Source organism: Pogona vitticeps, chromosome 4, assembly GCF_051106095.1.
Source record: "Pogona vitticeps strain Pit_001003342236 chromosome 4, PviZW2.1, whole genome shotgun sequence".
NCBI classification, from domain to species: Eukaryota; Metazoa; Chordata; class Lepidosauria; order Squamata; family Agamidae; genus Pogona; species Pogona vitticeps.
Genome location: NC_135786.1, coordinates 42,551,424 through 42,623,512, shown reverse-complemented (window position 1 = coordinate 42,623,512; position 72,089 = coordinate 42,551,424). Strand labels below are relative to the sequence as shown.

At 41.6% G+C, this 72,089-nt stretch overlaps 1 protein-coding gene across 1 annotated transcript; it reads left to right on the top strand.

The window, feature by feature from the left end:
• Positions 1–19,650: 19,650 nt before the first annotated feature.
• WNT2B (Wnt family member 2B) lies at positions 19,651–70,522 on the top strand. The gene is made up of 5 exons (XM_020780613.3): positions 19,651–20,282; positions 57,161–57,381; positions 66,502–66,779; positions 68,358–68,622; positions 69,409–70,522. Exons 1-5 carry the CDS (start codon positions 19,993–19,995, stop codon positions 69,636–69,638), a joined length of 1,284 nt encoding a protein of 427 aa, XP_020636272.3. The 5' UTR covers positions 19,651–19,992; the 3' UTR covers positions 69,639–70,522.
• Positions 70,523–72,089: the final 1,567 nt, after the last annotated feature.

The following is a 72,089-nucleotide window of genomic DNA, read 5'->3' as shown; positions in this document are numbered from 1 at the left end:
GCGCTGCATTTACAATTGCTGAGCAGGTCTGTTGGGGGCAGGACATTTTGGAGATTGCTCATTCATAGGATCACCATAAATCAGAGGTGACGTAACAGTGTGTAATAACAACAAAGATGTGAACTGCATCCTAAAATAAGTTCTTGGGAAAAGCGACAGTGCCCATGCTGGCTGTAGGATTCTCAGAGTTGTAGTTCAAAAAAACAAACAAAAACCTACATCCTTTTGCAAAATGAATAGAGTATAAATAAAGCAATCACTGCCAATCTTGGAATTGGATGGATAGATAAAGTCTCTAGAGGATTATGATGTCATTCTAGGATTTTACACTGATCTGCCAGCTTGAAATTCTTTCCTCTCATTTGCTGGTGAGAGACGTATTGAGCCACTCATAAAGCCCATCCTCACCAAAGAAACAGTCATGGAAAGGAAAAGAAAGCAGAGTACCTATCTAGAGAGGGTCTAACCTCTACCTTCCCTGCAGTCACTCCCACACGTTTTATTCTTGCTACATCACACCTAAAAATTGACCACTCTGCTCAGGCCTGACATTTTTAGGATTAATGCTGAGAAAACTTTCTTTTTTGGATTACAGCTCACAGATTCCCCCAATCAGCATGGCCTTCAGGAACTGTAGCCAAACACTATTTAGTATATCTAATATTGTTGTTATGTGCCATCATGTCACTTCAGACATATGCTGACTCTATGAAAATGTCACCTCCCAAAGGTCCTGTTATTGACAGTCTGGGTCAGCTATTGCAAGCTGAAAGCCATGGCTTTCTTTATTGATTCAGTCCATCTAGTATAGTGGTTCCCACCTTTAGGTAACCCAGGTGTTCTTAGACTGCAGTTCCCAGAAGACCTTACCACCAGCTGTGCTGGTTGAAGTTTCTGGGAACTGTGTGTGTGTGTTTAGTCGTTTAGTCATGTCCAACTCTTCGTGACCCCATGGACCAGAGCACGCCAGGCCCTCCTGTCTACTACTGCCTCCCGGAGTTGTGTCAGGTTCATGTTGGTTGCTTCGCAGACACTGTCCAGCCATCTCATCCTCGGTCGTCCCCTTCTCCTCTTGCCATCACACCTTCCTAACATCAAGGTTTTTTCCAAGGACTCTTTTCTTCTCATGAGATGGCCAAAGTACTGGAGCCTCAGCTTCAGGATCTGTCCTTCAAGTGAGCATTCAGGGTTGATTTCCTTTAGAACTGATAGGTTTGTTCTCCTTGCAGTCCAGGGGATTCTCAAGAGCCTCCTCCAGCACCACAGTTCAAAGGCATCAATTCTTCGGCGGTCTGCTTTCTTTATGGTCCAGCTCTCACTTCCATACATCACGACAGGAAAAACCATAGCTTTGACTATTCGGACTTTTGTTGGCAAGGTGATGTCTCTGCTTTTCAAGATGCTGTCAAGATTTGTCATCGCTTTCCTCCCAAGAAGAAGGCACCTTTTAATTTCAGGGCTGCTGTCTCCATCTGCAGTCTGATGTCACTGAGAGCCTGGAGAGTGAAAAGGGAGTTGCATGCCCACACAGCACAGCAGGATGGCAAAAGTTAAGTGTACCACCCACATAGCAAGACCCTCATAGCATCAGAAAGTTCTTCTAAGGGAGTGCTAGGCATTCTCTGAAGAACATTTTCTAGCTCATGTGTTGAAAGAGGAGAGGCAAAAGGTGGAAGAGAAAAAAAAGTGAGATGGAGAATTTCTGATGACTGGGGCAAAATATGGAATACAACTCAGCATATATTCTTTTTAGCAGTCAACAACTGTACCACAGTCAGAGTCATTTTTTGTTCAGCCTCTCCCCACCCTCCATCTTCCTGCTTGCTTCATTTTTTTATTTTTATTAAACAAACATCCATCCTAAACAACATAAACCTAACACCACAATAAAATACAATTACATAATACACCAGTGCCACCTTCACCCTCAGGGCTAGCATTAATAATATTTTTAAAATTCATTCAATCCATTTTATTTCCAAAAATTCATCCCTTGGCGTATACCCTTTCCCTTTCCAAAATACATATTTCAGGAATACACTCATATTTTCTTAAAATCATTATTTGTTGATAGGCTTCTTCTTATTTTCGTACCACGTGTCAATTTATCATTAATTGCCATATCCCATAGTTCTCTATATCATTCCTCTAAATTAATTTGGTTATCATTTTTCCAATTTCTTGCAAATATTAACCTTGCTGCCGTAACCATTATTACAATTGAATCCTTATTTTCCTTCAACAATTGATCTGTCTTAACCATGTTCAATAAAGCCATTGATGGGGACATTTGAATATTTAGTCCAATTATTTCCCTTATTTCTTTAAAAATGTGCTTCCATTCTTTCTTACTTACTTCACATAACCACCACATATGTAAATACATCCCCTTCTCTTTTTTACAAGGACATGGTGGCGCTGTGGGCTAAACCGCCTGTGCTGCAGGGTCAGAAGACTAAGCAGTTGTAAGATCGAATCCACGCGACGGAGTGAGCGCCTGTCGCTTGTCCCAGCTTCCGCCAACCTAGCGGTTCGAAAGCATGCAAATGCGAGTAGATAAATAGGTACCATCTTGGTGGGAAGGTAAACAGCGTTCCGTGTCTAAATCACACTGGCCATGTGACCACAGAAAGATTGTCTTCGGACAAACGCTGGCTCTATGGCTTGAAGAGCGGGATGAGCGCTGCCCCCTAGGGTCGGACATGACTGGACAAAAATTGTCAAGGGGAACCTTTACCTCTCTTTTTTACACCTCCAACATAGTGATGATAAATTTTTATTTATTATATTCAGTTTTACCGGCATTAAATACCACTTCCATATTACCTTATAACAGTTTTCCTTTATCCTTATAGACATGTTCTTCATAATTCTTTTATCTCATATTTTATCCCATTATTCTCCTACTGTTTCTTTATCCAAATCATGTTGCCACTGTGCTTTTAATCCCTGTGTATCCTGTTCAGCCTGGATTAATAATTATATATTTGCCTTACAGTTCCCTTTCTTTCTGTCTTTTCCTCTAACTTCAATATTTTTTCAATAATCTCTTCAAATTTTGTCATTTTTCTACTTTTCTTTTCCTTACTTTTCCACTCTCTTATCCACCTTTCTATATGAATAATGTTAAAACAAGAAATTCTTTAAATCCACAACTTGGGATAAGGGAGAAGTCGGTGGGCTCAATACACCCCTAACGTATTTTAATGGAAAGGGTTAGTAATCTTTTTAATCTGTTCTCCAATCTTTTCTTTCAATAATATACTTTCATTTTTTTCTTCCTTAACCTGCATTTCTATTTCTGTCCAAATTAAATTTTTATTACTTTTAAAAATATCTGGAATATGTCTGAGTTAATTTGCTATATAATATAATTTTAAATTGGGTAATCCAAGATCTCCATATTTTTGTGTTACATACCATAATTTATTAATCCTCACTCTTTTATATCCATTACAGTAACAATGTATCATTATCTGCCATTCTTGCAATTGTTTTTCTGTAAGCTTTATAGGAAGCAGTCAAAATATAGAGTTTAATTTAGAAATAATGTTCATTTTACATAATGCTAGTCTACCACACCGGGAAATCTTTAATTTCTGATAATCGTTTATGTGTACAGTTATCTCTTTTTTCAATCTATCCAAATTTATTTTCATTATATCCTGTAAGATCCAGGTGTTATTAATCCTAAATATTTAATAACATTTCCCATTTTTCCTTCAAATATTGTTTTCATTCTTTTTTCCTCATCTGAGTGGTTTAACAATAAACGTTCTGACTTTCCCCAATTTTCTTTTAATTTTGTTATATCATTGAATTCTTCCAAATGTGATTTAAGCCTCTCTGTTGTTTCTATTGGATTTTTAACTATTAATAATGTGTCATCAGCAAACAAGTTTATCTTACCATTTTCTTTATGTTCTATCCCTATAATCTGTTTATCATCTCTTATTATCTGTGCCAATAATTCTATTATATATGTAAATAATACTAGAGATAAGGGGCAACCTTGTCTTATACCATGCCCTAGGCGTATCGTCTCAGTTATTCCATCATTGACTATCACTCTAGCTGTATTCTGTAACTATAATTGGTGAATTATCTGCCTAAATTAGGTCAAAATCCTAAATATTTAACTAAAAGCTCTAACATATCCCATTCCACTGAATCAAATGCTTTAAATATATCTAACGATAATATTGCAACTTTAGAATTAGTTTCTTTAGCTAAATGCATTAAATTAAGCACTCTTCTCATTAAATCTGACATTTGTCTACCTTGTATAAATCCATTTTGATCTTTTTCTGTGTAGCTCCCCATAAAATTATTTAATCTCTTTGCCATTATTGCTGTGAATATCTTAGTATCTTGATTTATCAGGTCTATAGCCTTCCATATTGATTGGATTTTCATCTGGTTTCAAAATTAAAACAACCAGTGACTCTTTCCAAAACTGTGGGATTTCTTCTCCCATTAAAATCTCATTAAACAACATTTTTAACTTTGGTATGAGAGTCTTTTTAAATGTTTTATAGTATTCTGGACCTAGGCCATCTGTTCTGGGGGGCCTTTCCTGTCTTTAAATTATTTATAATATCCTCTTATTCTCTATCTGTAATTAGCTGTTCCATTTTAATTTTTTTCATCATCTTAACAGTTTTTTTATTAAAATTATTTTATATAGTGGTTGTTGTGGGTTTTTGGGGGTCTTTGGACGTGTTCTGAAGCTTGTTCTTCCTAACGTTTCACCAGTCTCTGTGGCCGGCATCTTCAGAGGAATATATTTGCGAATATATTTTCATATAATTTTCAATTTTAATTATAGAAGGATTTTTACTAGTATAAAATTCTATAAAATATTTGAAATGCTTCCAATTTATTCTTCATGTTATTACATCCTGCTTTCTTCAAACAGGTTTCCACAACACTTGCCAGGAGTAGCAGCAGCAGTTCTTTCTAGCCAAGGACTGTCTTTCTCAGGGTGTCCAGAAGGGGGATACCTTTGTTCTTCCTCAGATCCACTGTGGAGTGAGAAGGACTCTGGCTGTGAATGGCTGCTGCTGATGGTCCTGCTTCCAAGAGAGAGAAAAAGAAAGAAATGGAGATAGTTCAAAAGGAGATACCTAGAGCTTAAAAATGTTACCTTTAAATTTTATTTTATTTTATTTTTATTTTTCCCATTATTCACATGACACAACAGGAAACATGCATCTGCCCAGAGTCCCACAGTCCCAATCTTTAGTTTTTCTGCTCCACCAGGGACCCTTCTACTTTTAAAAGGTCAGATGTTCCCTTTTTTGCTTCAGTTCAAATCATGTGATCACTTTGAACTGATGCAGAAAGGGGAAAAAAAGCAACTGAGCACCCACATACCAAGTGATACTTTGACAAAGCACCTTCCCCCTCACCTCCTGTCTCCCAAGGGAGGATGAGGTGTGAGTGTGAGCATGAGCATGTGTCTGTGTACACACATGGATGCACGCAAACAATGCCTGCACTCACTCATCTGCAAAGCCTCTGTAACAGGCAGCCCTGACCTCACCTGTCCGTCACGGCTGGGCAGTGGATCATCAGCCAATGGGGTGACAGAGGGTGGAGCTGAAGAGGGAGGAGCTTAAAAAAGGGGTGTGAAGAGAGTGTGAGAGATCAGATCTGCAGTGTGAGAGAGAAAGAGCTTGTTTAGAGGCCTGCGTGCCTAAGTGGTCAGTGAGGGAAGTCTGTGATTGATTAAATAAGATACAGTGATTGACATCTTGATTAGCTACTTGTGATTTACATATTTTATTTTGTTATTTCAATAAACCTGTTTTGTTTTGAAGGAAACCTTTGTCCTTCTTAAATAGACAGTACAATTGGTGGCAGTGAGTGTGAAGTGTTGTGGTGGGCATTCTGAGAGGCCTGAGTTGGCGGTGACATCAGAGTGGCCTGCTACATCACATCCTCTTTCCCAAAACAATTTTAAAACTGCTTCTCCTAAGACAGAACTTCTGCTTATTTATATTTTTTTACAGTTTAATAAGCTCTACCAATGGGCAAGATAAGATGAGGAAATGAGAGACCGAGGAAGGAAAGCCTTTGAACCACTCCACCTACAGGCATTTCAAATGGAACTACAATTTGATGGCTTTTTTTTTTTTTTGTCTCTTCTGGCTGTGTGATCACTTATGTCAAACAGAGCCAAATGTTCTGTAGGACTTCACAGTGAGAGAATGCAATTTAATTCTGCACCCTTATTCTATCATTTCACTTCATAAGCTAGTCTTCAACAATAGGACTCTGGGGGCAGTGATAATAAGCATATGCTGAGTGCCATTTTATAAAAACCATGCAGTTCCACCTCACCTCTGTATATGTTAGATTAAAAGGGAAATTATTTATTTAATAAATGATTTCAAGGAAAGCAGAAGCTGATTGTAAAAGGAGTTTAATGGCAGAGGCAAGGTCCTGGCCTGAAACAACTCTATGAGTAGAGGCTTTCCAGTAAATGAATAAATGAATATGAGGAACCTTTTAGAAAGCCTGCTGCTTGTGAAAGAGCATATTTGCACTTCAAGCTACAATGTGGTTCACAGAATGTAGCAAACACCTTCACAGAATCCAGCTGGTAAAGTGTGTGTTATCCCTGACACACATGCATGCATGTATGCACGCACTCACTCACACACACACACACACACACACACACACACACACACACACACACACACACACACACACACACACACACACACACACACACACGTTGTTCTGGAATAAACAGCAATTTCCTGCACTCTTCATTTTCGTACTTGTGCAGAAAACAGGATGTATCCCTTGAAAATGCTTGACCAGGACACCACCATGTCACCAAGCTGGCTGCAAATGCAGGGCACATGATCTAAGCTAGGGCAAAAGCATCATCCCCTATTACTATATGAACAGGCTTCTGAATTCGGGCTGAACCCCCTGGCCTGCATGCCCAGCAGAAAACCAATGCCATGGGTAAGCACATTTCATCCCCAGATTTCAAAGAGCCACACATTTAAAGAGAGACAGAGCCCACTAGTCACATCTGGCTCCAGAGTTTATGAAATATATGCTTGTCTGAAGGGATAACTTCATAAAGGATCAAATTCACATCTAACTTAACATGTTCCCAGAAGTACACATGCATACATTTAACAGACATGTACAGCAGATAAACTAGAGAAAAATTGGATAAGTGGCACTTATACACTTATGGCGCCATATGGTGAGATGTTATGAAAGGGGGTGAACTTCCCCAGACAAAGAATTCCACTGTTCAGCATAGCTGCAGAGAACATCCTTTCTTTTCTCAGCATCAGCTGTATATCCACTATGGGAGAGACATGGAAGAAGGGCTCTCTGCCAATCTAATGACTGCCTACAGTTCCCATCAGCATTTTTCCAGCATGGCCAGTGATAAGAGCAAGGGTGGAGGGGTGGGGGTACAAAGTATGGGAAGAGCCTAACACTTGCCACCCTGTTTTAGGTGGCAGGGAGGCTACTCTGGGGACAATACCTTCAGAAGTTGGCAGGTGGCAGGTGAAAGTTCTCCCTGTAATCACAAGTGACTCTATTAAGTCAGGTTCACATAGTGACATTATCACACACATAACTGTTATATTTCAAAGACTCATTAGAAGCGGAAGGGTTGGCTGGCCTTCATTCTTCTTGTGGCTGCAATGTACTCATGCTTGTCTTTCCTGTACAGTTGAATCAATTTGCTTTTAAAAACAAGACAATTGTTCTCTTGCGTAGGCTGCTAGCACAACAAAGAGTAGCCACAACAAGCAACTGCACCTACCCCGAAATGCAGCCAAATCAAGTCATCGCCTTCCATGCTGCCAGAACATGGAGAAACACTGAAGAGCCTGACCTCTTAAGAAAACCAGAGAGTTTATCCCTTTGAAGTTAATGAATCATGAAGGCATTTGGAAGCAAGACTTGTTTATTTACACACACTGCAGCTCTCCTGAAGAAAATAGAGCTCCATTTGGTGCGTGCCACTAATCTGAATGAAAGATCAAATGGAGGAACGCAGAACACTGTGATGTGGTTGGAAGGGCAAATGCTCTGTCCCATGGCCTCTCTTCACAGAAGCTGGGCCAGACTCTGAGTCATGTCAAGCTTCATTGAAGGCAGCTCTTTAGCAAAAACTCAGAACAAGTGAAAATCTGGTTTAAATAATGGAATCCCTGGGAGGCTCTCCTTGATCTCCAAAGCCCTGTGTATGGCATCCTATCCTACAAGGGCAGGATCTCCAGGAGAGCTCATCTTTGAATGTAGAACTTGATACGTGTAAAATATCCCAAATATCGAACAAGGTCAGGGAACCCCTCTTCTGTCAAGGATCACCATTCCCTAGAGAGTAATCTGTGTTGATACCACCATACGTCAGTGCTGCAAGGTGATGGAACCTGTGCCCCATGGCTGTTGTAGGACTACAGCTCCCATTATCCATCAGCATGGGCCAGATTGCTGGCGATGGACATTAAAGTCTAATCTGGAGCAGTGGTTCCTAAATCTAGAATCTAGATCTTTCCCCACTACAATTCCCAGAAGCCATAGATAGCACTGCCGATAGTCAGAGTTCCCGGGAAGTGGAGTCCAAGTTTGGGAACCATTGATCTAGAGGTCAAATATTTCCCCATTCTATAAGCAGAGGCTCAGGCAGTGTGGGAGGAAGGGAGGAATATCTCAGTTTAAAGAATACAGTATAACTAAAGCTAAATAAAATTATACTGCCATGAATTCTACAAAAAAAAATGCCATTCATTATGTTATTTATTTTTATGCTTCTCAAACAATGAGAGGATCTCACAATGTAGAACAGCCTGGGCCTCATCTGAGTTAATGGAGGTCCCACAGAGGCTGGAGCCAAAATGGATAGCCAGCCAGCCAGCCAGCCAGCCAGCCAGCCAGCCAGCCAACCAGCCAGCCAGCCAGCCAGCCAGCCAGCCAGCCAGCCAGCCAGACTGCCTGCCTGCCTGCCTGCCTGCCTGCCTGCCTGCCTGCCTGCCTGCCTGCCTGCCTTCCTGCCTTCCTTCCTTCCTTCCTTCCTTCCTTCCTTCCTTCCTTCCTTCCAATCTGCTGTCTCCCCCTCTCTTTTTCTCTCACATGCACACTGAGATGATTCTAGACCATTTGTTCTGTCAAGTCAGTTCTGATTTGCAATGAGCCTTTTCAGAGTTTTCTAGGTAGAAACTACTCAAAAGTGGTTTACTATTCCCTTCTTCTGGGGGTCCCCTGGGACTGCATAGCTTGCCCAAGGCCCCACAGGCTGGCTCTTCTGAGATGCACAGTAGGGAATTTAACTCCCAGCCTTTGGATCCAGACAGATACCTAACTCACTGAGCTATCCAGCCAGCTGCATTCTTCAACTACATAAATATCAATTAATTACCAAACAGAATAATCTTAAAGATGCCACTGTTATTTCTTACTTTGGATATGTGGTGCTTTCACTTTGGAACTAATCTTTTAATCATTTCCTCAGAGGGAAGCGATCCATGCAATCATTTCTTCCAACATATGTGGACTAGAAGGAACAGATTATATTATACGAGATATCACGTTGCATAGATGTGCCTAGTGATAAAGGCCCACCCATTTAAAGTATAGATAAACTAAGGAAAGGGGAAAAAAATTCATATCCTGTAATTTTCTCTCATTCTTCCTAAATGGCATGTTTGTGGTACACAACGTTCTGAAAACAAAAACAGAACAAAACAATAACAACAACAAAACCCAGTTCTTGATCTCCTCCTCCTTCTCCTCTCATATTCATATCCAGAAAAGGTTCCAGATAAGGCTATTGACCCAAAACTTTTCCAACACAATTATTTAAATCAAAAATCCAGATAATCTATTCAAATCCAAATCCCTAATACATTTTAGGTGGGTTTTATTTTTCCAGAAGTCCACACCACTAATGGTCTCCATAGCACGGTAGTAAGCCTGCCCAATACATTGCCAGTGTTTAAAGAATACAGTATGATGGCAAGTTGCTTAACGTTTTACATCCTGTTTTCCATTCCTTAAAAAAAAAAAAAAAGGATAAAGCCTTTGGTTTCTGCTGTCAGAGCATCACTAATAGAAGGCAGCTTCTGCTTTTGCCTTTAACAAAAACAGGACATGAACTCCTTACCAAAATAACAAAACAAAACCCTGAATGGCAATAACCCAGTGGCTTTGGTTGAGTTTCTGGCTTTTCTGCTAGATCAGATATCAAAGGCCTCGTCTGAGGTTGAGGAGCAACATATGAAGAAGCTGGAAGAAATTCATTACTGCAAAAATCTGAGAAGAAATGAAAATCATGAGATGTTCACAGAAACCCCATAGAAAATTCTTGGAAGCGTTTATTCATATCTAACATAGAGATACAGTAATAGCAACTCAAATAGGTAGGGTATGTCTGTCATGTCACAGCATACACCAAGTTCACACAAACTTGGTCCTGGGCTTAAATAAATGAGAATGCTCCTTTGAAGGGCTCGAGGGAAGCAATGACACTGTGAAACGTCCTTTGTTCAAGGGTCAATAACTGCCCTTCTGGCTGTAACAGCAGAAAATGGCCACATAGCACTGTCTATAGTGGTCTAGGGATGAATTAACAGTCTGACTCCGGTCTCTGAAGTCAAAGCTACTATTAGGCGGGGTGAGAAAAACCACATCAGGCAACAGATTTTGTGCATCCTTTAAGGGGAACATATGTGTCATTCAATTTGCTGTCCATGTATTTTGACTGCAAGGAATCAGGAGAAGCTTGTGAGGTTTCCTATCTCAAGTGCCAAATTCACTCAGCTGGCATTGGATGCTGTGCACTGTACAGTATCCTGAGTGGGGTGTCGACACCATTTGCTGCTCCCCTTTAGTCAGCAAAATAGTTTGGCCTGGATCTGGCAACTATGGTTCTGATCTCAAGGGAGTAACTGCAACTAACTTTGGCTTTCACAGAAAACACTAGAAAGCCTGTATCCAGACAAAAGAGATCTGGGGCTTTAACAGAAAGGAAGGAGGCCTCTCAGGAGATATCTGGTTTTGACTAGAATTGGGGTGCTTAACCACTTCCCCTGTCAGGTTATTTTTGTGCTCATATTGAATTCCTCTTTCATGCTCCTGATATGTGTGGTTATGTTTATAAAACAGATAGAGACTTGAGAAGATGCATGGAAACAGTAAAGCAGTCAATGAGGAATGGGCTTAGCAATTTTCCAACTTTTCCCACCCTTTCAGTTTTAGAATTAAAAGGTCTATTTCCTTTTACTTCTTTTAAAGTTGGGTTTTTATTATACATGTTTGCATATAATGCAAAGGTTTACGGTAAGCTTAATCTGTTGTTGTTTTGAAGAGCAGGGGGTTTTGTTTGTTTGTTTGTTTGTTTGTTTGTAGTAATATGGGAGCTCATAGTTACCCCATTCGGGGGGATACATAATGTAGGTAGAGACTATATATCTTTCCCATTAGGAAATTGTGCAATTCCTCCATTGCTTACCACTCAGGAAAGAAGCATGATCCTGTCGTAAATCCATGTATGCATGAATGTGTGAACTCTAGCCATTCTTCAGCACAGATACATTGGTCTACAATCAGAGCATTGTTGTTGTTGTTGTTGTTTAGTCGTTTAGTCGTGTCCGACTCTTCGTTACACCATGGATCAGAGCACGCCAGGCCCTCCTGTCTTCCACTGCCTCCCGGAGTTGTGTCAAATTCAGGTTGGTAGCTTCAGTGACAGTGTCCAACCATCTCATCCTCTGTCGTCCCCTTCTCCTCTTTTTATCTATCTATCTATCTATCTATCTATCTATCTATCTATCTATCTATCTATCTATCTATCTATCTATCTATCTATCTATCTATCTATCTATCTATCTATCTATCTATCTATCTATCTATCTATCTATCTATCTATCTATTAAATTTATACCCCGCCCCTCTAGACCATGTCTACTACTCTTGCCTTCACACTTTCCTAACATCAGGGTCTTTTCCAGGGAGTTTTCTCTTCCTCAGCTTCAGGATCTGTCTTTTCAGTGAGCACTCAGGGTTGATTTCCTTCAAAATGGATAGGTTTATTCTCCTTGCAGTCCAGGGGACTCTCAAGAGCCTCCTCCAACACCACAATTCAAAAGCATCCATTCTTCGGTGGTCAGCTTTCTTTATGGTCCAGCTCTCACTTCCATACATCACTACGGGAAAAACCATAGCTTTGACTATGCGAACCTTTGTCGGCAAGGTGATGTCTCTGCTTTTTAAGATGCTGTCTAAATTTGTCATCGCTTTCCTCCCAAGAAGCAGGCATATTTTAATTTTGTGGCTGCTGTCACCATCTGCAGTGATCAGGGAGCCCAAGAAAGTAAAATCTGTCACTACCTCCATATCTTCCCCTTCCATTTGCCAGGAGGTGATGGGACCAATGGCCACAATCTTTTTTTTTTATGTTGAACTTCAGACCGTTTTTTGCACTCTCCTCTTTCACCCTCCTTATGAAGTACTTTAATTCCTCCTCACTTTCTGTCATCAGAGTGGTATCATCTGCATATATGAGGTTGTTGATATTTCTTCCGGCAATCTTAATTCCGTCTTGGGATTCCTCCAGTCCAGCCTTTCACATGATATATTCTGCATATAAGTTAAATAAGCCGGGGGACAATGGTTTATTACTCTGATGTGTTAACATCAACATACCACAGGATAACTTAATTAAACAGGAGAACTTAAACATCAATGTAAAAATAACATTTTGAAGGTAACACTGAAATGATTTTTAAAATTACAGTACTTTTACATCATTACTCTATAGATGTGTCCATTTGCTCACCCTCTTGTTAATACAAAAGTGATGGTTTTAGGATTAACGTGTTAAATCCAATGTGTGATTTCCAAGTACGGTAACAAGATTTCTTAAGCAGCTTTTCCTAGGTTAATCTGGTCTTTCACTTTTATTGTTTTGTTACTGTTGTTCTTGCTTCTGCTGCTACTGCTGTCATTTGGTCTGTCTCAAGCCATACTTTTAATTGAGTCCTCTACAAACATTTATCAGGGGTTGAAAGGCCTGAATAATCCCACTGCAAAAAAGAAGAGGGAGATAACTGTATTCCTTATCGAAATACAGTATATCGGAACTACATTTTTCTTTCTTCCCCTCCCATTAAGAAATCTCACCTTCAAGAATTTCATTACCTCCTATAACACTTCTCTAAATCATTGTGCCTTCCCCCTCTTTTATCTTATGTACAATAAAAACAAAAAAGAAGAATGCATCATATACTAACAGATTTCCTTCAGTTTAAGCTTTCATGAATTACAATCCACTTCTTCAGGCACATTTTTCTGTTATCAGCTCTTCTACTTTAAACAAGTTCTTCGCCAATGGCTAATCTCTAAATACTCAATGTCTCCTGTTCTTGGTTTCTAGCTGCATCTGCAGTATGCTATCACTTGTTTAAATGAAATATTTTATAGTTTTAGCACTGTTCTATGATCTTATTACTTGATTTTTCTGGGTTTTCAAATGCAGTATCATAAGCTGCTTTGCGATGTTTTTGAGTATGCAGTATAGGAAGGAAGGAAGAGATTTTGGCCAGTTTAAATGCCATGGATTCTACTAAAATATTTAAGAATATAATTTCATAAGGATGCTGCACTTTTTTTGAGTAGTGATGCCCCTCAATATACCTGAAACTCAAGACTAAATTGTTTTAAATCTATTTTTAAAAATGGTTTAAATATTGTTTATTGTACGTTACTTTGGAGGCCCTAATCAGCCAAAAAAGTGACTAATACATTTCAATGAATAATAAGAAATAAGTATATTTGTCCTGTGTTACACATCATTGTAAAGTGCTGCGAAACTTTTATAAAAAGAGACACAATAAAGCAACATCTTTGTGTCATGAGGTCCAGAGAAATAATATGAGCATCACTTCAGGGTGGACATATTCATGTGGTTAGCATATTAAGCTTTGATTTGTTTGGACACTTTTGTTTAGAATATCCTCTTGTCATCTTCTTTCTGTCTCATCTAGATTTTAAATCTTCTGAGAAGAGACAGTCCGACAATGTAATAGCACAGAGACATCCAGGATCACGGTATATCATAGTAGCTTCCAAACAAATGCCCAGGCTCTGGTCTATAAATATCAGTCTTTTCCCCATCACCCTCCCCATCCTAGGGTTGTTTTATAAATAAGTTGTAACACAATCGTTCTGTTGGGTCTCAGACAAAAGAGCAGAGTCCTAGTGGCTTTTTGCCTTCTCGCACTGTAAATTGGAGAAGCCTAATTGGATTATAAGGAAGCACTGGTTTCTGCTCTCAATTTCTCTTGGGCCAAACAGAGTCATTGTTTCATCTGTAAGAATTGGACTAGGAAGGAGGTTGGAGATTTGGCAAAGGGAAAAGGCAGAGATGCCAGAACGCCTGCTGATACCAAGGCTCACAACCCTGTGAAATTAATTAAACACACAGCAGAATGCTGTGTGTAAAATACATTGGCTCTGCCAAAGCATAAACACCTGCTAGCATCCAAACCACAGAAGGAAGAGTATAGGCTTAATGAATGTTTGTTGACAGACTTCAAGATGAAGAACGAAGAGGGAGCAAAGAGGAACAGCACCTTGAGGTGAACTTTGAATTTTGACTGCAAATGTACAACAGCTGAGCTGCAAAATGAGCACCTGGCATTTTGAACCCCACCCAAGTCAATCCAAGAATGACAAAACTGCATTGAAGTGCCAAGAGCAGGACCAGAGGGGCTTCGGCTTTCAAGAGAACCTCTAGGGGCCAAACTGTACATGACAGCCTCTCATTGGAAGCTGAAATTCATCAAGTGCTCTAGAGAGGTGATTCAGGCAGTCCTCTGTGCCTGAGCAACCATACTGGCAAACAGTGTGTTTTTGGGATTGTCCAGAAGAGTAATCACAAAAGCAAAGCAGATGAATTTGCAAACTATGGGGGGCATGGTTTGACAAGCTCCAGCTGTGACAATCAGATGCCTTTTAGCACTGAGGAATCCCTCTTCAGATAATGGATTGGCTGGAATGTATAAATGGACCCTGACAGCATATATGCAGGCTATTCTGCATCTTCACTCCTTTAGTTAGTAAGTGAAATTCACTAAGCTAGGGCTTATAGATTCTGGTGGCTGGAAAGCAGTAGGAATATGTGGCATGAAATTGAGCTTGGGAGCTCAGAGTAGAGAAAGAGTACCATGCAGGGTAGAGAGAAAGGAAAACCCTTTAAGTGAGTAATTCAGGTGAGAGGATGTTATCAGGCATGTTTCAAAGAATTAGTACTGTATAAGAGTTGACAGAAATCAAGCAGGATTTTTGCTGGAATGCCAGTGTCCATATAAGATCCATACGTTTTTAAGATGACATGAAGGATTTGAAAATATAGGTTGACGTTTGTTTATGTGTATGTGTAGATGTACACTGTTTTTTTGGGTGGCAGGGTTCTTTAAAATGCCAACCAACCCATTTAAAATAAACGCTAGACTAGGAAAAAGGAAAACACTTAGAACTGCCGTCCACGATTTGCTGTCTCCAGAAATGTTGGACTAAAACTGCCATCCTCTCCAGCCAGCAGGTCTAGTTGCCATGCTGGCTGGGGATGATGGAGACTATAGTCACTTCTGTATGACAAGAATTTGGGGAAGCACACCTGATGGATCAGACCACCCCCACCCCCCAAGCATCTCTGAACACCCATAGATAAGGCCATGCCCAGAGGAGAACCCTCCCCAAAGTGCATCAGAACAGGGTACCTAGAGCACTGCCTCAGCCCAAGAGTTTGCTTTCAGTACCAAAACAGAGAACACCATTTTGATGATGTGACATGAGTGGATGCAAGAGATTGCAAAGGCAACAGCAGCAGCTACAAGAGGAGAAGGAGGGGTGTGCGTAGGACCAATTGTTTACATGCCATCGAACGTTTTGTGATTTATGACAATCGTAACACAATTCTCAAAGCATGTCAGACGCTCAAGGAGTGGTTTCACCATAGCTACCCCACAGTAAGTTTCTATGACCAAGCAGGAATTTTGGCAGGATCAGACATGCTAGTATGAAGAAGTCATATGTATTCCAAAAATGTTCATTCTGTGAGGGGAGGTAGCATACACTTCACAGTAAGACAATGACTGAAATCCTGTTGCTTGGTGTAGCAAGTCACGAACAGAGCAGGCCTATTGAAACAGTAGGGATTTGGTGATTTATTCAATGGCCCTACTCTAATTGTATTATTTCATTGATACTGTAAGTATATAAGAGATTGACTTGTTGTCACACAGTGATGATGATGTATTTGTTGCAAATCTTTGATTCACAAGTCCTTAAAAGAAAAATTGATGAGATTTTGACTACAATCCTAGGTGTGCTTCCTACAGAGGTATAGGTGGCTCTTGCTCTGAGGAGGAGAGCTGCTATTCGTTATTAAGTCATATTTGACACCTGAAAATCCTAATATAGTTCGCAAGGTGAGATGTTCAAGAGGTGGCTTATCATTGCCATCCTCCTAAATGAGGTTTCATGACCAAGTGGAGATGTGGCCACAGGTCTCCTGAATCTTAATGTGACGGTGTGTCCTCTGCATCACATGGGCTCTCATGTAAGTGAAGGAGGCAGGAAACCTCACAAGACTGCTTTCAGCAGAAATCATCAGGAAAGATAATGTGAAGAATAGTTACTAATGATTAATGGATGTAGGATTTTGTGCCTGAGAAGGGGGAGGGGAGAGAGAACGGGAATATGTAATGTTAAATGCCAGCTATTTATTTATTTATTTATTTATTTATTTATTTATTTATTTATTTATTTATTTATTTATTTATTTATTTATTTATTTATTCATTTATTCATTTATTCATTTATTCATTTATTTAACTTATATGCTGCTCACACTACCCAAAGGTCTCTGGGCAGCTTACAATTTAAATATAATAAAAGATACAAATATAAAACAATTGAAATACAATTGAAAATACAGTACTCTAAAAATTGTAAATACTATTTACAGTAGCTTTACAGATACTTTGGACTGCCAGAAAGACAAATAAGTGAGGCAAATGGAGCCTGTACTTTCTCAGAAAGAAAGAAAGAAAGAAAGAAAGAAAGAAAGAAAGAAAGAAAGAAAGAAAGAAAGAAAGAAAGAAAGAAAGAAAGAAAGAAAGAAAGAAAGAAAGAAAGAAAGAAAGAAAGAAAAAGAAGGCTCTCCTACTTTGGGCACATCGTGAGAAAGCAAGATTTTCTATAAAAGTCAGTGATGCTGGAAAAGGTTGAAGGCAACAGAAAAAGAGGAAGACCAAATACAAGAAGGACAGATTCCCTAAGGGAGTCTTCCCTAAAGAAGTCACAGGCTTAAGTTTACAAGAACTGAGCAAGGCTGTTGAGGACAGAACATTTTTGAGATCACTCACTCAGAGGATTGCCTTAAGTCAGATGACTTGATGGCATGTAACAATAAAAACAATCCAGAGTGGTTCAATAAATTACAACATAGATGTCAAAGAGCATAAACTAGATACAATACAATAGAGTTAACTTTGGAAACTGCCCTGCACAAAGGCAAGCTCATCACTTACTGGGCACATTGCTCAGTATTGTATTATTTGGTTGACAGCTTTGACTTCTTCATACTACCATGTCTGATGCAACGGACATACTTTGATGTACCTGACACAAATACTGGGATATTGCCTATATGGAACTTCCATGTCTGAAAGCTACTCAATGCAAATTATTGGAAAGCAGCTGCAGGGAAAGGCTTTTAACTTCATCATCGACTCCCACACCATCTTTAAAACTATTTGGCTATAGGGCTGGCCATGTCATTAGAAAGAGTGAAGTAGCTGCCCCAAGCAGCAGATTTGAGGTGTCCTGAAAGTGCACCAGGTTATGTGTCTGTAATTATTTCATTTTTATTTCCAGAACTAACAAAGAAACGAATCTGCTACTGCCTGTCATGGAAATATCTTGAACCAAATCTGTCTAGCTATCCACTGTCGGAAGCAGGATGGTGAAAAGATAGACCTTTGGTCTGGTCCAACATGTTCTTTGTTCTTCTGATCTTAGCAATGGGTCTTCACTCTACCTTCCAAATGATATTAGGTGATCATCAGTGAAGGCAACATGTAGATCTGGACAGGAGATTCCCTATGCCCAGTGGCTCATAATCCCTGTGGTCAGAATACATGTGACTCATAACCAGAATGAAGAGTGTGGACCTGAAATTTTGGGTCATGGGCTCCCTTTCTTGACCCACAAGCTGCCCCTAGGTCAGAGGAAAGAGGCAGCTTCAAGTGACAGATGCTGAACAGATGCAGCCCACCTCCTTCCAAACACCTAGCCTTTCTTAGGGTAGTGGTTCTCAAACTGGGGTCCCCAAGATGTTCTTGGTACAATTCCCAGAAGCCTTCACCACTTGCTGTGCTGGCCAGGATTTCTGGGAGTTGCAGTCCAAGAATATCTGGCGACCCCAGTTTGAGAACCACTGTCTTAGACGACATGATACCAGACCTGTCTTATATCTCCCCATTTGTTTTTGGGGGGACTCTATCCCATTTCCAGTGTTTGAACAAAATTTGCCTGTCACCCCAGTGACTTTCTGCACATTGCATGAAAAAGGCTTCCATCAGCAAAACATCTTGAGGCTGTCCTACATCTCACTTAGCCATGAACCTCTACTGGCAATCTCTGGGTTGCGGGGGGGGGGGGGGATGGAATCTCTTCACATGTCACATTTGTCCTGCACAGCAGGGTGGAATAAAGTATGCCAGGTGAAAAAAATGTGTTCCAGTTGTGGATCTCTCAGAGGTTACACCTTCCAAATCTCGATAGTTGTTCATAAGATGTGTTTTCAGCTCTCACAGAAATGCCATGAGAAACCTGGCCATTGTTCCTTGGTAGTGCATAGGGGAGAGCAAGTGATTTCTCCTGGGCAGAAACAGGTGATTTCTTCAGAAATCCAGTATGGAAAGTGGAGGACAACCAGAGATCCCCTATGTGTGTATCTGTGTAGATACAGAACACACCCCTGGCAGTGTTGTCCACAACATGCCTGGCAGTGTTGTCCTGAGGTTGTCACCTTTAGCTTCCACAGCGCCTACAGAGAAGCTCCTTAAGCCGATGAGGCCACATTTGGGGGGGGGGGGCAGGCAGATAAAAGGCGGGAGGGAGGCCTCCGTCCCTTCTGAAGGATGTTAACAAGTCCTTTGGGCAAAGGAGGACCTTTGTATGGAGCAGGTCCCCAGGCCTGAGCTCAAGAGATCTACTTCTCCACAGGGACCAGCAGCACCCAAGAGTTGATGCGCCAGCAGGGAGAGGGGGTAGGACCCACGGAGGGGGGGAGAGAGTTCAGCGCTGGCGGCTGGCTGGCTCTGATCTTCCCGGCTCTGGGCAGCAGGTGGTGCCTGGGCGGGAAAAGGTGAAGGCTTCCAGCTAGAAAGCGGGGCGGGGGGGACGCGACCTCCCGGCTGGGCCCGGTTCTGCCCACCCCCACTCCCACCCCCGCCCCCGTCTCGTCTCCGTGCCTGGGAGGTTCGCCCAATGAGCGTCCACAGGAGGTGTCAGTCAGTCTCCCGCCGCCCGCCGCCCCACCCGCCTGCCCCTAAGCCCACCCTTCCAGCGAGTGTGTCATGCTCATCATCCCCCTTCCCGGCAGAGCGATGCCCGTCCGTCCGTCCGAGCGGCTGCTGGGGAGACGCTCCTTCCAGCCCAGGCGACGGCCGGCCGCGGGAGCAGGACGAAGGAGGACGAGCAGGAGAAGAAGAGGACCGGCGGCGGCGGCGGCAGCAGCAGCAGCACTCGCGGCCCATCGCGGGCGGGACCCGGCCCGGCGGCAGCAGCAGCAGCAGCCGAGAGGCAGCAGCCCAGCCGGCGACCCGCCGCCCTCGGGGAGGTGAGCGCCGTTTGAGTTGGCCGCCTGCCCCACGCCAGACCCGCCGCCGCCGCGCTCGCGAGGAGCACGAAAGAGCCGCCGCCCTCGGGGGTATGGTGGGCTTCTGGCTCGGGCCAAGGTCGCCTCCGTCCAGCCCGAGGAAGGCACCCGCTGGTCCGCCTGCTCCTGGTGATCCGGGCTGGGCCGGCTTCCCGAGGGAGAGAATTATGGTCGGCTCCAACCGCGAGGCCAGCCGCGCCGCTCCGATTGCCGCCGCCGCCGCCGCTTCCGCGGGCAGCCCCCGACGGGCGGCCGAGAGCCTCCCCGTCGCCCCCGCCCGCTGCTGCCTGCCCTGGCTCCTGATGCTCCTGGCTCTCACGCCGCGCGTGGACTCGTCGTGGTGGTGAGTCCGTGTCAAGCGCGGGGGGGGGGAGAGGCGGGCCAGTGGGAGGGAGGGGGAGTGCCGCGGTCCAGCCAAAGACGGGCACCCAGCGGAGCTTCTCGGCAGGGCAACGGTTGGCTGGCTGGTCCCTCTTTGGGATGGCCAGATTGGGACTGGACAGGGGAAGGGCGCTTCTGAACATGTGCAAAGGGCCGGATGACTCTGAGAAAGCGGCAGCCCTTCTTGGTTTGGGGGAAGGTGCTTGCGAGTCCAGGGTTTTTTCCCGGCTTTTGCCGGCAGGCTTTAAACTGCAACAGCTTTCTTGCCGAAGTCCTGCTAACCTCGGGCACGAAGGAGGCAGGAGTTACAGCTGGCAGCGGACCCTCGCCAGGCACCGCTCAAGCCACCAGAAGGGAGAGGGAATAAACCGGGAACGAGGCGGGCTTCTCGCGAGGTGCTGCCTTTTTCGAGGGGGGGTTCAGTTCCCGGCGCTGGACCCGGTCCGTAGGTCTTTCTTTCTTCCCACGACTAGACCTCCTCGACCCAAGAGCGGCCGCAAAGATGCCCCAAAGCCCAGCTCGATAGTCCAGGTGGGCTTCCTGGAAAAAGCTGGCCATAAAGAGGGGCAGTGGAGCCCAACCGGCCTGGGAGGGAGGCTAACGAGCGCGGGGCTGTCAAGGGAATCAGGCTAGCGAAGTGATGGGGTGGGTTTGAGAGAGAGAGAGAGAGAGAGAAAGAGAGAGAGAGAAAGAGAAAGAGAGAGAGAGAAAGAGAGAGAGAGAAAGAGAGAGAGAGAAAGAGAGAGAATACCTAGCGGCCGCGTCATACACCGAGATCGGCTAGTAGGTGATTACAGGGCAGGTAGGGAGATAATCCCCCCTCTAACGCCTCTGTCAACTCTGGCATGCCGAAGTCCATGCTTTAATAACAAGCGACACACGCAGACACCGGTAAAGCCGGTTCCAACCCAAGCTCAGGACGCGAGCGGTCCGATCCTCAGCGCGTTTACTCCGGGAAGACCCCCCGAGTGTGCTCCGCGGGCGCTCAGCATCGGGCTGTAGCCTTCAAACCCAGCCAGCTCTTCTTCGTCCGAAGAGCGCTTTGCTGAAACCCAGGGAGCCGGAGCAGCCCGGCTCGGTGAAAAGAGAAGGCAAGAGCATCATCCGCTTGTTCTCACGGACCAGCCATTAGCCGCCGCCCCTTCCCCCCCCCCCCCCCGGTCTCTGATGTACCAGGTCGGTAGAGAAGTAGCTGTCGCTTCCTCTTTCTCCCCGCAGTGCGATAAGACAGGTCTCTGATGACTTGAAACTTCGTGATCCCCTTTCCAGAGACAGCGGAGGGATGGAAGGGGAAGGATGAGGGGTAAGAACCCAAAGCACGTGCTGGCAGAGTTACTGGGCGCCAGCGATAGCCTTGGGCTATAATTTCTTGCCGCCTAATCTGGTTTAATGCACTCGATCGTTCTCTGCATCTTCTTTTCCATACCCCCGTGAGGAAGTATCGTCTCAAAATCTCATCCCTTTTTTTTAAAATTTAGTTATTTATTTTCCTTCCCCGTCCGTAAAATCTTCCGCAGGTAAAGTTTTCGTCTTTAACGGCCAGGGAGGACATCAGAACGTAGTAATTTGCCTTTGGCTTAAATCCAGGAGCAAATCGCAACTGAAGTAGGCCCATTGAATCGGTGGAGATTTGGTGAGTGCAAATTCCATTGATTCAGTGGGTCTACTCTATTTGGGAGTGATTAATGCCAATGAGTTGGACCTTTGGTGCATCTGGCCCGGTATTATCCTCTAACCATCAGAGCTTCTCCCGAGTTTATGAGAGGATCCTTTTCTTTTCCTACCTGGATATTTCGAGTGGTCTCTCATCTCATCTCGATATTGGTCTATGACCCTATTAAACATGATCTGATCACATCTCATCCCAGCTCTAATCAGTCCTGGCGTTGTTTAGCTTCCGAAGCTGGAGAGGACCGCAAGCAGGCTGGCACGCAAGCTGAATATCGCCTTGTTTCACCCGCTCAAAGTATGGATTAGTTGGTGGGCGGAGTGTGAAAGGCGGTTTCAGGAGGCCTGAGTTCAAATCCCTGCTGGACCATAGAAACTCACTGCGGACTGGGAACGGTACACCATTCCTGTAATTTCTTACACACCTTCGGAAATTCCCTGAAACCCGGAAAAGGATCGCCGTAAGTCAAAATTGACTTGACGTCTCCCCCCCCTCTCTCTCTAATACACACACTCACACACACAGAGAAAGAGAGGACAGTGATTCTAGGACCCAAAGCAACACCATTGCCATCATTTTTCACCCACTGACTGCTGATGTGCCTCGAACCCAGCGCCCCTGTCCACCGACGGGCGCTGCCGGCGCTCGGAGTTCCTCTCTTCCTGAGCGCCCTGGGGCCGTTTCGCCGGCCAGTTTCTCGGGTCCCCGGTCTCTCCTCCCCACCACCACCCCAATGTCTCGGGCACGGAGGGGAGAGGAGGACATTCCGCGAGGAGGGGCAGAGGCTCACCCGTCGGGTCGCGTCGGCCTGGGCAAGGCTTCCTTCCAGCTTGTGGGTCTGAATCCCACGACGCAAGCCAAGCCTCCAGCCTGTTATTGTTAGCACTGCTGCGGCCGGCGTAAACATGGCTTTAGCCTTGTTGATGACAGAATCGTTTTAATTTAAAACTGTTTTTATTGTTCATACTTGAGATTTAAACAAGAGCTCCTCCTTAAACGGGAACAGCTGTCTGTCTGCTCCTGAGAGTGAAGCTCCACAAGTGATTAGAAGAAGAAGAAAAAAAAGGGGGGGGGAGGAGACCTGTCTGCGTGGAGAGTATTGAGAACTTGAAGCACGGCTTGTGATCATCAAGTAATGATTTCCGCGTGGGAGGTCGACCAACAAGCGACGCTAAAACAAGACCAGAGGACTCCAGCGTTCGACAAAGATCTGCGGAAGACCAGGTGCACACGTGCCTGCTCATTACTACGTCGAGTGATCTCCTGCATGTGAGAACCGGCCAGGGATTAACGAGGTCCCTCCTCCCCGGTTTACTTCTCCGACCCAATGATTTTTAGTGGGGTTATATATTCATTCAGCTGCCAGTAACGAAAACCTGGCTTATACGTGCAGGCTGCAAGGACATATTGCTTCGTCTGAATCATCCCAAACGCGATTCTTTTCCACGCAGACAGTTCACACATTCAAGGAGCACTCCGGTGGACAGAAATTAAGATGAGAGGGGTGTTTTAGTCCTAAATGGTGAAATTTTTTCTAAAAGAAGGGGTGGTTCTTTATTCCCTAATTATGGTGACAATGCAAGGATACGGGAACGGGTCACTTATGGAAAGATGTACTGTGTAAACTAAAGAGGGGAAAATCTGTTTGCTTTCTTGGAATAGCAGCTTTTAGAACATATGTAGGGATTAAAATATTAAACATGTGGCACAGTAGGATTTTTTTTTTAAAATCTTAAGGCAGAGTAGAAATATTTACTTAATAATAACAATAATATGTGCTGTCAAGTCGGTTTTTTGACTTACGGCGACCCTTTCCAGGCTTTTCTGGGTACCGAATACACAAAAGTGGTTTTCCATTCCCTTCTTCTTGGGGTGCTCTGAGACTGTGCCGCCTGCCCAAGGCTACACAGGCTGACTGTTCTCCTAGGAGGCACAGGGTGGGAATTGAACTCCTAAACCCCTGAGCTACCCAGCCAGCAACATTTACTTAACTGCCGTCCAAATCTGCGATTTGACTCAGCGGCAGTCATCAGCACAACTCTACAAAAGCGTAACCGTGTAATTCTTTACTCAAAAGTAAATTCCTCTGAGTTCCATAAGGATTTTGTAGGTCGTAAGCCTTGCAGTCTCACTGAACTCAGTGGTATTTATTTTCGGGCTGCGCGCAAGAATATTTCATAATTTAATCTTTTTATCCGGCAATGCTTTTGTTTAATTATACAGAAGCTTCTTGATGTTAGAAGCCTGTCTTAGTGTTCTATCCTTTTCCATCTGGATACAATTCACACTTAGATTCCGAATAATCAACGGTGTTAAGCCGGCGTTTCTTGATTTAAAAAACTAAAGAAGGCAAGGTTGTTCACAGGGTGCGGTGGGGGGGGGAGATTTAGGTTTGGGCAAGATGGGCCCTCGATGTATTTTCCCTTCCCCCCCCCTTCATTCTAGGAGAGGGGACACGTGTTTCATAGTAAAACAGGACCTCCAATTTTGTTGCTTATTTGCTGTGGGCCGCTTGAGAGATAAGTCATTAGGTATGTATCATAAGGGTTCGATTCACACCTCATTGGACTGAAAATTGACAGGGCGAAGATAGAGGCTCTAGATATTTTTTCTCCAGAGATATAGGCGGCTCTTGGTCTGAGGAGGAGAAGGCCTCTCCCTCCGAGTAAAGTTCCAATACTGTAGCCCACCTACCTGAAGAGGAGACCTAGCGAATTCTATTGGATGTTTCTGAGTAAGGCTCTTCTTGTTATGCACCAAGTAGCTTCTGACTTACAGGAACCCTAAGGGGGTTCTCGACGTAGGTGAAATATTCAGAGAATGGCTTACCATAGCCAGCTCTCGATAAGTTTTAAGGGCAGAGGGAGGATTGGAATCCAGGTCTCCTGCGTCCTAGCCCAATGCTCTGCGCACCACCTCGCTGTTACACGCTTCCCTGAAACGCCGTGAGGATCGCTTCTTAGACCGGGCTGCAAATCGCCCCCGTTTTTGTTTCGGGGCGGTGGTGCGTCGTCTTAAACGACAAAAGATCCAGCGCCCCTGCCCAACTTTGCAATCGGATCGGAGCCACTCTGGTTTTACAGGGCGTGAAACCGGAAGAGAGGCATCCTTTTCGCAGACGTGGGAAATTTACGCCACGCTAAATGGGTCGCTCGCTGTTTCCGAAGCGACAGAGACAAACGGCAAGGGCTGGTGGTCATGCGAGCGCCATGGCACGGCCGGTGGTGGCCCCTGTGGCAACCTCTCCGGATAGCGGCAGCACCGCGGATGTCCTCCTCCTCGGGCTTGTGACTCGGGAGAGGTCCCCCTGCCACTTTGTCCTCTCGTCTCGTCCGCAGGTCAGGAGCTACAAGATCGCCTTCCGCCTGCGTGGACCCAGGGGGATCTACCTACCAGGGGCGTTTAACCAAATGGTGAGGCTGTGTCGTTAAAGGATGAAGCACAGGTGTTGCCTGCAGAACATCCGGGTTGGGGGGGGGGGAGGTTAGAGCCTCAGAAGTACCGGGTCAAGGTGAGTGGACCCTCACCAAGAAAGCCGCTGCCACCCCGTAGCGACAACACTGGCCTGAATTGCCTCAGAGATCGGACTCAGGAGAGGGCTCCCAAAGCTGCCGCGAACCTCGCAGGAACCGGGTGGGAGCAAACAGCATCAGGATCGCTCTCCTCCCTAAAATCCCAGAGAGGAAAGCGATCTTACAGGAAAGTAAAGCTCTCCCGATCTTTCCGTCTGGCTGAAAAATACCAGCTGGGGAATATGAGGCGATCCATTCCTCCTCGTCCCCGGTTCCCGTTAGCAGCAGCAGCAGCAGCAGCAGCAGCAGCAGCAGCAGCAGCAGCAGCATCATCATCATCATCATCATCATCATCATCATCATCATCATCATCATCATCATCATCATCATCATTATTATTATTATTATTATTATTATTATTATTATTATTATTATTATTATTATTATTATTATTATTATTATTATTAAAACATAGTCCTTTAAAAACGTGCAGTTCCGCACCTCTTCTCACTTCTCTTCCTGGGTAGATGGGACCGTTTTACCTCAGCAGCAGGGCTGGTTCGCTTAGAACGCACTTCCGATTTGTCTCCTGAGCCACAGCGAACTCGTTCGGTGTGTTTTTGTCAAGACTTCAAAATGAATTCTGACCCTTACTTAGACGTTTTTTAAAAAATGTGAATCAACTCCGGGCAGGGTGGGAGGTGCGGGGTGCGGGCAACTGGTGGCTGGCAGCTCAAGAAGATGCGTTCAAAAGTGAGATCCTTTGAATCCAGTGAGGCTTATTCCCTAGTTGATGGGTAGAGAAGACTGCAATCAAAAAACCGAAGGATAAATCAGGATCCACACAGCCAGTAGATCTCTGGATTATTTGCTGTAGATCAGCAAGAGTTTCTGCCTCCCAAATGAAACTTGTTCTTATGTTTTTACAGCCTCTCTTGGCTCACCTTGTGCTATTTGCTTTTCTCTTGACCTCCTTGTTCTTCGTCTGTAATGGTGAAATATAAAAAGTATGCCTTTGCTTTGAGCTGGCCACACAGGGAGTTGTGAGTTAGAACCCCTGGTCTACAGTAATTCAGATGTAGATGCCTATTTGTATAAACAGCAGATGACTCATGGGTTGCAGTACCTAGTTGACTGCAGGCACACATTATGTATGTTTGTGGGCACACTCTTTCGCATCTGCCTCTGACTCATCAGCCTCGGTGTTCTAGTGACAACAGCAGTAGAGTCCACACGCCCAAACTCAAACCATCCTTGCTCTAAAAGGTTTCAGGAGCATTTGGTTAAAGCACCCTTCAAGTTGATGCATATCAACTTCCATTTTAGGGCAACAATGAAATTAAACCATTTCTAGGTGGCAGTTTAATACCCCATCAGAGTAATTTTGTGGAATCAATGAGATGCTTTCAAGTTACTGAATGTGCTAGAAGAAAAAAGGAGACACATGTTATGAGTAACAGAAGGCTTTCGTTTCCCGAGGGTTAGTCACGATAGCCTGTTTCAGCAGCAGCAACAACAAAATCATTTTATGGCAACAAGACTGACACAATATTTCAATGTGAGCTTGCATTTTGTGGGTTGCTGTCCATGAATCTCACACTGAAATGAATTCGTCTAACACACTACCTTTGTTTTTGCTTTTATTTTTGGAATGCTTTAGGCATACAGCAGCTTCCCTTGGAGTATATGTAGCTGTGTTGCAGACCAGCTTTGTAGTACTGTCTGTCTAACTTCCATGACTTTCTTTCTAGAACTGTGGGGAACGTGTTCGTTGATAATTTCAAGAATGCTCTGTTCAAGCTTCAGAACCTTCATCAGAAGGTTCCTTGGTGTGAGGAACAGTTAATTTAACCTGGTCAGACTGAAGATAGGCTTTGCATGCATGAGATTGGGTTGGCATAAATTATATTGGGATCCACAGGTATGAGTAGATCACTGGATGATCTGAAATGAATCAATAAGAGTTTCTGATTCCAGATTGTTTCACAATAACTAGTGGGAAAGGTTTCTTCTTTTGTCAGGCTACTCAAGTGAAAAATGGCCGGGGGGAAAAGCAATGGGTTTATCAGTAAAAGTGTAAAATGAATTTTGTCCTGAAAACAGATTCCTAAGCTAAATAAATACATGCTGAGTTACTCTGTTCCATAGTTCTATATCTGGTTCCCAAGTAGCCCATAGAAACAATGGAATCTATTCCTCTTCTGAAATTCAAATTTGGCTTTAAAAGCCTGTGAAATGCACCACTGGTATTGTCCTTCACAGACATTTAGCCTGGATGCTTTATGTTTTCTCTTTGTTACCTGGTACGATGCAAGATTTATTAAAAATAATGAATAAAAACAGTGATCATCAACATGGGGAAAGGGGCACATGCTGGTATGCCAAGGGCACATAGTCTAATAATGAGGAGGGCCTCCTTTGTGCACAGAGGCCATCTGTGAGGTCTGAAATGCTGACTTCCCAGAGTTGTATATGGCACGGAGCGTTCCCCCCCCGCCACAGAAGGATGTCACTCTTCTTCAGATCGTTGTTCTTTATATGAGAAAAGAGACAAGGGGGAGGGGCTAGTGGGCTCCTCTTCTCTTGTATTTGTTTTTACTGTCTTATAACACCAGAAAACATATATCATGTTTGCCTGAACAAAGTGATAACTAGGGCAGGAGAGCTGGGGCGTTGACCTGCGGCACCACTCTTGGCCTGCACAAGAATTTGCTGCTGGGAGGGTATGAAGTTGCCCCTCGATATTTGCTCTTGGGAGAGCACATGCCCACCAGCCCCAGGTGCCTATAGCCACCTTCAGCTGCTGCCCTCCCTGCAGAAGGAAACACAGAACAGGCAGTTTTAGAAGAGGTGGACATGTAAGTCTGCACTAGACATAAGAGTGAGAGGTAGTCTGAGGAAATGGACTTGTCTACAAACGTTCTTATTAAAACACAACAGTTAGTCCGTAAGGTGCCACAACTTTTTTTGGCCTTCTTTATTTTTTATTTTTCTTCTGTTTTTGCCTAATATAGACAGAACAGGCAGACACAGTGTGGAACTGATCTAGCCTTCCCTGACTCAATCTTGGGTGTTCCTCCACATTCTTCTATCCTCCTCCCAAACAGTCAACTCTACCATTAGGCAAAAATCATTTATTTAAGGCCAGCCCTATCATTAGGCAAGTGATGGATGCTGAATGGCAAGGAAGCAGCAGAGAGGTGCTGGGCTTTAGAGGTGTGGGAGCCATGCCCTATAAGCTTTGATACATGACAAGGGTGACTTCTATTCTGTCTTTTGCTTCTAGTAGCAAAATGCTGGCCCAGTTTTAGGTGTATAAATCAAACGGCAGCTTGTTTTCTCTGATATCGGAGCACAGGTGATACACTGTTAGATTCCAGACAGTTGCCAAATTCTTGGACGGATCATTGATTGCCATAACTCTGGCTAGAGGAAATGCTTTCCATTTTTTTCCTCTTAGCACTCTGACGCAGAGTCCGGCAAAGCACCAGGTCAGTTCAACTCCGTCTGTGCGTGAAAAGGAGATATCAATCAAATGCTTCGTCTAAACAGCAGCCAGTTATTAATTTTTTAGTGACATCAGGGACATTGCAGATTGCTTCACAGCCTCCCCCAAGAATTGCTGGAACTCTTGCTGTTTGCAAACAAATCTCTATTTTTTTCCTAAAGAATTGTAATTCTAAATAAATGTTATTTACAGTACAACAGAAGCTCAGTTAAAATAAAATGTTTCTCTTAAAAAAACTTGTGGCAGATGGTTTCCTTAAGCTGGCTGCACCAGCACTAGATGGGGAAATGCTCATTTGGTATTGAGGTTTTGTCTTTCGGACATCACAACCTTTTTAATACTGAACCAACAGAGGAGGCAATCCCATACAGAGTTCATTTATAAGCCCTAGCAAATCCTGATGGATTTAAATCTGGTCTCCTAAATGGAATCCTTCAAGCTGAAGATTCCTTCTAATGGAAGACCAAAATACAAGTTCTGCAACATAGTCTCAGATTTACCTGCTCAGGAACAAGTCCCCAGGAAGTTCAGTGGAACTTTATTCCAGGTAAGTTGGTACAGGGTTGCTCTGCAGTCTTGGTGGCAAAATAATAAAAATAAATTTTAGTTGCTCTACCAATGTGAAGTCCATGATTCTACCAAAATATATTTATGCCTGAAAGGGGAAGAAGTTGGGATGGCAGCCATCCCAGACTCCAGTGTCTCTCTGTGTATGTGTACTAAAGAAAGATATTGGGGACTATAGGGAGAAACTCTTGATCTCTTTGGAAGCCTATATAACCCATCATTAAAGCATTTATTTTATTTATTTTGTTTAAAATATTTATATGCTACTTTTCTCCTAATGGATCCAAGGCTGCTTATGGCATTAAAAAAGAAAGTTAAAAGCTAAATCATAAATTATTACGCTATTTAAAAAGCATTAAACAGATATCATATTAAAAGCTTGCAAATAAGAACAATATTAAAAACACAAGTAAAACAAGAGAATAAAATAATCCCTTTAAAAAATCCCCTTGGTCAACCAGCCAAGTAAAAGAAAAGGCTGCCTGAAGAGAAAGGGCTTTGCCTGGTTGCAGATGGACAGTAAAGATGAGGCCAGTCTGGCCTCCAGTGGGAGGGAGTTCCAGAGTCTGAGAGCAACTATAGAGAAGAGCCTCTCCCATGTCTCCATCAGACACAGCTGTGAGGCTGGAGGGATGGAAAGAAAGGCTTGATGATCTTATACCTGGGCTAACTCATATGGGGAGATAAAGTCTTTTAGATAGCTTGGACGCAAATAGTTCAGGGCTTTATAGGTTAAAAGCATTGCTGGGGGGCAGGATCACAGCTCACTGGTACAACACCACTGGTACAACACCTGCTCTGCACATGGTAGGTTCTGAATCATCTAATGCAATCTAAGTCTATTCATTTTCCTAGCATCTCTACTTCTGGTAGATTTTCATCTATAGTAGGAAGGCTGGGTATGCTGGCCAAGGAATATTTCCTGGTTGTCCCTTATAACCACTATAGTTAAGAGGAGTCAGTACTACTAGCCAAAAGAAAGGTCCAGCATTATGTTGGGAAGCAATGTTTAATGTTTAAGGCATGGAAGAGTTTTTTTTTTCAAGATCCAGCCCAAAGGCTTGGCCCCAAGCCTTGTTTCAGAGGTATTTGGAGAAGATTAGAGTTTTGTGGCTTGCAAATATAATCTGTGCAATAAACAAGCTTGGTGTAAATATCTAAGTAGAGTTTATACATTGCTGAGAGAGGAGTGTGCAGTTCTGGAATGGGAGTCCATTTTAAAGCTAAAACTGCCTATAAATACACCACCCAGAAGAAGATGTGTTTGTGAGTCAGTAACACCTCAAGCAAACAGGAATACAAACACATTACCCCACCTTGTGTGAACCGATTTCCATGTACATTGCTGATTCATATGCTAACCCTAAAACTACGGTGCCTTACAGTATCTATTGCCCCATCTGGCATCAGAACACACAAGAAATGGCATTTACAGTGTGTGTATCATTTACAATATTGACAACAATTTCTCCATGAAAAGGTTCCCATCTGGGTCTTCTTCCAACTTTTTTTTCCTTTCCTCTTTTGTGGCTATTTTTCCTCCACCACCCCATCCTTTTTATCCCACTATCCTTCTATAAAGGATAAAATGAGCTAAAAGACCAAAAAGTCCTCAGCTCAGGTGTTACCTCTGCCAAAACCCCAGGAGGTGGCCCCTTATACTACTGGCATTAACAGTGCCACTTTCTTTCACCCTCAGCCTTTCTCCCCAATTTGAAGTGGAGGGGGACATGCTGTATAATAAGTTTTACTTCCATTATAAGGATCAAAAGCCCTATACCATTCTTCACCACCATCACAATTGCCATGCTTTATGGACCTCATGCCTTTATTTTGCTGTGCCTTCTGATCTCTATTGATGCATTTCCTTTGATGCCCCTTTTCTTCTTCAATGTTTATTTTCAGAGTTTGGGAAGCTGCTGAAAATGTCTTGAACTCACTGCCTGAGTTTTTGGTTTAGCAGTACAATCCTAACCGCCATTACCCCTGTCAAAAATATGCCAGTGAAAATTGCAGGTGGTGGCTTAACTGGTCCTCTTGATCAACTGGGGTTGCACTAACCATCAAAGCAGCTCTATTGAGGGAACTCCATGATCAGACAGAACAAAAAAGTTCTGCCAAAGAAAGGGAATTTTTGCCAGCCGGTAAGGCTTGTGCCTAATTATAACCCAATGCAGCTGGCACATTTTTCAGTTAGAGTTGCACTGTTGGAGATGAAGTTCTCTCTGTATATAGTTCAAAGATTAGTCATTTAAATCTGCCCAATTACAGCCCACTTCCAGAAAGGGGAAGGGGAGCAGTATGGGATATTTACATTATGCTTTCAGCAAAAGATGAGACTGTTATTGGAATAAAAAACCTGGCAGAACAGGCTAAGCAGAGCAATTCAGAAGAGCAGATTTCTACCTTCCTTAGTTCTAAGGAGCTGTGCGGCGCTGTGGTTAAACTGCAGTAGTGCAGTGAAGACTCTGCTCACGACCTACATTTGATCCTTGGCTCAGGTAGCCAGCTTGAGATTGACTTACCCTTTCATTCTTCTGAGACTGATAAGTAGAATATAGGTGGAAATGTTTAGCCTGCATAATTAAATTGTAAACCACCCAGATAAGCACTATGGAACGGTATATAAGCAGCACATTTTGCTTACTTGCAACCACTTTCATAAGTCTTCATCTTGAGAATGTGATATATTAGAGTGTTCAAAATGGAATTTCTAGTTTGGCTTTGCAGTAGAATCAGTGGGGTTCAGATTTAATCTGAAGGTCTATTAAGTTAAATGCAAGGATCACAAGTGTGATGCACAGGCTTTTCTCTAAGCTACATAAGCAAAGCATGAGCAAATCAGCTGATCGCATGAAACTTTATTATGCTTAGAAAGGTTGGAAGTGAAATATATGAAGCTAACAGTTTGAAATCAAAATTCAGACTACAAAAATGTTGCTAACAAGTGCAGATATTGCTGTTTAAGGGTGACTAGATGAACGGGCTGGTTGCAAGGGAGGAGTCAAATAGCTATTGATAATATCTTAAGAATGCTCAAGGTTTTAAACTGCAGTTGGAAAGAGAAAGGAAGCTAACACAGGTAGTAGAAATGTACAAGTAGTGAGTCACTTGTAGCTTCTGAACTGTGTTTAAAGATAGATACACAATGCATTGTAATTTTTATGTTGCCAGCTCCAGGACTGACAGTAGTAGTCAAGGGTGGAAGTAAAACTGGCACAACCACAAAAACTGTACACTTAACTTTCTTTGAATCCTTTGTAAAAAGAAGACTACTCAATCACTAGTAGACAATTGGTTGAATTGCACTGTGCTGTTGAACTACTATACATTATGCTGCTTTATACAGATTCAGGCCTTCTCTGTTCAGAAAGGATATGTCCAAGGGACCAGTCTTTCTGCTCACCTCCTATTGGATCCTTTTATGTGAAGGTGCCAGGGACTACATCTGGCCAGTTTGCTGCATGATTTGTTCTTTCATTAAGCCCATGCCATGGAAAGGCATGGAAAAGACAAAATGCGTGTCTGTGAGGTTAGGCAGAGTATCTCTTGATCTGGTTCACTTCTGGCTGTAATCAAAGGTGCTTGCTACAACCTTTCAAGCCTTGTACCGTAATAGATGTGGATAATCTCTTGAAAAGTCTCCAGATTTTTAAGGCACAAATCTTACATTCTCTCATAATTGATAATGTCATGAGCAGAAAGGAATTATGCAAAGATGACAAATGCATTTTTTTAGTGAAACGTTTGAGTTCCATTCAGGTCCACTGTCTTAGTTGACTGCTTTTATGTCACCAAAGAGGATGTGATTTGAATCCATATGTGCAGGAAAGGAGTTTGGTTTCTCTCTATTCTTTTCCTTCAAATCAAATCAATTTATTGTCATTGTAAGTATATACATAGTATACCAATACAACAAATGGGTATACTATGTGCTTCCTTGTGCTTTTTCCATAGATATGTTCATTGTCACCCAACTATTTTGTACTTCAGAAACTATAATGACTAACAGCTGGATCTTACTCCAACACAGGCTGTGGAACAGCACCATCCGTAGCATCTTAGGATAGGCAGAGATGGAGAAATGTCCTTTTCTAGACTAGTGGAAACACTGGCTGTCTATGCGGAGAGCTATAGTTCTTTCAAAAATGTACTTTTTCTATCTCTGGCTGTCCTCAGATACTGTAGATTATGTTACCCCTTTGCCAAAGTTAAAATAAGATTCAGCTGTATTCAGGGTGGTTTATGATTGTTGAAGGGTAGAGCTGTGGCATTTTACCCTTTGCTCCAGGTAGCAAAATATTTTGAGATGGCCCTGTCTGTGGTTTACAGGAAAAGCTGAAAATGCAATACGTCTTTCCTAGAAATAATCAGATACCCAACAATAAGGACCTTCTTGCCATGTGCATTATTAGCAGAATATATACAACTGAAGCTTGGCTTCAGAGAGTCCAGTAACAAGCTGATGGGGGAATGTCCAAAATATGGTTCAAATTGCTATAGAATGAGGTGGGTGGGTGGGGGAATTAAAAACCACTGCAATTAAACTAGGATGAGAAGGTGCTGTGTGTGACTAGCAGTGTCAATTCAGAACTGTGACTGTATGTGAGGAAATTAGGGCTGTTAATCATTCCACCCTGTCAACTATTTTAGCAGGCCGAGATGGGCTCATTTCCAGCAGGGCTTAACAAAATAGTAAGAGTTTATAATAATAATATTTCTTTCTTCCTTTCTTTTTAAAAGAAATACTTCCCTTTGTGCAACATTTTGCATTCCAAGTTGCTTTGCAGACCAATGAAAATTTGATACTGGTGGCTGACATGAGATTTTTAGAAACACATATATACATTTTGGACATTTTGAAGCCAGAAACATTTAGCTGGGTCTCCTGCAGAGCACAAAATGCACCAAGCTGTTCCTCTGCTCAGAGCCCCATCAGCAGCAACTGATAGCTGAGTGACCCAAACAGCTGCCTGGACTTTGCCACAGTCAAGCTAACATGCTACCATTTCCTGATCAGTGGATGGAGCAACTGAATATATATACAGTCATGTGAAAAAGAAAGTACTGCCTCTTTGAATTGTGTGGTTTTATGTATTAGGACATAATAAAAATCATCTGGTCCTTAGCAGGTCTGAAAATCAGGTAAATACAACTTCAGATGAATAACAACACATGGCATATTACACTGTGCCATGATTTATTTTACAAAATGATTTTATTTTTCTAATTGTACTGTCATGAACTTTACTATTTAACATCCTAACTGAGGCCTGTAGAGTTGGAGATGCGACTCTTGGTTTTTTGGCAATTTCTCTGAGCATTGCACGGTCTGACCTTGCAGTAAATTTGCTTCGACACCCACTTCTGGGAAGATTGGCAACTGTCTTGAATGTTTTCCATTTATGAATAATCATCCTCACTGTAGAATGATCGACTTTAAATGGTTTGGAAATGGCCTCAGAACACTTCCCAGATTGATGGACAGCAACAATTGCTTCTCTATGAGCTTTGCTGATGTGTTTGCTCCTTGGCACTTTTGTTAACACACACCTGAATGCTCCAGACAAGCAAACTGCTAAAACTTCAACTTTTATAGAGGTAGTCACACTTGCAGATGATCAATTACTCATTTGATTAGCAGCGCCTGGCTGCTACTTAGCCTCTCAATTCCTATGGAAGCAGTAAAGACGCACTTCATTTTTCACACATGGCTTCTCCATTTTGGCTTTATTTTTGCAAAATAGATCATGACACGGTGTAATATATCATGTGTTGTTGTTCATCTGAGATGATATTTACCTAATTTTCAGATCTGCTAAGGACCAGATGATGGTCCTTCTGAATGGCTTTCTGGAAACATGATGAGAGTTTACAGAAAGCCAAGAGCTTTCTTGTTGGGAAACTAGATTCCCATTTTTACTCTAGACTCCCAACAGGGTCATCCGAGATAGAATGGTCAAAGCTGAGACACAGGCATCTAGCCTCTTCAGGAATTAATTGTTTCCATCAGAAGAAGAAAACTGATATTGCCAGTTCTTCTGGGGATGGAGAAATTCTTGAATGGCAGCTACAGGGCAGCAGCAGTAGTGGAACGCAATACTGGAAGAGGATCTCTCATAGACCATGGCAATGATCCTCAAGTTAACGCCAAAGTTTTGATAAGCCACCTCTGAATATTTTGTATGTCAACAATAATATGATGACACACACACACACACACAGAGAGAGAGAGAGAGAGAGAGAGAGAGAGAGAGAGAGAGAGAGAGAGAGAGAGAGGAGACCTTCTGGATGTCATCTGTTCACAGGGTCAGCGTAAATTAGATGTTACTTGATAGCCATAACAAGAAATCTCTCTTCAGCATAGTAACCTCCACCCATCTAAATTGCTATCCATCATGCTTGAGAGGTCATAACAATCAAGGGGGATACATTTTGACTTAATCACCTTTCTTTTCAAAGTCATTGCATTTTGATTTTAATGGAGTATAGGTAAGCAGTTGTTCTTGTGAAACTTTCTCAGCTTTCAGTATGTTACATAAAGCTAATTACAAGAGCTAATAAATTCACAAATGTACGTGATCATGATACTTTGTAAAGATAAGATGGTGAATGCCACATAACAATTAGATGTCACAAGTTTTTAAAGACTTAGCTCCCTGTAGCCATTTCTGACTTACCCTGGTGTCAACCATTCTTCTCCCCCCCCCCCGCCTAATTACATGGGTATTTTTTTTACAGAGCTTCCTGGCAACTGCCTCTTTCTGTTATGAGATTACCAACCCATGAACTGTCAGAGATGAAGCTAATAGAATGTCAGTCTGCGAGCACCTAGCAATCTGGTTGAGGCGATACTGTGTAGAAGAGGCACTTTGCTTGTGTGCTGAACTATTCCTTGCTGCTATTGAGTGGGGTCTCAGGTCAGTGCCAGCAAACACATCAGAACATGTGTTCTATGAATGTAGTTCATGCAGCGGTTTTGAATATCAGAACTGTATCATGGGTGGAAGCTTGTTTTTACTGTTGTATAAACTTGGGATACATGAAACTCAAAGAGTGACGCCACAGGCTTTTTCTTGAATACTGTTTTCCTATGCAGGCACATCTACCTCTGTGTCCTTCTTCTCCTTCCTAAATACTACCAATTCTTTTTTATATCCACTGCCCATGTGCTTTTTGGGATAGCATCTACTATAGAATGTAGTAGCCAGTGAAGTTATTCAGAAATTTTGAACTTAATCGCCTTCTGGGGCTCTTTTTTGATAATATGTTGCACATACCATTTACAATGCAGAAAGAAGGGTCTCCAGTCCTAAACTGGGGGATGAGTGATTTACTACAGTTTGGACCCATTTCCCAGTGGCTTTGCCTCATATCACTCCAGCAACATCACATTTTAGAAACCAAATGAACTAGCGTACAGTGTTCCTGTGTACAGCAGCTTCTCTCTGTCTCTCTTTCTGTGAGAGTCCTGCATAAAGAGGACAGCTTGAATAAGGACTGGAAGTGAGATCGGTGTAAATTCATGGAACAAATAGGGAACAGGGGGTCTTTGTAATTTATAATGATAGCTAGAAGAAAATGCATGTTATGCATGTAAGCACAGAATCCTAAGAGTTAAAGAAGGTGAGCAATCATTATGTTTAGTGTAGAAAACCAAGACCTAGAACATTGACAATGGAGGATTGACCATATTCTGCTTGCAGATCTCTAAAATGGGATTGGGAAAGCCTATCCTATGCCTAGGCATCTGGTTTCGGTGTCAAAAATGCTCTTATCATTACGGTGATGTGGTTTCTGCTTCAAGATTCTCCTTGTTCATAATCATACACAGCATTCTTCTTAATCTTTGTTTGAGGCTTGCCATACCATGGTCCAAGGTGAATTTAAAGTGGACCCTTGACTTATGGAATTAATCCATATTGGAATGGTGGCTGCAGGTCGAAATGTCTGTAGGTCAAGGCTCCATTGACCTACAATGCATTAAAAACTGATTAATCCATAACCGGCCCTTTTTGTTCCATTTTGGGGTTTTTTTCCCCCGGTCTGTAGGTCGATTCTCCGGCTGCAAGTCAAACCTAAATTTTGCGGCCAGAGAAGTCTGTAACTCGAAAAGTCTGTAAGTGGAGCCGTCTGTAAATTGAGGGTCCACTGTATCTGCTTCAGGAGATAGACATAGATGAGGGTAATGTGTATGGATCCGGAAACCAAGCCCTGGGACAATTGACAGAGATGGGTATGTTTAGACTGGAGAAAAGAAGATTGAGAACCAGTATGACAGCCATCTTCAAATATGTGGAAGATGGAGCAAGACTGTTTTCTTGTTTCCAGAGGGTAGAACCTAAAGTAATGAATTCAAATTGATGAAGGAAATTTTGCCGGGATATTAGGAAGAAAATAAAATCACCACTTCAATAGTAGAATGGACTGCCTTGAAGCACGGCAGACTCTTTTTCATTGTAGATCTTTAAATAAAACTTCAACAAATCTAAGAGAGGTTAGATGGCCATGTGTCAGGATCCTTTAGCTGTGGATTTCCTGCTTTGGCACAGGGTTGGATTCAGTGATCTTTGAGGTACCTTTAGCTCAACAGTTCTATGACTCTATGATCATTTGTAAAGCATTGACCCTGGAAATGTGGGTTGGGCTCTGCTATAGGCAGCAAAATGTCTTCTGTTGGCAATGTTGGACCACTCTTTTGAGCTGTTATGCAACTATGTTAGGCTGACGTATGGTGGGAGGGTACCTGAAAGGCCCCCTGTTTCCTACATTACATTCTGGTTCCGTATCCTCCTGATTCAACTTGTTGGGCCACTTGAAGAGTTGTAAACAATTTCACAAGTTGCAAACATGTGGCATGCACAGTTTAAAAAAAAGACAAAAAAACGAGGCAACACTGTGCCAATAAATCTATTGCATTTTGCCACTGGAGTCCCCCTTTTGTTGTTGTTCTGGCCAATGTGATACATTGGGGCAAAAAAGAAATCCCATGACATTTTTTGGATGAACCATGATGGTAAGAAGCACAAGTGGCACGCTCTGATTGTCAATAAGCTATTCCCATTAACTCAGTGCTTTAGACATTTGGCTATGGAACCAGGGTTTGAGAGTTTATTTCCCCACTGTATCTCCCTGACAGAGGCTGGACTCAATGATCCATCACTTCCAGCTCTGCAGTTCTAAGATGATGATGGTGGTGGTGATAGTATGTGTTGTCATTATCTTTTCTCACTTTCCACAAATCTGCAGCTTTTTGACTGTATCTGCATCGCCATTCAGTACCACTTTGTACGTGTCATAGCTTCAAATCCTATGGAAACCCAGGATTCGTAGTTTGATTGGGTGCTTAGAAATTTCTAGAGTTCCTCAACAAACTGCATTACTGCCTAGACCTAATTCTGAGCTACAATGCTAGTGCTCTCCAGCAGATAATTGTGAGATTTACTACAGGTCCCATGATTCTGTAGGATATAGGCTTGAGAGTTAAAGTGGCATCAAAGTCCTGTAGTATATTATCTTGACCAGTAGTTCCCAATCTTGCGTCTCCAGATGTTCTTGGACTAAATCTCCCAAAAGCCTTCAGTACTGTGCTGGCCAGGATTTCTGGGAACTGTAATCCAAGAACATCTGAGAGCCCAAGGCTGGGAACCACTGGTTTAGACACACTCTGAGTTTTACATTCAGTTAAATTTCCAAGCAGGCGTACTAGGCAAAATGTGCTTTATGCCAATCAGTAGAAAAGAAATTTGTCACCACCATCACCCCTTAAATGGGGACTGACTGACAAGCAAAACAAGTGGCTGAATCACCGAAAATTTTGGCTACCCCTTCTCTCATGGGAACATGCGCTCTCCAGGAATACATGCTTGTTGGGATTTAAAATGAAACGTATGTTGCTGAGTAAATAGTGTGGCTGTCTCTGATTGTGGTGTTTATCTAAGAGGCAATTTAGGATTCTCCTTGTTTATTGGAAGAAGAGCCAACAGATTCTTACAAGGGAAGAAAAAACACAACAACTGGGAGGCGATATGTGACAGTTTTCTTCTGTTTTCTTGAGGGCTAAATCAGCAGCAGCTTGTATGAAGGGGCCTTGGAGAGAGCTAACCCTTGGCAATTCTGTGGCTTAATGTGCATTGATAGCAAGTCCGTTCGTGAAACGAGGAATGTGTAAAAAGGCAAACCATGTAACAGAAGCCCACGTCTTCAGCCCTTTCTAATGTGGAGCCACCTGAAGTGTGCCAAACAGATTCAAAGCAGTGCAAGTGGAGGGGAGGTGGGAGGGAAGCAAGTACTGTATTTTGAAAGGGTGATCTTAATGAGCTAGATGACATGCTAGATGATATGCCCATGAGCATATAATTGGGGCCACGGAGGGGAGGGACAGGAAGAGTCAAGAATCAGAATCAACACTAGGACATGCAGACAGGGAAACATTTTCCCCCATATGGCAATTCAAATAAAGAGAGCTTCTGCCTCTTTTGCTACAGGAACAGGACAGTTCTCATCAGCACCACAGCGTGGTGAGAAAGTGTCCCACTTACTTTCCTGTGCACTCTGGTCCCAATCCTCACATCCCTTTCCATGTCCCTGTTCATATACGAAGATGGAGATATGTCAAATGCCCACAGATATCCAACATCAACTTTTACCTGCAAATGCCCCATTGAGTCCTTACCCTTTCTTTTGGCACTAATCATCCTTTTTTGATAGGGTAAACAGTACATGGTTTCCCTACGCCTGTCACCTGAGTTTCATCTGTTGCACTTCAGTTCAGGAGGAATGATACCTTACAAAAATGTAGTAGATGACATAAAAGCGAATTAATTTTTGGCACAAAAAAAACCCTTCCAGAAATGCCTTTCAATTCTTTACAAAGCAATTTTTGAAAATAATTAAAAACATTTCTTGTTACACCTAAAATTAAAATTTTAAGTACTCATTATAGCTAACATGTTAGTTTTATCATAACTTTGTGACTATTTCTTACTTGTTACCTCCAAAGTAACTAGCTGTAGATAATTACATTACAGTACTTGTATCTAGTTACTTGCACACTCTGTGGCAGAAATATGGAATGGAATGATATCATAGTGATCAGTTCTTCCAGTAGAAATTGCTATCAGAACTGACATGCCTATAAAGCAAAGTGAGATCGCAGCATATGCCGTAAGGTGGGAAGTAGAGGTAGGTGAGTTAACATCTCATTACTTGCCCAGTATCTCCTAAGCTTGCCAATCACACTCAACTGAAGCAAAGGTTGCTATCTTATGCCCTGGTCCATCCATGCTCTGTGGTGTCAATGAGCATTATACCTATAGCAAATTATGGCTTTGATTGTATTTCCACAATTAAATTTTGATTTTAAGATTTTCAGCAGTCTTTTGATATATTCCCTTTCTGTCGGTTCTTTAATTTTTGTGTGCAGAATGTGATCTGCTTCTAATATTCCAAGGTATTTATAATTTTCATCCCTTGATAGTGATTTTATAATATTGCCATTTTTAAACTCTATTCCATCTAGTTTTTGGAATTTGCCATGGTATATAGACAGAGCTTCCTATTTCTCCATTCCAAATTTCATTCGAATAGCTTCACTAAATATTCACACTGTGTTTAGCAGTGATTCTATCTCTGCGGAGCTTTTTGCATATAGTTTTAGGTCATCCATGTATAAAAGATTATTGATTTTATCTGCTTGTTCTGAAATATGGTAGCCCAATCCAATTTTATTTAAAATTATTGACATGGGGATTAGTGAGATGTTAAACAGAAGTGGTGACAAAGAAAAACCCCTCCCTTCGAAATATTCCTCTTTTGATGCTAACTTTCCTGATTTCTTCACCATGGGCCATTAAGACAGTTTTCCATTTTTCCATATTTTTCTTGAGGAACTGCTGAATGTTTTTTCTAATCATACATTTTTTAGGCGTTAATCCAGCTGTGTGGTAATGAGTTCAAATGCCTTTTTATAGTCTATCCAGGCCATGTTAAGGTTTGTTTTTGGGGTTTTTTTGTTCTTCGGTATCATTTTATCAATAAGCAGCTGATCTTTTGTGCATCTTGATTTTTAAAGTTCCCTTTCTGTTCAGTTGGGTATAGGGAGTTTTCAGTTAAGTAATTATATATTGATTTTGCAAGTACTCCTGTGAGGAGCTTGAACTTTGTTGGAAGACATGTAATTGGTTGATAATTACTGGGTTCATTGTCCTTTTGATGATCTTTTATTATGAGAAATATGCAACCGGTTGTCATCCAGTCTTCAGTTGTAGAATTTTGAGGCAAGTGATTAAATTGTACATTGACGGCTATATGTTGATGGAGACTTGTTAGATGTATTCGCGAAGGCTTTCACGGCCGGGATCTAATGGTTGTTCTGGGTTTTTCGGGCTTCTTGGCCGTGTTCTGAAGGTGGTTCTTCCTAACGTTTCACCAGTCTCTGTGGCCGACATCTTCAGAGGACAGCAGATGCTTTAACCAAAATCTGTGCAGCTCATCTGGACCAGGTGCATTCCAAATTTTCACAGCCTTTACTTGCCTCTTTATCATTTCAGTTATTACAATATTATCTATTCATTTTCATTGAGTTTCTTTAGACATGTCTTTAATCCATGAGGTGTGTTTGTTATATCTAGTTGGGTTTTCCCACATTTCTTTCCAAAATTTTAGAGCATTATCTTTACAGGTTCTAATTTCTTGTGCTCTGCATTTTCTCCTAGTGATGTATAGAATAATCACTGATTATTTCAAAATTACGTGTTTTCTCTATATTGTTTCAAGTGTCCATTGTATCTTTCAATTTTCTTTGCTGTAGCTGTTACCCACTGTTTTAATTCTTCCATAGTTTCAACAATTGTTTTCTAGATCATATATTTTGCATAGTCTGGCATTTACTTTTGCATTTTTAAGTTTTGAATCTTTCAAGTGTTTTACGTTGCTAATGTCAGCACGTCATTTATTTTTCTTTTCAGCTGAATTTTCCATTTTGGGGTGCCACAAGTTTTCTAGGCTTTTGCAGCTTTTAACCAAGTTTCATGGTTATTATGGTAGCTGTGCTATACATGAGCCGGTTTGTTTCCTTTAGCATGTTGGTTTGAATTGTTCTGATGATAATATTTGCATCATTCAGTAGATCTTTTACTGGTTTACTTTGTAATTGGTACAAATTGGGGAGCCTTTGTCTTTCTGTGTTCTGGATAATATGGGTTACTATTTTTCCCCTCAGTGACGTTTGCTGTTCTGTCAACTCATAATTGCTGGGTTGTTCCTCTATTGAAACATTTTCTTCCACTATTGTGTCTACCTCTATCCTCCATTTGTCTTCCATATTACTGTAATTGTTCTGTGTTTATTTTGCCAACTTTTCTAGTTCTTGCAATTCCAGTTCTGAAAACACTTTACTCCGGATGATAAACCTTCTCTGGTCCATTAATCATTGTTCAGTTATATCACTATTTGGGTGTTTCCTTTTCCAAATTTCCATCATTCTTTTCTGAAAACCATATGCTGTTGGGTTTGTCTCATAGTAACATGTCATAATTTCTCGATTTTTGGCAAGAGTCCACGTTTTGCATTTACGTTGTTCCAATAGCTTTGCAGCAGCCTGTCCTGGTCCCTCAACAGGGTCTGATAAGCCCTGTACCCCATTTGTCACCAGATGCCCAGGGGCTATAGCATCTGATGTGGTCCTTGTTGACCCGGACGATGACCGATCCAATATGGATTTCTGTTTATTTTCTCTCATCATAATTGACGGTTGGTGGACACAGTTGGTCTGACTTTTCAACTGAGACCTGTCTGGCTTGGGAGATACTTTAGCATTGCTCTCAACCTCACTGAAGCACGCAAGCCCCTATGCCTCACCAAGGCCTGTGTGTGCTTCAGTGAGGTTGAGAGTTATGCTGAAGGGTCTCCCAAGCCAGACAGGTCTCAACTGAGAAGCCAGACCAACTGTGTCCATCAACCATCAATTATGATGAAATGAAATAAACATTGTTGTTGTTGCTGCTGCTGCTGCTGCACTCGGCATTAGAAGGCAGAAGGCTCTAGAGCAATGATGGAACTATGCAAAAGAGAAGTCATGAAAACAAAAACTCAATCCAGACAAGACGGAAGTGCTGTTAGTGGGTGCTTCGCCGGACAGGTTGGAGGACCATTTCCCTGCCCTGAATGGGGTTACACTCCCCCTAAGGGACAGGGTCCACAGCCTGGGGGTGTTCCTGGACCCCAGTCTAACTTTGGAAGCCTAGTTGGACTCGGTGGCCAGAGGCACCTTCCTTCAGCTGTGGAAATTATACCAGCTACGGCCCTACCTGGACGAGCAGAGTCTCATGACAGTTACACACACACTAGTAACATCTCGTATAGATTATTGCAATGCGCTTTACGTGGGGCTGCCTTTGAAGATGGTCTGGCGACTGCAACTGGTCCAGAATCAAGCTGCGCAGCTGGTGAGTGGTGGAGCCACTAGAGATCACATCAAGCCAATTCTGTTTAACTTACATTGGTTACCAGTTGCTGCCCGGGCCCAATTCAAAGTGCTTGTTTTGACATATAAAGCCCTAAACGGCTTGGGCCCTGGATACTTGAAGGACCGCCTCCTTCCATATGAGCCTACCCGGCAGTTAAGATCTAGCCAGGGGGCCCTTTTGAAAGAGCCATCCCTCAAGGAGGTAAGAGGGATGGCTTGTAGACAAAGGGCCTTTTCGGCAGCTGCCCCCAGACTATGGAACGCCCTCCCAAATGAAATTCGTCTGCCGCCGACGTTGATGACATTTCAATGCCAGGTCAAAACCTTCCTGTTCCAGAAAGCTTTTAATTGAAATAACATCAACTGTGGGTCCTGATGATGGCAATTTTAATTGTATTTTAATTATTTTATTTTTATTGTATTGAATTTTATTTATTGTAAGCCGCCCAGAGACCTCTGGGTAGAGTGGGCGGCATATAAATAAATAAATAAATAAATAAATAAATAAATAAATAAATAAATAAATAAATAAATAAATAAATAAATAAATAAATAAATAAATAAATAAATAACAGTAACTGGATAGATATTATGTATTATATATGTAAGTCCTTGTACATTAACATAAAACTCCTCAAAGTAATCAATGGTCAGGAAAAAAACCCAACTTATTTAAAAAAAGCTAAAAGGTTTAAATAAAATATATGGTTGTTGACCTCTCCCTACATCCAACACATACCTCCAAGTTGAACAGAGAGGTTTTCAAACCTGAAAGAAATTTGCCCAGCTCTGGTTCCATATGAAGATGCTGCTCTCTTTCTATTTGTTCAGCATCTTTTCAGGTCTATTTCACCCACCTACCTGCCCATAATTTTCTCTCCTTCATACCTGTTGAATTCAGTAGCAATGTAACAAAAGTGCATTGAGTCTCTCAGCGCTTCCTTCACTGACAGTCTCATATACAGCATTAGCAAACAAAGTGGTGCCCTGTCACTGACTTCTGAATAGGGTGGCTCTTCATTCATCACAAAAATGAAGAAATCTGTCATCTTGAAATATATCAAAGAAGTCACCAATCTGCACAAAACCGAATGTGCTGATTTGTATGTGTAGATGCAAATTTATAAATAATTAATATTTTTAATTTAACAAACAAACCAAGCACAATACATTTCACCACAGTGGAGACGACTATGACCAGATGATCTTTATGCCTGCTCAGTTGGCCAAGACATGCAACTTTAGGGCCCTTATTCTATTTATGACTCTTTCTTGAACCAAAATGAGACTTAAATGGGACATCCCTTCAAAATACATGATGTCATCCAGTAGAGGACCATCCTTTGTAAAGCAGGACACATGGGTACCTTACTTTTGAATCCATGCCAAGAAGAAACCTGACAGATGGAATATTGTTGTTTGTGACTTTTGTTGTTGCCTGTGCTACTTTCATGGACATTCCCACACAGTGATGGGTATGGGTTGTAAATTTTAATCATGCTCCTAGGAATTCAGATCTGGAATTCCTGGGTCTGTGGGATTAATGGTTATGTAAATCTGTGATAGTCCAAGTCTGACTGCTACTGGTGCAGTGAAGAAAAACCATATTTCCAGCTTGACCAGGAGAGATGGATCTTTTTGCCATTTCCCATTTTTCCACATTTCTGCACACAGTGCCAGATAGAAGCAGTTGATCATGGCCTTCCTTCTTGACTGGGCCTCTATTTACATCAGTGTGAAGAAGTTACAGAACATTTCTGCTAATGTTACATGCAGATCAATGCTAAAACATGACTCTTATGTATCACTGCAGACATTTATCACTACACTCAGCATGAAACTGGCGCTTTAGAAGTGGGACTTTGTTGGCAAGGTGGACTGCAGGAAAACAAAGCAATTAGTGACCTTCCTGTGTTCTCTTTCTCTCCAACTTTATCCTTAAAATAATATTTGCCTCAATTGAGACCCTTGGCAGCAAAACTGGATGAGAGCGTAAATCACTGGCTTATTGTGGTAATAATCTTGTTTGAGATTTTGCCTGTCTCAGGGTTCCATGTGATCATGCCTGAGGTCAGGAAGGAATTTCCCCTGTAAAAGATTGGCAAAATGCTGTGGAATTGGCAGGAAATAGCCAAGGCTGCTTTGACTTGCTTGCTTGAGCCACCTGTGTGGTTTAGATAAACACTTTTTGAACCTCATAGACATTACTGGCCACTTTGGTATCCCACATTTTGGCTTGACAAACATCTTGTTCTAGTATAGAGCTGAACAGCCTACAGTCCTTAGCTTCTCCCCCTGTGGCCTTTCCAAAGTTGGAAGGACCCCTCTCACTTATTTTTTCTGAATTCCAGCTGATAATTCAGCTGCAGAACTCCAGTGGGCAGCAAGAAGGAATGCTAGACTCTGCCTTCAGAAATTACAGTTCGCCCACTATGTGAGGCATTAAAATGGCAGTCTCCATAGATGTAGCATGAGGGATGGGAGATTCTTTTACCTTGTACACACACACTACCACCACCACTGCCACCAGAAGTCTCTAGATTTCAGCAAGTTTAAACCTCCCCATTCCTGTGCATTGAGGTGCACACATCAGTGTGTAGGGGGTTGTGTTCATGTGAGTGTGCATTTCTGCTTCTAGAATGACACGTTAATTGGACAAGATATACCTTTTCTAAACAGAAGAAGAATTATTGTAGTCCCTGCCATGGATTAACACAGGTTATGTGGGCATACCCACTGGTGATTTGCACTATGCTGTCCCTCTGGAGCTTGGAAACTTACATTTGAAACAGTAAATGTTTCCCATGGTTCATTACAGCGTTTGAAAATTAACCTGTGGTTACTTGTTACAGTTTTTTAGAAGATGTCATTTTGTTCCTTGTTGCAGTGCTTGTTACTCTTCTGTTCTCAAGACACCCCAAGCTCCCACCTTTAAAACTTCTTAGGACTGGTAGGGAAATAAGAAGAAACCTGGAGATTTTGTATTTAAATGCCTCTTTAAAAATTCAGCTGGCTAGATGGCTCAAAGCAAAGCAAAACATGCTGCTTATATACCGTCCCATAGTGCTTCAAGCACTCTCTGGGTGGTTTACAAGTTAATTATGCAGGCTACACATTCCCCCCCCCCCAGCGAGCGAGCTGCGTACTCTTTTTACCGACCCGGGAAGGATAGAAGGCTGTGTCAACCTAGAGCCGGCTACCTGGGATTGAACCCCAGGTTGTGAGCACAGTTTTGGCTGCAGTACAACGGTTTTAACCACTGCGCCATGAGGTTTGGGTATCTAGTTGTGGAGCCTGAGGTTAAGAATTCAATTTCCCTCTGTGCTTCTAGCAAGTAGAGGCAGCTAGTATGGCCTTGGGCAAATTGTCCATCCCCAGGATGCCTGTAGAAGAAGGAATGGTAAACCACTTCTGAGCACCGTCTTCTCTACCTGGAAAACCCCGAAAAGGTTTACCATGTCAAAAATGACTTGACAGCACCTAATTATTATTATTAAAATGTGTTTTTCAAAAAGGCATTTTGAAAGAAACTACAAAATGATAGGCTAGTACATTAACTTTGTTCCCATTTGTCATGTTCTTTCTAAAATACAACTTCATTATAGTTTTGTTATCCAAATAAGTCAAAGTTTTAGGTACAGTAACTCTATAACTATATGTTCAGGAAGTGGGTATAAATTAATGTTAGATTTCACTTGCAGTTCTATTAAGGCTATCTTCTGATTACCTTGTTTAATGTGTTTTAATTTTTGTAAGCCGCCCCGAGTAGACGTTGTCTAGAGGGGCGGGGTAAAAAATGAATGAATGAATAAATAAATAAATAAATAAATTAAAGAAATCTGTTGATAAATTGTTTTTATCAGTAAAGGAATCAATAACATATGCATACATCTAGAAAAAAACTAACAATTGCTTTAATTAGAGGGACACTGTTTTGAGATAATGTGTATTATGCAGCAAGCACCACCTTCGAAGTGACATAATGCTGCTTCAAGGGAGCAGAGTGGGAGTCCCTTTTTGATGGTGATCAACTACCATTTTTATGAACATGGATATTAAAAATCATCTTTTTAAAAATGTGGCCTTAATTAACCAGGAATTACTTAAAAAAAAATCTACTACACCCGCTCATCCAAAGAAGTAGCAACCATAAATTTTTACAGCTGTGCACAAATGGCTTTTTAAAATTCTCCACCCTATTTGTGGGAAGAGACATGGGAAAGGGGAACCTCTTCCCCAGATTTGTCTGGAGGAAGGGGAAATTCTCCATGACTTCCTAAAAGGTGAGACCATTGTAGTGGTTGGCCCCACAGCTTTGTTCTTCTCCCACAAATATTTTTGGTTTTTGCCCTTCTACTGCGAATGGGGCTAAATGTAAATCAAATGGCAGCCTGGCTACTATTTTCCTTCTTGCATAGGACAAGACAGGGAAGGGAAAGGAAGACCATTTGGAAATAATTCAGCAAAATTACCTTTTACTTTTAGGGAAGCAAAGAAAAGCAATTTCTCAGGATTTTAGTCAGAAAACCATCTTCAGAGAAATTTGGGCTCAGCATTTATTGTTTTGGAAGTTTCAGCTGTTTTCTCAGGCCTTCCAAACATTACCTTTTAGAAAGGTCATTGAAAATACATTTTGTCTATGTGGCACATGCTTATAACAAAAGTTTATTCTCTGTAAGCCCTGTGGCAGCTTATGAAGGACAGCCATGTCACATCCAACTCCAAGAGAGAGGGAGGAAAGGGGGGGAAGCTAGTGCTATGCCATAACATTTGCTCCATTTTCCTGCCTCATTTTCAGGGCCATTTAGAATTTCTTTGGGTGATATTATTGAGCTTGACTGTAATAATGCAAGGTGGCTAAGAATGCTGCATTTATTTTCTTTCTCTGACACATCTCGAAAACACTTCGCAGTTTGTCAGGCTGCCCACACTTCCTGATCTTGAAAAGACCCACTGAAAGAGTTACCCTATGACATCTTCTCCTGGGAGTTAGCTGATGTGTACCAAGCTGGGTGAGGTTCAGCTGACTACCACAGAAACAAGTGCAAAGTGAAAGACAATAGGTGCACACATTTTCCTCAGGCACCTCAAAGACATGAATCCTGAACCACACCTTTTATTGTTCCTTTTATTTAATTATTTTCAAATTGGTTTCATTTTTCTTTTGAATTGATTGAAGGTGGTCAAAATTATCATGAGAGAAATGATCACCATATCAGTATAAATGATTTCCTTAGAATCAGGAACCCTCTGTCTAGTTGAACCCATGTTAGTCAGGTATAAAAACTGGCGATACTGTACTTTTTTCACCTGGAAAGATGCATCCACCCAGTTTCACAAATGTTAGCTAAACACCATGAGCCAGCTAGGAGCATGAAGCCAGATGGATGACCATCATGCTTAGAAATCTATGGGTACCCAGTCATCCCTCTTCTGGGATGCGCTGAGAAAATGGTGCAAGCACAGACATCACATACAAATTGGAACAGCAATAGTTTGGATACAATTAGAAAATATGGCATGTGAAAAACACGTAATATAAAACAACAATCCTGTGAGAGCTGTCACACTGAGAGAGATGGACCAGCCACAGACAAGACAGCTGAGTGACTGAGTTCAATTTCTTTAAGGGTGCTACGCAGTGAGGGAAATGCAAATAGATCCACTGTGAAGTCATATCTGGGACATGAGATTTTCCTGTGTGAATTCACTTGGAATCAGCAAAGAGAGAGATTTCTGTAGCTGAATACAGAAAGGAAAAACATTACCATCCATGCCAAAGGGATTATATTTACCCATTTTTGTTTATTTATTTGAGGCAGGACAAAGAGAGGGGATATTAAACGAGGTAAGAGAAACATACGTAGCTCTCTTTTTGCCTTCTCCTTCTCCAAGGCTACATAACATATTTTTTTAAAAAAAATGTACAGTGGCTAAAATCCTCTTGTATAAAGTTACACCACATAAACAAACTGATACCATCATACAACAGACTGAATGATCAATTCCAATTTGTTGAAAGCTTCCTATCCACCTTTTCCAGTTTCCAAGGCTCCCTAGAGCCCTCTTTGGTCCAGAGGCAGACTTTGGGAGCCTTCGGATATTTAGAAAGCCTTTAAGAGCTGAAAACTGCCACTGGGATTGGACTGCTGGTGGTAACGTACACTCCCAAAGGTTTTGGGAGAGCAAAATGGAAGTGTTGGGAGCCTTGGAACTTAAAAAGGGGAAGCTTTTAATTAATTTAAATTAAATATTCACTTCATCAGATGATGATACCATCCAGTTTACACAGTGTAACTTTTACACAAGAGGACTTTGGACTCATTTTTCACACTTCAAAAATAGCTCTAAAACAACTCAGGGTATTAAAATTTTTGCCGTTTGTGATGGATAATATGAAATAGTCTGCCTGCAACAATTACATGAATATGTTTCTAATACATCTGGTTGATTTTCTGGACTTTTTTTCCCAGTTTCTCCAGGATAATATTCACTATATTCCCAACAAGTTTCTGAAGATTATTTTCTCATTTTTGCAGTTGTTGTAACATCAAGACAAGAGTTTGTTCTCTTGCTTTGACATAAGAATCCAGTTCTTTGAATGCAGAATGAAAGGGCTGGTTACAGTTAAAAGTAAAGGGCCAAAGATCTTGATCAGATTTTAAGGTTGCAATAGAGTGATCCAAACCATAAACTAGTTTTGGAGGTTGGACACTAGTGGGAAAGCATGTCCTGTTGCAAAGGGTCATTCTGTTACCTATGAAATAAGGGGAACCTTATTCAGAATGAAATGAGAAGCCTGTGGGCCCTCCAGACCCCATCTGCCCTGTGAGCATGGCCAATGACCAGTGACCATGGGAAGTGTAGTCCAATAACATCTGGAGAGACGGAGGTTCCTCAACCCTGGCTGATTCCTAAAAGATTTCTGCTTCTATCTCTAATAATTCTGAAAAGGGGATAAAAATTTGTAGGTGCTGAAGCTTTGCTGGTCACTGCCATTGGCTGAATACAGGGAACCATTCACTGTGACATTTTACCACAATATGCATGCAACCACTTGTCACTAACATCCTGCTAAGTGGTGAGAGTTTTACCACACATCTGTACCAACTGAGGAAACCAGAAAATAATAAAATTCACCTCACCCCTTGGCAGAATATCACAGACAACTTGTTTTTCAAGTGGTTTCTCGCATGTTATGGTAAGCTATCCCTAAGTAAATGATGGAACAAGGTCATTCTACAGTTTACCATTCTCCTATTCTGAAGGGTCAAGAAAACATCCTGTCCATACCATTTGCTGCCAGATCATGGTCCAAGTCTGTGGTGAAGCTTCCATTCCTAATTGAGTCTCTTAGTCTTTTATCTTTTCCACACAAGGCTACACACAATGGAATAAACCCATTAAATCAATGAGTCTGGCACAAGTGTTGAAATAGTTGACACACTCATTCATTGGACCTGCTCTAGTTGGGATTAGCATTGGATCTATGTCTCTTCATACCTGACAATCCCTGAATGAGAAGGTATGAGGCTGGGAGTACCCTAAGGGGTATTCCTCAGAATGTGCCGTCCACCTCCTCAAATTAAGATGCAGTGGGAAGGATGACAATTGTGGAAGAAACCCGGAAAGGAATATGACTAAGTGAGAAAAAAACAGAGAAACCCGGGAAAGAAGGATCTGATAGAAGGAGGCATTTTGGTGGGAGGAAAGAGAGATATAAAAAGAGGAGAGGAGGATAGAGGGGAGCAGTTGGAATCAACAGAGGAAGAGGCATGTTGTTGGGCAATAGAAGAAAAAGATAAACAAGAGAAAGAATGGGTAGAAATAGTTCAAAAGGATCCATGGACAGGAGGATGGGCTGAGTTTAAGAGAAAGAGAAAGAGTGGAAGAGACAAGTATATCGCAAGAGTCGAGCATCCCATGTAAGTGGCAGTACAAAGAGTTTAGTTTGGTGCCTCTGTGTGTTGAAATGGATTTGTTACTGTTTGATGAAAAGACGGTTGAAAGGAAACCTCTGAAGTAAGAGGCTGAGTCAGTTACCAATGTTAATTCTAACAAGTTTTTAAAAATAAAAGAACCTTTAATATTAACGGATGGTGCTCAAGAGTCTTCTGTGGTGGGTAAGATATTGAAGAAAGAAGAGAGAAACTTACCAAGTTACAGAAAGTAACCATGTTTTGTTTTGTTTTGTTTTTGTAGCCAAAGCAGCAAAGGGTCCTGTGGTACATTAAAGAACTAACACTTATATTACAGATGTGGGATGAGGTCTATGAAAGCCAATCTTTTTTAAAAAAAATGTTGGGACAGAATCATCTTTGTCTGTTCTGCTCAAGCAACTATTCTATTCTATTCTATTCTATTCTATTCTGTTCTATTCTGTTCTATTCTATTCTATTCTAATCTAATCTATCTATCTATCTATCTATCTATCTATCTATCTATCTATCTATCTATCTATCTATCTATCTATCTATCTATCTATCTATCTATCTATCTATCTATCTATCTATCTATCGTATAGTCCGCCCAGTTTAGTGAAATTACTACTCAAGGTGGTTTACACAATATAGACACACCATACAACCAACAACAAAAAAGGGGGGGGGAGAGAAAAATAACAACATCCCAATCAGACAGTCATATTAAAAGACAACCATCAGCTGATATCAATACCAAAACACTATACAATTTACAATAAATAAAAAAGTAAATAAATATAATCCAATACAACAAATTTTAAAAAAAAGTTGAATAGCTTCAAATCTGAATTCTGAAATATAACAAATGGGTCACAAATTTAACACTGGATGTTGCCAAAGGCCTCCCTGAACAGTTCAGTCTTCAAATAATGTTCTAAAGGACTGTAGGAATGGGGACTGCCTAATTTCTAATGGAAATTTGTTCCATAAAGAGGATGCCACTGCTAAAAAAAAAAGGCCCATTTCTAGTGATGGTCTTCTTTATTCCCTCAGGACGGGCACCCTCAGGCACCCTGAGAGGCTTGGGTTGAATGGGTAGATATATATATCTGCCCATCTACCCATGGCTATCTACCCATATTTCACTTTATTTTATTTTACTTTTATACTATCCATCTGGCTGCGAGGGCATGATGGGATGTATATTCCCAGGGAGAGGCTTTCTGACAGGTAGTGTGGTCTCAAACCATTTAGGGCTTGATATCAAGATCTTTCATGAGCTGCTGGACTCTTTCCACACTTCTTAAGAAGGTATACTGCACATCCTTGTGGAAGCGTAACCTCCGTTCACTTCAGCTTGGCAATCTCTGACTTGCACAATGGCAGGTTGGAGAATCCATGGAGCACTAAGCCAGTGCAACCTTACACTCTGTAGCATTAAGCAGTATACTATTAGTTCTTAGCATGTCACAAGACCAGACCTGAGAATTTTGAGATGCCCCCTGTCCATACTGGCTGGGGTAGTTGAGAAGCTGCAGTCTAGAAAAAGACCTTCTCCCAGCAATACTCCGGGCTCTTGTTTTTGTTCACAGTTGACACAAGGCTGTTTTTTGGTGCCTTTTCTTCCCCGCTTTTTCTGTGCATTTGGCTGGCTATAGAACAGTTGATGAGCCAGCTTGTGAAAATAATGTGTGTTAGCCAAAACAGCTCTCCTTTGTAGAGGCTGTAGAGAGCAATGTTTATTATCCACCACACCAACCCTAGATGACCTCAACTTCTCACCAGAGTTTAAACCAAATATTTTAAAAAGAGGAAAATAATGGCCCCTTTCTGTATCCACATAGCTTTCATAAGGCTCTAAGCTATCTTCATGACAAATACAAATGATAGCAGATGTTGAGGTAGACAGTGAATTATTGGTCAGGCATATTGCTTTCTTTTTCTTCATTATTATTAAAGGGAGGGCCTTAATTCCTGTCTAGGAACGTGAAACATTTGAACCCTACCTCAGTCTTTCCATTTTCAACTAGAAATGCAACTTCAGAAGTATGTGGCCAAAGCCAGTCCCCAGCCTAAAAAAATGAAAATACTGCTTTCTGTCTGGAGTGAGAGAAGGGATGCTGTCTGATGGATGTGGAAAATTCCACACTTGACTCAACTGTCTGTGTTACTTTAAGATCTGCCGTGATACCTTCAGGGCCCTGTTAAGGGAAACCAAAATATAGAACATTGACTAGTGAAACAATTACAAGTTGCTTATCTGAGAAGAAGTTCATAGAGTGACAAAGAGGGAGGCCCAGAGATGTGTGAATAGGGCATATCTGAGACAGATATCCTATGAATGGTACCTCAGGAGGCAATGAGATCCATTGAACTCAATAGTGTATCATCCTGAGTAATATGCTTTAGGTTGCACTGTAAATCAAACACAAGACTGTCTGTGATAGTAATCATGCTGGTTGTGTTCTTTGAAGGCTCATGTCAATGGCTTTCAACCTTTGAGCTTCCAGATGCTGGTTAAGACACAAGAGCAGGGTTTCTTGGTGACTGCTCTTAATATCTGGAACTTCACTGTTGGAAAGCTAGGTGGGATCCCTTGCTGTTGTGTTTCCACCAGCAGGCAAAGGCCATTTTCTTCAGGTGGACCTTTGCAACTGACTTGCTTGATGTGGAAACAGTTTTAACCTGGTGGAGCTGTTCTTAATTTTACTGCTGTGTTTAAAATCTTTTATTCCTTTATTCTTCTTGTGTTTTGATGGCATTTGTTTTATTTAATTTTATTGTAAGCCACATTTTCTGGGGAAAAGGAGGAATATAAACTGTATGGATGGGTTGGTGGGTGTTTAGTTGGCTACTTTTCACTTCTGCCTTTTTTTCCCCAGTGACATGTATTGTTCTTGTACTCCACATTTGATCCACACAACAATCCTGTAGGGTAGGTCAGGTTAGAGAGAGTAACAGGTGCAGGATAACCAGGCAACATCATGGTTCAATGGGGACTTGAACCCGGCTCTCCCAAATCTCAGTCCTGTAACTAACCACTAAGCCACAGAAGGTCTCTGTTATTATAATGATAACAACTGTCAATACAGTAAAAATAACAGTCATATAGCTTTATCTATGTGCCTGGCAGACTAATTAAACAGTTTAATATTTGAGAGTACTGTGATGTTTGGTAAGTTTCTGGAATCATAGGAGAATATTTCAGCCAACCTTTCTTCCAGATAAGGATCAAACCTTCAGGGTTTCATCATACAGACCCAAACAGAAACAAAGTATTATACAAGACTACATTTTCTAAATCTGCTTTTGGCATTGACTCAGAGGTCTGAAATTTCTTCAGAGCCATCAGCACAGAGACTGCAGAATATAGTTCAGAATGAAACACTAACTGGGTCTAAGGCTCTTCGTTTCCAGCTCCACCTAGCCACTTTCCTTGTTAGCAGTGCTGGGAAATTTTGCTCTTCAAACTTGCCTAAGTCCTAACAACAATAACTCGGCCAAAAGTTGCACACTCTTTTGAGCCGGGGCACTGGCTTAGGATAATTTTGTTAGACACAATGCAGCATCCTGATGGCTCAGCAGTGCCTTGTCCTGTACTCCCCTCCTCCCTTTGCATGTCTGTCTGGGTTTTAGTGGAAGATCAGCATACTGGCAACTCAAATCCAAGTTAGAATAAGTGTCTCTTCCTGATGGGACAAAAAGTTCATGAGGATGCTTAGCTTTAAAAGCCTGCTGGTAGCACCTACATCCAAACCAAGCAAGAATGGTGAGGGCTTGAACAAAGTCAACATCGAATTGAAGGAAAATATATGTACGGTATTTGATTAAAGATCTAAGGTGTGAGTCTTAGAGGAGTAATACTGCTAGTAGCGGTAAAATTCCAATAATGCCAGCATTCCTATTGCTATTTAAACTTTATCTGGAGGTTTTTCAGGAGAAGAAATGACTTTTCTTTACTCTTTTTTTTTCCTCCAGTGGGTCCTGAAAAACAATGTCCGGTCTGCCTGCAGCCTGCAGGACACATTTTGCCCACCTCAAGTTAAAGTGTGGCAAGCCAGTCAAAACATTAAAGGCAGGGAATTGTTGGTGAAAAGTGGGAGCACTGTCATGATGAAAAGTGGGTCAGCTGCATCATACAGCAGATGCAGGGGGATGAGGTGAGGTGATGAAGTGCTAAAGTCGGAAACTGGGCTCCATGAGACATGTCTTTCACCTCCTGACCTAACCTGCCACCATACTGATGCTGAAACAAGTATCAACTCCTGAGGCACTTGGCTTTTTTATGTGGTATAGACTGTGGGAGAATACATGTTATATTTCCCTTTGCTTCCAGCAGCCAAATGTCCTGGGATACACAAGAGCCCCTTGTTCCTACATTTTCTTATAGAATGATGCAACTGTGTGCTCCATCCTGTAGAAGGAAAAAAGACTTCCTAAGGGTTGCTTCCTTAACAAGAACGCCCTGACCATAAGAGCTGTTTGATTATAGAATGGACTCTCCTTCATAGATAGATAGACAGAGATACAGAGATCCACACCACAACACACACATATACATCCAGCAACAGATTGCACAGAAACGGTAAGTGCCCAGGCTATAAAGCAACGCCACTCACAGAACACCTTCACACAAAACCAAACTTTCTCGTCTTCCATCACCATTTGCTCTAATATTCATCTCCTTTGTCCAGAGACTCAGGAAAGAAAGGCAATGTGAAATGTTCATGGGTGCCCTGAGATCTAAAAACCCTACAAGTGAGACTTGGCCTAAGAGCATAAAGCCTACTCACCTTGCTCTCGTTCTCTTTATCTAAGACCAATCCAAGGATTTTCATGGTTTGCCCTTTCAGAGTGATGGAAAGGAAATATTAGACTGGCTAAACAAGAGCTTGCATTCTGCTGGGCTGATTGTTGCTTTAAAAAAAAAATCAAAGTTTGTTTCATAGTATATTTAATTTCTAAAACTGTTTAATTAAAGTAGAATATAAATTATAAGGCATAAATACAGAAATGGGCATTCAGGTGTGAAACAGACCCAAGTTAGAGTTTGTATCAAATGGAGAGAATAGGAAAGTGCTTTTTTCTTGTTGTCTATATTTTCCCCAAGTTTCATTCATCAACAACCATTGGACACCGAGTGAATTGCTAGTGGTGTGATGTTGTTTTTATGGGCATCCTGTCTATTTCTGCAGGTATATTGGAGCCCTAGGGGCAAGAGTGATTTGTGACAACATCCCTGGACTGGTGAACAAGCAGCGCCATCTGTGTCAGAGTTATCCAGACATTATGCAGTCTATTGGAGAGGGAGCAAAGGAGTGGATCCGGGAATGCCAGCACCAGTTCCGTCACCACCGCTGGAACTGCAGCACTTTGGACAGAGACCACACCGTTTTTGGCAGAGTCATGCTCCGAAGTAAGTCTACCGAGCAGCTCGCTTATTGCCTAGCCTTTCTGAGTGTGCCATGGGAATGTTTGCTTGATTGCTATTACTTGGTGGGTGTTGGAATCTGTGTGTCTCTTCTGTCTAACATTGCTTTGAATTTTCAAAAAAGGAAAACTTTTTCAAAACTTTAGTTTCGATACTGAATCTGAAAATATCCCATAAAAGATGTTAAAGTACAAATGGTCAAGGCTGCCCAGAACCCATGTTTTAAGGGTTCTACAACAGCTGCTCTGTTCTTCTAGTTCAGTGGAAATGACTTTACTGGACCATGCCAGCCCAGTGTTCTGCTTCTATCAGTGGGCAACCAGATGCCTTCAGTAAGGTCACCGTCAGATAATGAGTGATGACAACAGGTTTCCTCCTCATTTCCTTTCTCTAGCATCTACTATTCACAGGTATATGTCCTTTAAACATGGAAGTATCATTTCACTATCATAGTTGGTATTTTCTTAATGGTTCAGTCTCAGAAAACCATAAACGTTTTCAAGAAGGAAGAATATTGTCATGTGCACTCTTTTGGATGGAATAAAGGCCAAAGTGGCCACCATAAGGAAGGTTCTTCATCAACTTTGTATGGTAAGACATTGATCAGTGACTTTGCAGTAAAACAGATATGTAGGGTTGCAACTGGCATGGAGCAACAAGGGCTTTGCCCCAGGGCCCCAAAATTGTGAGGCCACTGAAATCTAGCAGCAAATTGATGAGTGTTAGAAAAATAGATGGCAGCCCTGTTAATTTTCCTATCTGTGAATACATACACTTTCTCTTTCAGGAGGATACCACATTTATCTCCTTTTTCACAGGACACTCATTCCCATTCCTCACAGTAAAGTGGCTGGGAGGCAGTGACATTTTGGGTGTCAAAGGGGCTAGTTATGGCTCTTCAGGCAGGTTTGGATGGTTCTGCATGTGTGGATATAAAGCAAAATCAAAACGTATTGCTTATATACTGCCCGATAGCGCTTAAAGCACTATCTGGGTGGTTTACAAGTTAATTATGCAGACTACATAGCTGGGTATTCATTTTGCCAACTTTGGAAGGATGGAAAGCTGAATGAACCTTGAGCCAGCTACCTGGGATTGAACCCCAGGTCCTGAGTACAGTTTTGACTGCAGTACAGCAGTTTAACCACCGCACCATGAGTGGTGCTTACAGCTTAAACCCATCCATAAATCAAGCTATTTATTTAAGATGGAGGGCCGGACTTTTTTGACTAGCCAATACTTATGCTAGCTAGGGATTCTGTTTGAAATAGTGTAGCCCCCGGCCCCAAACATTTTCCAAACATGTTTTTGACCTTCTGATTGTAAAGCCCCAGCTAGGACTGTCCTGTTGATACTGACAATATGAGTGAACCTATGTTATATCTTATGTGGACATTTGGATCCTAGCAGGAAACAGTCCCATATGAAAGTAGATGTTAATGGATTAGCACTCTCTCATGTGCTCATGACACCACTTGCAGTTGTAAAAGTCAGACTCTTAGCAAAGGCTCTGTGTGTGACAGGGACAGACTCACATTTAAAAGGCAAGCCTTTTAAGCTTGGCCCTTGGTCTTTCAAGAAACAGGAGCTTTTGCCCTCACACGAGGAGATCTAATCAGCACAGACAGAGCAAGGCCTAAAATTGCCCTGAACAATGTCTTGGCTTCTCCTGTATACTAAGCAAACAGTAATGGGATATGTCACTGCACTGGGAAGTAACCACTTCAGAAGGGGGGAAGAACACCTCAGGGAGCGTGAGCTTGAAAGTAAACTGAAACAGGATATATAAATATTTGGCTCCGGGAACTGGCGGAGTGTCAGTAGCTGAGGGCAATGTTCGTAGTCACCCTGTATAGTGCAGAAGGCCAAGCTGCAGCCATGAACTTCCCCTCCAAGAGGGTTTGTGGTTGTGCTGTGTAATGCATCACTTTCTCATCACTGGACAGAACCTGAATACACCAAGTACACTGACCATGCCTTGAGTACAGTTTTAGATTTTCTTCAGACATGCACACTATATATTTCTCCCTCTTGTCTTAGAACTTGCATAGAAAAGGAACTTGAGAAATCAGAGAATTATTTTTCATCATAACTCTTATCCTCCTCATGGCTCACAGTGACTGTAGTAACCTTCAAAGGTGGACCTTCCCCCAACACCATCCTTTTCTGGCAAGATACTGCATGTTCACCCATCATAGACAGTATGCCCATATCCAATGACATGTTTCTCTATTTCCTGCACCCATGTGCTTTCTTCTGTCTCCCTCCAGTTTCTATATCTTCACACCGCACACCCATGGTGACTTCCTGGGTACCCATTAATTGAGTGATGCTGTGTCATCGTTGTCATCTGCTGCTGCTAGCCTGGAAGCTTTGTAGCAGTACATATAGGTCAAATAAAACAAGCACAGGAACTGGTCACCTTGCTAACCTACGGTGCCTGAATACCATAACCAAATCAATTTCCTCCCCATTGCCTTCCTCATATTATAAACTTTAGATCACTTTCATGGTTACATGACCTGTTATATTTCTACTAACAACCTTACCAGTTTCTGCATTTTCCCCTCCCATTCGTCTTTATATAAGCATTTTAATTATACTATTAGGACAGAACCCTATATTTAGAGTCATAGCCATGTAATGGCATGGCAGTATATTAGCAAGTCTTGGCGTGCCTTCCATAATCTTAGATTACCCCTCTCCTCCTTGAACTAGCTCGTGTGGTGTCATGCCATTACATGCCATAACACTACCATGACCACATACATAAGAGGCAGCATATGTGGCTGTAAGTATAAATGCAACAGACCATGTGCCTGTTCTTGCTCCTCTATGGCCTAAATAGTTTTGGAAAAGAGATTCGGACTGCAGTGGGCAGTAGAAGTGAATGAGAGCATTAGAGTTTGAAGATGAAGTCCTGCCGATGCATCAAAAAACCATGGTGGCTCAGTCATTGACAACAAAACAGAATGTCTACTGTGTGATGGTTCGTGCTGGATTACTGTGGGAGGGAAATCCAAACCCCAAAAAATGGGTCAAGACAACCCACAGTAGCTTTCTTTGCCATTTTATTATGGGAAGGAAAAAAAATCACCTGCTCACAGGTCTGCACAATCAGAGATGAATCATCCTGATTCAAAACAATATAGAGAAGCATGCAATATAGTACATGCAATATGGTTTCCTTCAGAGTTTCATATCAAATAAGTGAAATGATTCAATTGTTACCAGTAATTTCTTAGTAGGTCAGCCTATATGAAGTAGGGCGACTGGTTTTATCCCATCTGCTTTCATGCACAAAATAATACAGCTAAAAGCAAAAAAAGCAAAGCGTGCTGCTTATATACCGCCCCATAGCACTTCAAGCACTCTCTGGGCAATTTACAAGTTAATTATGCAGGCTACACATTGCCCCCCCCCCGCGAGCTGAGTACTCATTTTTCCGACCTCGGAAGGATAGAAGGCTGAGTCAACCTTGAGCCGGCTACCTGGGATTTGAACCCCAGGTCGTGAGCACAGTTTTAGCTGCAGTACAGCAGTTTAACCACTGCGCCACAAGCTAAGAAATATACAGTTTAATGCTTTGCAATAGCATGTAATAGTTCCACCAGCCATCCGTAAACTGATGAATTAGACCCATAGATAGCAGCCTGCTTTAAATTTGAAGCACAAAGTACTGATATTTGATGACAGAGTGCTTTTGCTTTGGAAATTTGTTTGCTATCAGGTGGCTTGTTAATAAAGCAGTTTTGTCCTAGAATATGTAACAATCCAGGTTGCTTCCCGACCTTGTGTGTGTGTGTGTGCGTGTGCGTGTGTGTGTGTGTGTGTGTGTGTGTGTGTGTGTGTGTGCACGCGCGTGCGTGTGTGCGTGCGTGCGTGTGACTTGTGAGCCACCATAGATCCCTTCACTGGAAGAAATGCAGCTTACAAATGAAACCTGGCAACCAACCAATCAATGGATACAGAGTGAAGTGATTTTTAATTCATATTAAACTTGTGTAGCAAAAAGAGAAACAAAAATGTTGTGTTTCCTTCTCTGACTAACCAGTTTATCTCCATGTGTGCTTCTGTGAATTTCTTGAAGAATCCACAAAAGCTCATACAAACCTAGGAAAGCTTACACTGAAATAAATGTCATAGTCTTAAAGGTGCCACAATACTTTGGTGTGCTTTTTTCTTGTTTGTATTATTTGATGTGTGTTTTTTAAAATAGACTAACATAGTTATCTTTCTGAAAATTGTATGGCCAGACATGATAGGATGCACCATAATTCACAGACAATAATGAGAAGGGGCGGAGGTCAGAAACATAACTTTCTTGAATTACAGATCCTGAACAATCCATCCAACATAGGTGATAGAGAATCCTGGAAATTTTTTAGACTAAAAAATTAATTTCTCACAGCTCTGATTATGTGACATTTTAATGACACGTATGCATTACATACGACACAAAGCTTCATCTCAGATTAAAGAATTCTAGTTGCAGTTATTGGTAACTGATAAAAGCCAAAGAAAATTCAGTAAATAACAAACTATAGGTATTTAGTAGCTTTGGCTTAGAGAAAGGTAGAAACTACCAAACTATTCTTATCTTTGGCTCCTTCTGCTAGGAAAAAAAAACCTACCATTCACTTTACCTCTCTCTGCCTAAGAGTGTATCACTTGCTTTGTGGTAGAACACACCACTCACTTTGAAGCTGCTTTTCGAAAGCTGCTTCTGCCGAATACAACATGGTGTGGTTTTGATTTGCAGCTGCTTTTATGACCATTATAAAAACAGATGCGAACTCAAAGAAGAACTGTAAAATGCCAGGCAGCATCCTGCGTTGTGCAGGGATTTGCCAGGCAATTTACAGCTCCTGGAAAGAGCAGTTCTTATGCAATTGTGAAAGAAAGAAAGAAAGAAAGAAAGAAAGAAAGAAAGAAAGAAAGAAAGAAAGAAAGAAAGAAAGAAAGAAAGAAAGAAAGAAAGAAAGAAAGAAAGAAAGAAAGAAAGAAAGAAAGAAAGAAAGAAAGAAAGAAAGAAAGAAAGAAAGAAAGAAAGAAAGAAAGAAAGAAAGAAAGAAAGAAAGAAAGAAAGAAAGAAAGAAAGAAAGAAAGAAAGAAAGTCATCATCTCAATGGGATGAGTTGAGGTATCAAGCTGTTAAGGCTCAGGAAGTATAAACTAAAAGGTGTGAGATCAAAAAAATGCTTTCCATTTATGTAATCCAACAAGGAACAGTCGCAAGATGCTGCCAGATGCCTCAAGCTTGACTCATTGTGAATAAAGATGTAGACAAAATAACAACCACCTATGTCCATATCACTTGTTTGCACCAGGTAAAAATAAGCATAAAATAACAGTGAAATAGCTTTTATTCAGCTGACTGAAGAAAAGTCTCTGTATCTTGGGCTTTCAAGACATTCTTCTCCAAGAGAGTACGTGGAGTGTATTTTTTGGGTATTCTCTTCAGTTGCACCTTCAATGTCACCTGACTTTTTGCCTGGGTTTATCCAATTCCATCTCCTATTCATAAGCAGAAAATAACCTTGGGATCCAGGATAGGCCTTAACAAGCCACTTTCTTAGCTATATCTGATTCTAAGGAAGTGGATTGTAATCTGCAAAAGTTTATGCAAAAAATAAATCTGTCAGTGGTGCCACAAAATGAGGTTGATGATGGCGGTGATGAGATAGGCTAACCTGGTTTCTCTGCAAAAATGAATGTATTCACTTGCTTTGGATACCTGTGCATGGATTCCTCAACAAAGTTAAATGATTCCAATCATGATTGGCCATATTTTCCCCCAGCACCTCAGTACAGTAGTGAATGTATTTTGTTAGCCCTATTAGGATTGGAGTGTTAACTTGAGCATATCTTCTTGTTATTTTTGCTATTATGTATTGGTAAATATGCCAGGAAGCCAAGGAACTCTTGTGTAGGTGATGGATGACCAATCTCTTGTATTACATCAGTCACAGAGCCCTTTTGCTGCCTGAGACAGAGCAGATGTCCTCTTCAAAGTAACCAAGAACAGCCAATTTATTCTGGTAGCTGAGGCAGAATGGGCCATCTCCATTCTTGGCAATAGAGATACTAAGAAAATAAACTATTATATGCTGTCTTTCCATATACAGTACCCCAAACCTACCACTCTTGAATTATTTTATTTTTTTTTCTTTTCCCTACCCCCAGTTCTTTGGGAATTTTCTTCCTCTTTGGGAGTTTTTTCATGGGGAGTCATTTCCTTTCCTCCCCTTTCATGTATTATTTTTGCTGCCTGTTGCTCACACACACACAAAAGGAAGAGAGGCCATTAAGTGGTAGGGGAGAGGGAAATCTCCCCATATTTCAGCACCTTTATATGGGGGGGTTGCTTTGGTTTTTATTTTTCATTTTATTGATCTGCTTTGTCTGTTTTTGCTTTATTTGCTTTCATACTTTTCTTGGTTTTGGCGAGAGAGGGCTGTGTTGTTGTTGTTTTAATTCTGCTATTATTTTCCTGTGTTGGGGGGGGGATTTATGCCGATTGCCTTTATACACTATAATAATGTATCTGCCATGGCTACGGTGTTAGTCTTTGAGATGCTAGAAGACTCTTTGCTATGTCTTATTTCCTTGCATTAATTTTTTTTAAAAAAATAACACACATGTAATTGTTCTCTGCAGCAAAAGATAGAGAAGTTCTATACAGTAAGCAAAAACAAGACCTGGAGCTGATAGTGGCTCTGATCATCAGCTTCTCATAGCAAAATTCAAGCTTAAACTGAAGAAAGTAGGAAAAACCACTGGGCTAGTCAAGTATAATCTAAACCAAATCCCTTATGAATACACAGTGGAAGTGAAGAACAGATTTAAGGAACTTGATTTGGTGGACAGAGTGCCTGAAGAACTTTGGATAGAGGCTCGTAACATTGTACAGGAGGCAGTGACAAAAACCATCCCAAAGAAAAGGATATGCAAGAAAGCAAAGTGGGTGTCCAATGAGGTCTTACAAATAGCAGAGAAGAGAAGGGAAATAAAATGCAAGGGAGACAGGGAAATTTACAGAAAATTGAATGCAGATTTCCAAGGAATAGCAAGGAGAGACAAGAGGGCCTTCTTAAATGAACAGAGCAAAGATATAGAGGAAAATAATAGAAATGGAAAAACCAGAGATCTGTTTAAAAATGGAGATATTAAAGGAACATTTTGTGCAAAGATGGACATGATAAAAGACAAAAATGGTAGGGACCTCACAGAAGCAGAAGACATCAAGAAGAGGTGGCGAGAATACACAGAGGAATTATACCAGAAAGATCTGGAAGACAGAGGGCCTGGTGTGCTCTGGTCCATGGGGTCATGAAGAGTTGGACACGACTTAACGACTAAACAACAACAATTGCTCTATGGACGTACAACTGTTTGACAGGTCAAATGTCATACCCTGTTCTGTACACAACATGATTCCAAGAACTCCATAATCTTTATGGCTTGGACCCCATCTACCCTGGATAAGCATTTATAGGAAGTGAATGCTTTTATTTTAATTGTGTGAATTTGTACTCTTTGTAAATGGCTAAAAATGTAGGGATATGTAAAGACAAAACTTTGAAAGAGGTCTGTGATTAGGGTGGGGAAAGAGAAGGACAAGGAGTCCAAAATTGTAAACTAGATTCAAATGCTATGGAACGTTATTTTATTTGCTGTAACAAAGAAATGGGAAAGGTTGGAATCCAGATAGTATATTTGCTTATAAGGGAATGGAGAGCCTTTCATGATGTGGCAGAAGAAAATTCTAGTACAGGCTGTACAGTTCTAGCAGTATTCTTCTGGAATAAAAATAAATCAAATATATGCAAATATGTGGATAATTATTAAATTATTCCAGAGCCAAGCCACCACCAAATAAGCATTCATAAATTGTTTTTTATCTGGAGGTTACTCAGAAGTGGACTTTTCAAACTATTACATTCTGCATGATATATTCTGTGTTATTCTAATTTTATATTTGATACCTTTCCCCAGTTAGAAGCAGGGTTCCTTTACTTTTCAGTGATTGAAAGTGAGCACTTCAGCACATAAATCTGACCTCCACTGGTTTATCAAGTACAGTATTGATGATTGCTGGGGTGGGCAACATGTGGCGCTCCAGATGTTGCTGAACTGCAATCCCATATTCCCCGATTATTGGTTATGCTGGGTAGAGTTGATGAGAGTTGCAGATTAACAACATCTGGAGAGCCACGGAATAACTATTGATATACTGTGACATGGCACACCTATGCAAGAGCCTAGAAGGAAAACTTCTCAAGCCCTTACTGCCTGCTAGGTTTTAAATGAGGATTTCACAGACTAGATATGGATCCTTCTATATTCTAAGTGGTCTGTTGTCAAGCTATTATTATTATTATTATTATTATTATTATTATTATTATTATTATTATTATTATTATTATTATTATTATTATTATTATTATTATTATTATTATTATTATTATTATTATTATTATTATTATTAATTGTATTTATACCCCGCCTATCTAGTCATTTCGGCCACTCTAGGCGGCTTACAACATAAAACATAACAAGTTCAAGAAAAATTTATAACAATTAATTAATTAAATGATTTTGCAATGGAAAAAATACAAAATAAATCAAATAAAGAGGAAAAAAAGGAAAGAGGACAGGAATTAACTGGAAGGGAAGGCCTGCCTATACATCCATGTTTTTAGTTGGTTCTTAAAAGTACCCAGCGAGGGTGCAGCGCGAATCTCCGGAGGTAGGTTATTCCAGAGGCGAGGAGCCACCGCTGAGAAGGCCCGGTTTCTAGTTCTTTCCTTCCGGGCCTCCCTTGGCGTCAGGCTCCTCAGCCTCACCTCCTGGCTCGCACGGGTGACACAGGTAGAGCTAGTATGGCTTCTTTCAATAGAGAGTCTCAGCTGAATATTGGTTCCAAGTAATCCTTTACTTCTTAGTACAGTATTCAAAGATAAAACTTCATATATTCAGGTCCCTTGTGTTTTCTAAGTAGAGCTTAGAAAAGTCACTTTTTGAAGTGCACAAGTTCTTTTCAGAATTGCACACTTTCCATCTCGGAACTCAGTCTGTTCTTTCTCTCACTCGTTCTTGCAGGTAGCAGAGAGGCAGCCTTTGTCTATGCCATCTCTTCAGCTGGCGTTGTGTATGCCATCACTCGAGCCTGCAGCCAAGGCGAGCTCAAGTCCTGCAGCTGTGACCCCCACAAGAGAGGCCGTTCCAAGGATGAAAGAGGGGAATTTGACTGGGGAGGTTGCAGTGACAATATCAACTACGGGATAAAATTTGCAAAGGAGTTTGTGGATGCCAAAGAGAAAACCGTGAAGGATGCCCGGGCCCTGATGAATCTCCATAACAACCGTTGTGGCAGAACAGTAAGTGGCACCAACCCTTAGGTATTAGTCAACGGTTGATAACATGTGAACTATCCTACACGGCTCTGTCCTGCTGACTAAAACCTTAACGGTCCCTATTTCCCATCATGCTGGCTTATATGGTGCAGTCAAACCATTGAGAGCCTTCATCTGTGCTAAAAACTGCACATTCAAATTAGATACCACAGTTAGTACATAATCAAAAGTGGAGCTCCCTTAAGCAGCCCGAAACATATATTTGCTATACCAGTTTGCCTCTCACCTTTGTATGTCACATTAGCTTGCTTTTTGTTTGGCTATAGGGCATCAGGAGGTAAACACTGGCTTCATTTTCCAATCTGAATCATCATGCATGAGGTCTGAAGGAAAAATGTATCTTGAAGGGAAATGCTATATTGTCAGGGAATGCACACTTCCCTTTATGTTTCATTGCTGACATTTCACTTTTAATGTCGTCTCTGAAAGTGTCCTGGGGTACGGAATGTTTGTCCCTTGAGCACAAAACAGATAGATTTCCTCAACTCCTGCTGACCCCATTCAGAGAAAAGTTTGAGTCATCATCTATGTTCTATTAGGAGGCTCATCGGCAGGACTCCAGTAGCATACTCCAGTTCAAGGAACAACCTATGTCAGCAGAGTTACAATCACCACTCACCTTGTACCCTGAAAAATCTGTTTTGGAAGACTAAGATATCTTCTGGAGTCAATTTTCAGGCAGTGCGGAGGGCTGCAAGAGGGAAACAATTTCTGTCCCATGCTGACAATCAGGCATTAGTGTGATCCTTCCAGGTCAGTGCCTGAAAGAGTATCAACAAAGTGGGGAATTTGAAACAGCAAAGAATATGGATCATTTTCTCAAAGTTTCCATTCCTAATTTTTTTTAACTGTTTGGGCAACAAGAGAATGACTCTCTACACTGGCTTTTTTTTTTTTTTTTTTAGTCACAACCATAAACACAATATGAAAGAAACATAGGCTGAATCAGGCTTATATAAGTTGCATAATGAACCTTATAAGGTGGTGTGTGAAGAATTTTTACCAGTCTGTGGCCCCCTTCAAATGTGCCAGGACCTCCCCCCAGAGATCATATAGACCCCATTGAGAATGGCTGTTCTGCACAACCAGAAAGATCTCTATGTATCTGCCCTTCATTTAAGGTTCCACCAAGGATAGTTGCCTTTTGCCAAACTAAGACATTTATTCTCATAAATCGTGCCTCCAGAACATCATTATGGAAAAGCTCTTGCTGTTTGTGCAGTGACAGTTACGCCTTGAAGCAAAGCCATATCCAAGGTCATTAAAGGTTGCTTGCATTTGCTTTCACTTGGAATGATTTCCAGCTCTAATTGACCAGACAGAAATGTATCACAAAAGAGGATTTGCAGGTATTGTTCAGCGGTCTGGCAGGTCTTTACTATAACTAGTCAAAATGTTCTAAGTGGAAAATCCCAATGTGAGAAAGACAAACAAGGCAGAACTGTTGGAGGCAAAAATGGCTGAATGATTAGAGCACTCTCTGCCCTAACCAGGAGTGTTTGGTCATTATTAACAGATATTATTCTGGCTGTTTTGTTCCAGGCAGTGAAGCGTTTCCTGAAACTGGAATGTAAATGTCATGGTGTCAGTGGTTCCTGCACCTTAAGGACGTGCTGGCTGGCAATGTCGGATTTCCGCAAAACAGGAGATTACTTAAGGAAAAAATACAATGGTGCCATCCAAGTAACCATGAACCAGGATGGGACTGGGTTTACTGTGGCCAATAAGAATTTCCGGAAGCCCACTAAAACGGACCTTGTATATTTTGAGAACTCACCTGATTACTGTCTGATGGATAAGTCTGCAGGTAAAAGAAATGTCCTGAAGTGCTATCAGCACCTGTGACCCTTCCAGATAATGTTGCCATATAAGTTCCTTCATTGTTGACCACTGGCCCCGTGTCAGGGGATTATGGGAGTTAGAGTCCAACAAAATCTGGAGTTTAGTTTACATTATTGTATGAAGGGAGCCATTTCTTCTATGGAGCTACCTGAACAAAATATAATATATAATATAAACTCAGAACTGCAGATCCAAAAGGGATTCTATGGATCATCAAATCCAGCCTTATCAAGGAGGCACAGTGGGAAATTGAATTCTCAACCTCTGGATCCATGCATGAAAGCTGAGAGATGGCAAAGAGAATATGAAAACATCAGTGAAAACTGCAGTTGTATTTGCATTTAGCAGGAGGTTTCTAGCCTTTGGATTAAAATTCATGATTTTGATGGCTATTTATTCTCTTATGATTTCCATTTTGTTGTAGTCCTAGAGCATCAAATCACTCACCGGTTCCTCTTGTCTCCTGAACCCAGGACAGTCTACAGCAGATTGTTAAAACTATGCTTACACACTAATTCCTAGAAACAGTACTAACCATTTACAGACATACCATTGCTGGTAGTCAACTTCTGTACAACAGTATTTCTGAAAACAAGCACTTTTTGATAGATTTTTAAAATATGCTCTCCTATATGTAGAAGGGAACCCATTGCTGACCCTTACATTAGATTAGCATAGTTTCCCCAGTTCATGATCATAGTGTAGCAGACAATTTAATACAAAAGTTAAAAGCATCCTTCTCTTTTTGCAGGTTCATTAGGGACAGCCGGACGAGTTTGTAACAAAGTATCACGTGGTACTGACGGATGTGAGGTTATGTGTTGTGGCCGAGGTTATGACACCACCCGAGTGAAGCGTGTCACTAAATGCGAGTGCAAATTTCACTGGTGTTGTGCAGTTCGTTGCAAGGAATGTGAGGATGCTGTGGATATTCACACGTGCAAAGCACCAAAGCGGGCAGAATGGGTGGATCAAACCTGAGCGACAGCTGGACAGAGCCAAGGAGGGAAAGTAAAACTGGCACAGTGCCATCCACAGGCCTGGGCATTCTGGGAATTGTGGTTCTTAACTTGCATGGCTTTTATTTATATTAATTCTGCAAAGCACTGAGAAGACTACGTATCCCATGGGGGACAGTGAACTCTTCTGCTCACCCAGCAGAACCCACCCCCTACTTTAGGGGGAAGAAACAAAAGAATTTGCCAAACAACACCAAACTGTGAAGCTTGCCTTGCCCGGTGATACTGTGCAAAAGAAAAATTGAGGAGAATACAGGAGCACAAGAGACTGAGAACTTGGTTGTGATGTAGCTGGAGAGAATCCTGCCTCTTTCTAAAGAATTTGTTTTGGCAGCACATGATTAAAAAGTATCCAAAGGTAAGAGTGACTTGGGGGGGGGACCCCTCTGTCCGACCTGGAAGAAAATGCTGTTTCCTAAATAAAAATGGCTGTATAATGCTCAGAACATTCAATGCTTCATTAAGAACTTTTCTCAGAGGTCGCTATGCCTGCACTATGAACATCAGCTAAATGATAATAACTTTGTGTGAAGGGACTTTTATCATTTTCCTTTTCTAACGGAAAAGAAACTGGAGTTCTAAAATTGTCTGTGAAAATAAAATAAATCTCTGTCTACAGGGAAGGGGGTGCAGGAAAGAATGGTGGACAGCTCTGTGTGTGTGTGTGTGTGTGTGTGTGTGTGTGTGTGTATGCGTGTGTGTGTGCAGACATGCTGGTAGGTTCTAAAGGAAACTAATATAATATGGTGATTTTTTTGTACAAATGCATTTGTACATTTGTATACACTGCTTTAAATACTTTAAATCAAAAAAAAAAAACACCCTCATATAAACCTATATCAGATAGTGGCGCTTTGCTTTGTGACTTTCTATCGTTCATGACTTATTAGGAAAGCAATGGACAGATCTAGTTATACTTTATTCACTCAGTTCCAAGCTTCTAGCTTGTGAAGGTAGATTTCAAGAAGGGACAAGCAGCACCTCAGTATTGATATGTCACCAAGGTTAAACAATTCCACCCATCCTGATCTCTGCACCTTTGGAACAATTTCCTCCATCTCAATATATTTTTTTGCATTTTCTTTTTTCATTCCTCTACTCTTTCTCTAGGAAACTAATTGATTTCCCATTTTCTTCTACAGTTTAATGGGCAATCTGAAACATGTGCTAGTTTGGAGGCCTACTGAAATCAAGCCATTGCTAGCTCATCTTGCTTTTTTTTTTTTTTAAGTGAGAAGCAAATCTCTGGGGTTGATCGGTCACTATGGTGTACAGCAGCCATTCTCAGGAAGGGGGGGGTTATATGGCCCCCTGGGGGATCCTGGCACATTTGAAGGGGGCATAAACTGGAAGCAATTCTTCACACACCACCTTATAAGGTTCATTATGTGACTTACATAATCCTGATTTGACCTATTTTTTATGTTGTGTTTATGGCTGTGCCCCCCCCCCAAAAAAGGCTGAGAATGGCTGGTGTAGAGAATAGAATGTTGCACTAGGATTCAGGAGAACTGAGTTCAAATCCCCATTTGACCACAGAAACTTACTAGGAGCTGGCAGTGGTAAATAATTACTTGGCTATCTCATATACAGTACTTTGAAAACCCAGTTAAATTGGAAGTGACATGATGACATATAGCAATAAAATATTGCTGCTAAATAATATTTGGGAGATTTTCCTAGATTCACATAAAATTCCACAGCCATAGTCTGATCTCCTATAATCTATAAACCTATTGTTTCACCCCAACTTATGAGGGAACTCACCAAACCCTGTAGAGGAATCCTTCAAATTGCAATAAAACTGTTGCACAGCATGTAAGCTCTCATGATGTGTAAGTATCCTCAAGTAAGGAAATGATAATATGGAACAGGGTTTTTTCCCTCAAAAACGTTGACAATACAACTTCATGTTAAAACCATCTAACGTAAGCATCAGTCTTTCATGCCATATAATCTCAGTCGGACAATGACTGAGAACTTTGCCTCTGTAATCAAATTTCACATAATTCAACTGCAAGTGTTAACCTTGTAGAGCTTGAGAGTGGTGGGTGGTATTTATCTTGAACTCAGCAGAAGATGAAGAACTAGTCAATGAATTCAGTGAACCTGCTGGCATACCCACACTACTATGTTGCACCATTTTGTCCAGTCAACACAAAATCCTAACTGCTGAAGCTGTCCATTTGCTAGTACTCCAGTGGGTACAGTGCCTCCCACTCAAAGCTGTTTGCCCAAATAAGGAACAAGAATATCTTAACCTTATTAACTGAGTTTCAGAAATAAGAAATGAAAATTTGATGGGGCATACTCCCAAGTTAATGTGCAAAGCTTTCCAGCCCTTCTTAAGAGTGTTTACATTATATTACAGTTAATGACATCTGAAAAATGTTAGAAGGCTCAAAGTGCATGG

Excerpts from the sequence above, each read along its gene's own strand:
- WNT2B (XM_020780613.3), top strand. The coding sequence starts at position 19,993 with ATGGTGGGCTTCTGGCTCGGGCCAAGGTCGCCTCCGTCCAGCCCGAGG. Across the intron at positions 66,780-68,357 it reads ACAACCGTTGTGGCAGAACA|GCAGTGAAGCGTTTCCTGAA; the intron begins GTAAGTGGCACC and ends GTTTTGTTCCAG. Across the intron at positions 68,623-69,408 it reads TCTGATGGATAAGTCTGCAG|GTTCATTAGGGACAGCCGGA; the intron begins GTAAAAGAAATG and ends CTCTTTTTGCAG.